Source organism: Perca fluviatilis, chromosome 1 (assembly GCF_010015445.1).
Source record: "Perca fluviatilis chromosome 1, GENO_Pfluv_1.0, whole genome shotgun sequence".
NCBI lineage: Eukaryota > Metazoa > Chordata > Actinopteri > Perciformes > Percidae > Perca > Perca fluviatilis.
In genome coordinates, this window is record NC_053112.1 from 1,852,186 (window position 1) to 1,924,274 (window position 72,089).

A 72,089-nucleotide genomic window follows, 5' to 3' on the forward strand; every position below is an offset into this window, starting at 1 on the left:
TAAACTCCAACCTAATTAAAGATAGGTTCAAACTAGTCAATGTTTGAACTTACACATAGGTGGTGCAACCCAGTACAGATATTTAGGCAATCTATTATCTCAAATGTCTTAAAGGTCTTATGACATGCTGGTTTTTGGATGCTTTTATATAGACCTTAGTGGCCCCCTAATACTGTATCTGAAGTCTCTTTTATATAGGCCTTAGTGGTCCCCTAATACTGTATCTGAAGTCTCTTTTATATAGACCTTAGTGGTCCCCTAATACTGTATCTGAAGTCTCTTTTATATAAGACCTTAGTGGTCCCCTAATACTGTATCTGAAGTCTCTTTTATATAGACCTTAATGGTCCCCTATACTGTATCTGAAGTCTCTTTTATATAGGCCTTAGTGGTCCCCTAATACTGTATCTGAAGTCTCTTTTATATAAGGCCTTAGTGGTCCCCTAATACTGTATCTGAAGTCTCTTTTAATATTTAGTCCTTGGTGGCCCCTAATGAATCTGTAGTCACTGAAAGGTCTACGTAAAAGAGAGACTTCAGATACAGTATATGGGAGAAAAGACAGACTTAAAAATAAGACAGGAAACAGAACATATACAAAAGACTCAAACATGACACATTGTTCATATAGGTCCTCTTTTACAGTCAGTCCTTCCAGAAATTGCAGAGTTTTTTTACGATTGTTACGACACGTTTTCTTAAAAAATGCGATGGAATATGAGGGATATTTAAGCAATTTTATGCGATGAAATTGCAGGAACTTGCAAAAACAGCAGTTTGATGAAAAAGAGACAAAAAGGCAACAAGGGAAAAAGGGCTGCTCTTGTGTGAAGTAAACGCAACATTTTTCAACTTTCTACTAAGATATATTTTGTGACTTTTTGGCAATGAAAATGCGGGGATTATGAAATCATGCAAGCCCTGCATATTTTGCATGGAAATCGGCAATTTTGAGGCAAAAATGCAGACTTTGGCTGATTATTTGTTTAGTTGTCGCGATTGCATAATCTGTTTTTGTGGGAGGGACTGGTACAGTACTGCATGTGCTACCATGCGGTCATCCGACACGCTGTATTAACGTTACTGTTTAAAAACGCTTTCCAGGTTAGTGTGGATGCATAGCGCCCAAAACCAACATTAAAAACGTAGTAATCTTCCCTCAGTGTTTAGTCTTGTTGTTAAACTGTGTGTAAAATGAGCGGTGACGTTAAATCATCTGTTTCAGGTAATGGCTCACTTGGGTACTGTCTATTTGCTGGATTATTCCGAGGTAACCATCGGTAGCGGACGTTAGCGCAGATAAGCCTGTTGATAGTAACGGTAGTGTTCATATTTGCACAATGACGCATAAAGCAAACTTGTTAAAAAAGGAACTACGATTACTGTTGACGTTAAAACAGGCCTGTGTGTGTGTCTTTTGGTAATTGGTTAGTCTACTGTAATTATTAGGCTCCAAATGTACATACTGTTGGTAAATCCGTACCTGTACCTGCCAGCACGCTACACATCTGGCCATGACAGGTACATCTTGTCCGCAGCTCCTCCAACCTTTAGAAACACCAGCTAGCAGGGCCGTTCTAAGCTTTTTGGAGGCCCTGTGTAAAACTTGTTTTTTTTCTTTTGCACTGGGCCCCCACAAGGGTCAAATTGTTCTTAAGAAGGAACAGTCCTGTGGTTGCCACGAAGAGAGCCTGGGCAACCAAAGTGAGAGAGCTTTACAGACCCGTAAAATGAGATCGTTTCTCAGCGTTTACTTTCTAAATTACAAATATTTTAACATTAACTCAAGATGATTTTCCGGGAGACAGACACTTTTCCTCCTCTGTATTTCATTAATTGCATTTGGAATATATTTATCACCATTTTAGGATGAGAGGAGAACATTTCTCTTAGTTTGATGAAAAAGGGTTGCTGTTAGCTTGCCGACTCATTTAAAAAAGACTGCCCGTTTCACCATTTCCAGGAGTCGTACTTTAACAAACTCCTCCTTTAGATTCATTTGAATCGACTTCAACATTTTTGCTGTGCAATCTAAAGACCTTAACAATGAAGTTATTCAAAGTTTGAGTTTTAATCGAGGGGGTGTGGCGGTGCTGCTGCAGTGTTCTCTGCTGTCAACAGGAAGTCAGTTTTATATTGTAGTTGCGACATTTAAACAAACTCCTCCAAGAGATTATTTACGATCAACTTTAAAAAACATTCTGTGCAATCTAAAGACCTTAAAGACACAAATTACTTTACGATTTAATTTAACTTTGACCCTTTCACTGTATGTTTTCACTTTGTTAATGTTATTTAAACTTTAAAATGTCTTTTGTAGCACCTTGCAAACCAAGCTAGCTAGCTGGCAATAGCATTAGCTGGTAATTTAAGGGAAAGTCTGCCCATTTTCTCTACTGCCGTACATGCAGATAAATGGCACCAGTACCCGGAGGCCTGAGGGCACAACGGCAGGAGCATCTGATCTTGACTGAGACAACCCTCCGTTTGCCAGCTGTCATTTTGCCAGATTCTTGACTGAAGTTATTTATGTGGCAGTCTTGTCACATGCTAGCCACCCCTCTTTGCCCAAATTAGGATTACCCGGCTCCAGTAACTGACAGAGACAAACTGCAAGTTTCAACTTGTCCCTTCAGAAACCTCTGGATGTGTTTTTACTGTCTGTACTTCAGGATTAAAAGACTGCTTTGCTGATAATAATAATAATAATAATAATAATAATAATAATAATAATAATAATAATAATAATAATAAATATCTTTTATCTTGTTGTTGAGGACATGTGTCCACAAATCAAAACCAAGACAGATTTACACTTTTGATGGGATGAAGTAGTTGTGAAACACACCTGCCGATTAAAAACAATCTCAGCCTTCACAAACGGTTCTGAGTAGTTTTGTAGAGTCAGAAACAGCTGATCAAGTTTCAGAGAATGAAGTATTCAGGCTGATGGAGAAGTTCTGACTCTCCCTCATATCTCAGCAGTGAAGTCAGCAGAGATTAAAATCTAACTTGTTTCCTGGTGCTGATTAAACCTGACTCAACTGAACATAAAAGACGCATTTTGGCCAAAACGTCACACTTCATAGAATACTTACTGAGTTACTTCAGATCTACAAACATTTTACAATAGTGCTGAAAGAATGTATCACTGGTATTTTAGAAGTATTTTATGTAGCCTCCAAAATATCACAAATGATGGCCGAGTTTCTTCATCAAAGGTGTGTAGTGTTACCTGTCAGGCTGCTCCGCTGTTAAAGTCCCGTTCAGATGAGGTCAGAGAGACGTGGTACCTTCATCAGCAGACTCTGACAGATGCTGCTGCTGTCTGTGTTCATCTGACTGACATCTGTCACATCGTAACACCTTTATATCCAGAAATGTCATGTTACGTGAGAGCAGGACCCAGTCACACCTGTAGTGCTGCCAGTCAGTGCTCTGATTGGACAGTTTTCAGGTTTTTTTTTTGGGGGGGGGGAAAACAAAAAAACAAAAAAACAAGAAAAAAGGGTTTGGTTCCCCGGAAACTGACGTTAGAATGCTGTACATCCAGTGTTACTCCGTCACTTACTGTAATGGAGTGCTGTGGTATCAGGACTACATGTTGCTGTGAGTTTTGTTATTCTGGTAATTTGCTGCGCCACAACTGAACCCATTAACAAACTAACTTTTTTCTTAATCGTCACCTACACAGAGTGTATATATAGGAAACTTTGTTTCTGCAGTTTAACCCACCATAAGTATTAGGAGCAGTGGACAGCTAACAATCTTTTCTTTTTTTACGCGATACCGTAAAAAACAATATACTGGACAAATGTACCAAGACATCATGAAGGCGTATCAGTGTTTGCGTAACAGCACAGTGACTCCATGCTGGTTGTGTCTTTGTGTTGTGGTCCATCCAGTGGTCGCTCTGTTCCATAATACCAGGAAGTGGTGTACATGGAAGCTTGGAGCTTCCATGGAGGGGGGAGTTGCAGCCATCTTTGATGCAAGCCTGTTAATTACTCCTAAACCTAAATTACATTATAACTCATTTGAAAGTCTTGTTCTTAATCTTCAACATCCAAAATGGAAAACATTACAGCCAATTATATTCGTTGTATTTACGGGCGCCAGGTCCGTATTCTGAATTTTTATATGAATTCTCAGAGTTTTTATCATGTTTAGTCCTTAAATCAGACCAAGTACTTCTTGTAGGTGATTTTAATATCCATGTGGACGTTGACAATGACAGCCTTAGTACTGCTTTCAACTCATTACTGGATTCAATCGGTTTCAGTCAGAGGGTGCACAAAGCGACGCACTCTTTTAACCACACCCTCGACCTTGTGCTGGCATATGGTATTGAAATTGAGGATTTAATAATATTTTCGCAGAATTCGGTATTATCAGATCATTCTTTAATCACTTTCGAATTCTTACTACCTGATTATATTAAATTAGATAAAAGCTCCTACACCAGATGCTTATCTGACAGTGCTATAGCTAAATTTAAAGAAGATATTCCAACAGCATTCGACTCTATGTCATGCCTTAACATAACAGAGGACCTTTATGTTAACCTCAGTCCCTCTCAAATTGATGCATTTGTAGACGGTGTTCCACGACATGCACTAACCTTAGACTCTTCGCCGCTCCCTGAAAAGAAGATGATGAAGCAAAGGAAACTAGCACCTTTGTATAACTCTCAAACTCGAAATTAAAACAAATCTCGCGAAACCTCGAATGTAAGTGGCGTTCCACCAAGGTGGAAGAATCTCGTTTGGATTGGCAAGAAAGTCTCAAAACCTATAGGAAGGCCCCCAGAAAGGCCAGATCAGACTATTACTCATCACTAATAGAAGAAAACAAGAACAACCTAGGTTTCTTTTCAGCACTGTCGCCAGGCTGACAGATAGCCACAGCTCTACTGAGCCATCTATTACTCTAGCTCTGAGTAGTGATGACTTCATGAGCTTCTTCAATGATAAAATTACAACAATTAGAGATAAAATTCATCACCTTTTACACTCAACTTCTAACGGTTCACCTTTAAACGCAGAGTCGTTAGAAATAAAGACTAGTCTGGACATATACTTAGACTGCTTTATCCTATAGACCTTCAACAATTAATGTTAAAGATATCCTCAGCTAAGCCATCTACCTGTCTCTTGGACCCCATCCCAACGAGACTACTCAAAGAAGCATTACCTGAGGTTAACACCTCATTACTAGATATGAACAATATGTCTCTATTAACAGGTTATGTACCACCAGTCATTTAAAGTAGCTGTGATAAAACCTCTTCTGAAAAACCCACCCTGGATCCTGAGGTCTTAGCAAACTATAGACCTATATCTAACCTTCCCTTTCTATCCAAGATCCTTGAGAAGGTGGTTGCTAATCAGTTATGTGATTTTCTACATAACAATAGTTTATTTGATGACTTTCAATCAGGATTTAGAAAGAATCATAGCACAGATACGGCACTGGTGAAAATTACTAACGACCTTTTAACTACTGCAGACAAAGGTCTTGTCTCCATTCTTGTTTTACTAGATCTTAGTGCTGCATTTGACACTATTGACCATTCAATCCTGTTACAGAGATTGGAACACTTGGTTGGCATTAAAGGAATTGCTCTGAGTTGGTTTAGGTCCTATTTCTCTGATCGATCTCAATTTGTGAATGTTAATGATAAATCCTCCAACTACGCTAAAGTTAGCCATGGGGTTCCTCAAGGCTCAGTGCTTGGACCAATTCTATTCTCCTTATATATGCTTCCTCTAGGCAATATTATTAGAAAACACTCAATTAACTTTCACTGTTATGCGGTGGCCACCCAATTATACTTGTCAATCAAACCAGACGAACCAGTCAGCTAGCTAAATTTCAAGCGTGCATTAAGGATATAAAATCCTGGATGACCTATAATTTTCTGATGTTAAACCCTAACAAAACTTGAAGTTATTGTGCTGGGCCCTAAACACCTCGAACTTCATTATCTAGAGATATAGCTACTCTGGATGGTGTTGCCTGGCCTCCAGCACCACTGTTAGAAATTTAGGAGTTATCTTTGATCAGGATATATCCTTTAATGCCAATCTAAAACAAACCTCAAGAACAGCCTTTTTTCATCTTCGTAACATTGCCAAAATTAGGAATATCCTGTCTCAAAACGACGCTGAAAAACTAGTCCATGCATTTGTTACTTCCAGGCTGGACTATTGTAATTCCCTCGGCGGTCAGGTTGCTCAAATAAGTCTCTTAAGACTCTCCAGCTGATCCAGAATGCTGCAGCGTGTTGCGCTTCCACAAGAACTAAAAGAAAGAAAAAATATTATATCCTGTATTCTGTATTCGTCTGCACTGGCTTCCTGTTGAATCCAGGATTGTGTGTTTAAAGTCCTTCTCTTGACCTACAAAGCTCTAAATGGTCTAGCACCATCATATCTAGAAGAGCTCCTAATACCCTATTGTCCTACTAGAGCACTGCGCTCCCAGAATGCAGAGTTACTGGTGGTACCTAGAGTCTCTAAAAGTAGAATGGGAGCTAGCGCCTTCAGTTATCAGGCTCCTCTCCTATGGAACCAGCTCCCGATCTGGGTTCGGGGGCAGAAACTGTCACCACATTCAAGAATGAACTTAAAACTCTCCTATTTGATAAAGCTTATAGTTAGGGGGAGGAGTTGCAGTGTTCACCTAACTGGCCCAACTGCTTCTCTTCATAATTTTTAGATTAATAATACATAACAAAGTAGAGGGAGGCAGGCCAGCCAAGCCAGATCCGGCAGGGGAGAGTTCTAAGCCAGAAAAAGCTACCTCTCCTTATGACCTGTCTCTCTTAGTTACCTGTTATAGTTACGCTGTTATAGTTCTAGACTGCCGGGGACTTCCTTCCTTTGACACACTGAGCTGCTCTCTCCTCTCCCTTTCTATTACTGTTACTATTACTATTACTATTACTATTTGTGTGCAGCCCGTCCCAGAAATGCTTGTTACTAATCCTAGCTTCTGGGGAGTTTACTCCCCGAGTCCTTATGTCCCCAGCGTATTTCCTTGGAGAACGTTGGCACCAAGATCCTGGTTGCAGCTGTCGCCGGTGGTCCTGCTGCACTTCCTGCTGAGCTCAGCGATGCCCTGCAATGTCATGCTGCGTCCTGCTGAACCCTGCAGCTTCCCGCTACATCCAGTCACTGTTCCATTATTAATGTGACTACTATCGCCACTGTTCATCACACCCCCAACCGGCTCGTCAGACACCGCCTACCAAGAGCCTGGGTCGGCCGCGAGGTTTCTTCCCAAGAGGGAGTTTTTCCTCGCCACTGTCGCACTGCTTGCTCTTGAGGGAATTACTGGAATTGTTGGAATTGTTGGGGCTTTGTAAATTATAGAGTGTGGTCTAGACCTACTCTATCTGTAAAGTGTCTCGAGATAACTTATGTTATGATTTGATACTATAAATAAAATTGAATTGAATTGAATTGTTGCTGTTGTTACTGTAGTGCAACAATCCAAATGACTGTGGAGTCAGCACTGAGGTTTTATGGTGTTCACCTGTTTAAATTACATAACACCAGCAATATGTTTTACAACCTCATTTATTAACTATTTAAATTTGTCTTGACATGGTTTAAATATACAAAAGCATGACCATTTTCATGCACAACGGGCCTCTGTACTTTAACCAGGAGAGTTTAGTTTAGTTTATTGGACACAAATAGAAACCTCCACACATCTGCAACATGTCAGTGATATGATAATGTTTTTGTTTTTAAACTTACAGAACAAACGGAGCTAAGTCACGTCCAGCGTTACATATGTAACCAGAAGTGAAGTAACTTCTGATTTGAACTGAAACCATGATCCTTTTCTAAACTTAACTTTGTAGTGTGTGTGTCAACATAAACCAAACTGTAGACCGTTTCACAACGTTAACGAGTTGTGTAAAACCACGCACCGTACGTTCTCTGGTTTAGATATGAGGATGAAAAACTTTAGAGGTTCCTCTTAGGCCATGTATCAGGAATGGATGCACAATTCCTTATTTTCACCTCGCACACACAACAAACAAAGACGCACATACTCAAAAGTGTATATGTGTGTGTGTGTGTGTTGTGTGTCTGTGTGTCTGCCTGCTTTCTCTCTCTTTGCTATAATGTCATTTTTTCTACCAATATGTAAATATTTACACTTCTCAGGATTCATTTTTAATAACCACTGACCACACAATTAGCCATGCTACATATTTAGCATATATACATGTATATGTTGGCGATTAATTTAATAATTGACAACTAATTAACTGATTTATCTTTGCAACTCTAAATACCAAAACAAATGTTGGCGTTAATATTTGCTTTGTCGGTTTTAACGGTTATTGTGCTTGTCTTTTTCAATGTTTTTCAAACGTTTTTTATTGTTTATCCAACTTTTTCCCTTACGGTTTTGGAGATTTATACAATGTTTTGGTGTTTTTTCTACGTTTTTTGTGCTTTATACAATGTTTTTGGTGTTTTTTCTACGTTTTTTGTCTGTATTGTGAAGCACTTTGTAACGTAGATTACGAAAAGCGCTCTATAAATAAAGATTAGTATTGACAGGGTTTCTTTGTGTGTTTTTTGTCCTGTGCAGGTTTCCTGGTTTCAAAGAGGTGCGACTGGTCCGGGGAAAACAACGACATCTCCTTCGTGGAGTTTGAGAGGGTAGACGAGGCGGCGTAGCGCTAAAGACGCGACTGCAAGGCTTCCGGGATCACAGCCACCTGCGCCATGAAGATCACCTACGCCAAGAAGTAGTCCCCGAAGTTCAGTCGCTGGACACAGAGAGACTCTGAGGGGAGAAAAGGGGACATGGTCCCTGGATTACCGTTAGGGTCCCACATTGATTTTGTAAATCATACACAGCTGTTTGTTTTTGTTTTGTTGGTAAAATTCAGTCCCATCGTTCACGAGGTCGAGCGCAGATAATCTCTGGCCTACATCTGGTTTTGTAAAATAAAAGGCTTTTACATAATTGTTGCTCTTTAAGTGTGTTGTGTGTGTGTGTGTGTGTGTGTGTGTGACACATTCTCTTTCCCATTGCGTAAAAAAGGATGCTTGGTCAGGTGCCTTTGGCGTTGTTGCCATTAGCAGAACTATGAAAATGATGCATCAAAAACATTTCTGAAGAAGGGTGTGTGTGTATCACAGCCTGATATATTGTAAAAACACATCAGTGATTCACGCTGTTGCTCCTTCATCACGATGAACACATGAACACACACACACACTTTATTATATTAACTCGATCCCACACACACACACCATCCCACTGAGTTAGCTCATACTCACCAGAGCACCAAATGTGGATTAATCCGCCGCTGAAAATAGTTCCAAACTAATACACGATGCTTTTCAACGGCAGGAACTTTCCCCGGAACTAGGAACCTTTGAGACTGTGTGACTGGCCCACACAAATCTTTGTTCAAGCAGCAAATAAGACTCATATTTATATATTTATATATTTCTGTGAAAGGAGCCAAACTGTGGATTGGTTTCCTACCAAATAAATATAAGACTCTAACTAAATTGTCCACTTTTCAAAAAACTAGTAAAAGCATGGTTAATACAGCAGCAGCAGTGTTATCATGCCATATGAAATGTATAGCTGTGTGTGTGTGAGGTGTGCATCTGTGTGAGTCAGAGTTAATGTTTTTATTTACTACACTTATTTTTATTGTTGTTAACTGTTTTTTTTTGGACATTTTATTGTATTCACTGTAAAAATCTGACTCCTTTTATTATTTGAACTATTAAAAGCCCTCCTAGGGACAGGTGTTGCGAATTAGCCATGGCTATAAACACTGTGATGCAGGCATCGGATTGTTATTTGTGTAATAATATATGTTTTTGTATCTGTCCCTATTTAAATAAACTACAAAAAAAAAAAATAATAATAATATTAATGTTTCTAGTGGCGGCATCCTCTAGTTGAAGTAGTAGTGATGACCGTGTAAAGCAGGAAGTAAGGTGATGAAGTATAAGAGCCCCAAATGTCCCGGTAATGAGGCAGGTTGGGGTGGATGGGTCAAACAGGACGTTCACCCAAGAGAACAGGGTTTGTGTCCAGTTTGAAAATCCTCCACAATCACTATTTGTTTTATACCGTTTAACGGTTCTTTTCACCACCATGTATAAACACCACTAACACCAACTTATCACCACTAGTTTTACACTTTTTTTGAATTGCATGGTCAATAAACCTCATTTATAGGAAACTATACCTAATCATTGAGTTAAAAAAAGCTGAAATTATGAATTATTTAGACTAATATTAAAGGAAGGATAATCACAGACTGGTATATGTCAACGTTCAGCGAGGATACTGTTTAGAAACATTTAAAAAAAAATTCAAATGTGTTAAAATATTTTAATAAAATACCCCAAATTCACTGAAAGTAGAGATCCGATCTTATGTCGTACTTCGCGACTCGGCTGTATTTGAATCATCCATCCCTGTTATTTTTGGGTAAATATAATTATGTAGTTAAAAAGAAACCCACTTTACTCTTATTTTTTTATTTCTTTATGTGACTGTTTGTCTTGTATCACTTGTGGTTTCTTGAATTGTTTCACATTGAAATAAAAAAATTAAATAAAAATAAAACCAGATTTCTGATATATACATATATAGAAATTTTGATAAAGGGAGCTGGAAAAAAAAAAGGTGAGACCGAATTATCCTCCACAATCACTGCTGGTGGAAACAAACATGTCAACTGGTTTATTTTACAGTTTTCATTTTTACAATCACATATTTACAGATTTCTTTGACTTATAAACCATCTTACCCACAAAACAAACCAAAAAAATAACCAAAGTGACTAATAATGAACCAAAACACTTTTCAGACAAAATAGAAACATTCATTAACCTTTTATACCCGGTATAATAACGACACATATTGTGTTCTGTAGACACTATAGACATGTAATAGACCTTAAGCTGCGTTCAGACCAAAGAAAGTGATCTGCAGATTTTTGGCAGAGTTGTGCAGCGGTGGGAGTGTCACTGAAACAGCCTGTTTGTGTGACTTCCCAATGTAGCACAAGTACACTTTATATTTCACACTCACTGTTTTCTGTCAGATGGTCTATAGATCTCGACATTTCCGACTGAACTTGAAGGCAGCTTTATTTCCCGGGAGAAAGAGAGAAAGAAAAGAGATGAGTGAGATATAGCGGGCTTTGTTGTTACAGGAAACATTCAGAGGGACTGATGGAGGGACTGAGGAAACAGTCAGCTGTTCCCCAAACTCCCGGGCAGTTCAGAGCCTGTGTTTGGAGTTTTAAAACGTTCCCGTGGCAGAGATAGAGGCAGTGATGTTTCCTGTTTCCGCACGGGACCCTCACACGCCTCAAAACACTCTGACAACTCTGATCTCTGTTACATGATTGGCCACCGCAGCGGGCACGAGGGTTGAATTTGTCCAAAAGTTGAGTCGGTCTCAAACTTTTCACCGCTGTGTTTTTTCCCATCTTCCCCCTGTGGCAACCCACTACCCCCAATTAATATGTTTGGAAAGACCTGCATTTATTGTGGATGCAGACTGACTCTTAAATGAAGGTGTCTTTTGAAACTGATTTCATCTGGAAGTTAAAATAAATGTCTTTGGATCTAACAGAGGTTTTTAAAAAAGATATTCTGATGCAGTGTTGAAGAGATGAATGCATTAAATTAATTTGTTGACTATGTAATGGAATACCTATAATTAAACAAGTCTTAACAATGAAGTGTACATCAATCACCACATTTAAAAGATAGAAAATAAGATCTAAACTAATTATTAACATTTGTTTCCCCTGAATGAAAATAAATGAATCAAAGTTAAGTGATTAGTTTACTCTGACAGGAGAGATGATCAGAGGGGCTGAGTTTTTACCATCATCATTAATACAGGGACAGAAGTATGGGAAGAGTTTCTCAGTGAAGGAGCAGCCAGTAAAGGAGTAGATAAGAGCTGCAGCATCTACGTCATAAAAGGAGACCAGACCCTCCTCATAATCCACAAACACCCCCACCTTCTGAGGAGGAGACTTCAGAGAGAGAAGGACACCAGGACCAGCTAGAGCTTTGTACTCATTTCCATTTCTCAACCATATAGTCCAGTAACCATTCTCAGGGCTCAGTGTGATGATTCCCTTCCTGTTGATCGACCTCCTGGCCAATTCCTAAATCCCAGTCAGTCTTTCCTTTAACTTGAACCTCAAAGTAAAATCTGCCTGAAGAGAAACTCTGCTTTCCTAAAACACAGGGATAGAGAGAAAATCTCTCTGGGTTGTCTGGGAGATTCTTCCTCACATCACCGTGATTCACTTGTTTCCCATCATCAGACAGGATGAGATTAGGATGTGCTGTATCAGGATCAAGAGTCACATCCACTGCATACTGCTGGACCCTCTTCAGCTCAGACTCAGGGAGCAGCTTCTTCATCTCTTTACTGAGTGTCTCCTCCAGCTGAACCACAGCTTTCACCACAGTCCCCTCATATGATGATGGATGGACACTGACCTCTGTCCAGTCCTTGGTGGGTGGAGGTTGTTGGATGTTTAGGGACTGGACACTCTGGAGAAGATGGAGGTGGTCTTCAGAGCGTAACACCTGCTCCACCTCAGTGCTTCTCTTCATCAGCTCAGAGATTTCCTGTTCCAGCTCTTTGATGAAAGCTTCGGCCTGTTTTTCTGTTGTTTTCTGCTTCTCTTTGATCGTGTTGATGAGCTCATTCAGGCCTCTCTCAACAGACTCCTTCAGAGAAGTGAAGACCTGAACACCTTCTGCTATCTCTCTGTCTGCATCTTCCTCACTGAGGTCGACTGAGTGTTTGATCTCCTGAATCTTCAGTCGTCTCTTCTGGATCATCTGCTGAATTTCAGCCTCTGTCTTCCCCAGCTCTGCCTTCTTTCCTTCATATTCTTCTTTCAGAGGAACAACATCATGCATCTTGTGGTCTGAATAAGGGCAGAGCATGCAGACACATGTCTGGTCGGTCTTACAGAACAGCTCCAGAGGTTTATCGTGCTCCCTACACATCCTGCCTTCCAGGTTCTCCACAGGGTCGATCAGCTGATGTCTTTTCAGACCTGACATGGTCAGATGAGGCTCCAGGTGAGTCTCACAGTAGGAGACCAGACACACCAGGCAGGACTTCAGGGCCTTCAGTTTGGTTCCAGTGCAGACGTCACAGGGAACTTCTCCTGGTTTGGACACTTGTTGCTCTGAGCTGCTGCTGCTGGCTTTCTGTTGAGCTGACTGTCTGAACTGAGCAACCATCTCAGAGATGAAAGTGTTGACCCTCAAATCAGGTCTTGTGGTAAAACCCTCCTTACAGATGGGACAAAGGCACCTGTTACTAGTATTCCAGTGTTCAGTGATGCAGTTTTGCGGCGCAGTTGTGACCACATGGTGTGCTGACAGGATCAGTGAACACATCCAGACAGATGGAGCACAGAAACTGATCTTCAGATGGCAGATAGTTTGCAGCAGCCATATCTACACATAGTGTGAAAGAAAAGAAAAACATATTCAAAATACAGTTTTAGTTATAAAAAAAGTGTTTTGACTTGCATTGAACTGTGAACAACAAGGAACATTTAAATCATGCTAACAAAGTCAAGCTCCCTACTCTGACAAAACAGCACTGAATATATCCATACATAGGCTCAGCACGGTTTACAGCGGCTAAATGCACTATATATTTTAAAGGTCCCATGGCATAAATATTTTCACTTTTTAAGTTTTTTTAACATTAACATGAGTTCCCCCAGCCTGCCTATGGCCCCCAGTAGCTAGAAATGGTGATAGGTGTAAACCGAGCCCTGGGTATCCTGCTCTGCCTTTGAGAAAATGAAAGCTCAGATGGACCAATCAGGAATCTTCTCCTTATGAGGTCATAAGGTGTCACGACTCGGGAATTAGAGGACCCAAAAGCAGAGAGCAGACGAGGGAACGTTTGATCTTGGGGAAGTATTTCACAAAACAACAAAGTACACACCAAACAAACAGAGTCCCGACTGCAGAGGGCAAAAACTTCTTCCAGAATGTTAAGCAAACGAGAACAGGGAATCCAAAAACCAAAGTAGTCCAAAACCAGGAACTTGAGACAAAAAGGAAATCCAGGGAGCACAGAACTCGCATCGAAGCTGACACACAGAGACACTACAAAACAAACTGATCTGACACAGGACAAGTATTAGGGGACCACTAAGGTCTATATAAAAGAGACTTCAGATACAGTATTAGGGGACCACTAAGGTCTATATAAAAGAGACTTCAGATACAGTATTAGGGGACCAAGAACGTCCTATATAAAATAGACTTCAGATACAGTATTAGGGGACCACTAAGGTCTATATAAAAGAGACTTCAGATACAGTATTAGGGGACCACTAAGGTCTATATAAAAGAGACTTCAGATACAGTATTAGGGGACCACTAAGGTCTATATAAAAGAGACTTCAGATACAGTATTAGGGGACCACTAAGGCCTATATAAAAGAGACTTCAGATACAGTATTAGGGGACCACTAAGGTCTATATAAAAGAGACTTCAGATACAGTATTAGGGGACCACTAAGGCCTATATAAAAGAGACTTCAGATACAGTATTAGGGGACCACTAAGGTCTATATAAAAGAGACTTCAGATACAGTATTAGGGGACCACTAAGGTCTATATAAAAGAGACTTCAGATACAGTATTAGGGGACCACTAAGGTCTATATAAAAGAGACTTCAGATACAGTATTAGGGGACCACTAAGGTCTATATAAAAGAGACTTCAGATACAGTATTAGGGGACCACTAAGGTCTATATAAAAGAGACTTCAGATACAGTATTAGGGGACCACTAAGGTCTATATAAAAGAGACTTCAGATACAGTATTAGGGGACCACTAAGGTCTATATAAAAAGAGACTTCAGATACAGTATTAGGGGACCACTAAGGTCTATATAAAAGAGACTTCAGATACAGTATTAGGGGACCACTAAGGTCTATATAAAAGAGACTTCAGATACAGTATTAGGGGACCACTAAGGTCTATATAAAAAAGAGACTTCAGATACAGTATTAGGGGACCACTAAGGTATATATAAAAAGAGACTTCAGATACAATAGTAGGGGACCACTAAGGTCTATATAAAAGAGACTTCAGATACAGTATTAGGGGACCACTAAGGTCTATATAAAAGAGACTTCAGATACAGTATTAGGGGACCACTAAGGTCTATATAAAAGAGACTTCAGATACAGTATTAGGGGACCACTAAGGTCTATATAAAAGAGACTTCAGATACAGTATTAGGGGACCACTAAGGTCTATATAAAAGAGACTTCAGATACAGTATTAGGGGACAATCAAGGTCTATATAAAAGAGACTTCAGATACAGTATTAGGGGACCACTAAGGTCTATATAAAAGAGACTTCAGATACAGTATTAGGGGACCACTAAGGCCCATATAAAAGAGACTTCAGATACAGTATTAGGGGACCACTAAGATCTATATAAAAGAGACTTCAGATACAGTATTAGGGGACCACTAAGGTATATATAAAAAGAGACTTCAGATACAATAGTAGGGGACCACTAAGGTCTGTATAAAAGAGACTTCAGATACAGTATTAGGGGACCACTAAGGTCTATATAAAAGAGACTTCAGATACAGTATTAGGGGACTACTAAGGCCTATATAAAAGAGACTTCAGATACAGTATTAGGGGACCACTAAGGTTCATATAAAAGAGACTTCAGATACAGTATTAGGGGACCACTAAGGTCTATATAAAAGAGACTTCAGATACAGTATTAGGGGACCACTAAGGTCTATATAAAAGAGACTTCAGATACAGTATTAGGGGACCACTAAGGTCTATATAAAAGAGACTTCAGATACAGTATTAGGGGACCACTAAGGTCTATATCAGGGTCGGCAACCTTTTTGATATGAAGTGCCCTTTTCAAAATTTCTTGTTTATCAGTGTGCCATGTTATGTTTTATTATGACATCACATCAAAATGTAATATCCAGGGAATCTGTAATTTTATTCCATAACAACATTTGATAACATTTATTTCTCATAATCAGGACCTTGTAATTATTATTATTATTATTATTATTATTATTATTATTATGGAAACATGGTTTCAGTATGCAGTCCTGATTGGTGGAAAATGGGCTGACAAAAATATCACTGTTATAGAGCCTGAAGCGAAAGTTGTGGAAAAGCCCAGCTTTAATGATGAATGGACTGAGAGGTCCTGTATGCCTCATTTTCAATGAAACGATGCTGTGGCAAAATAATAATAACACAAGCAGCATCATTATCAAGAATGAAGAACACGAACATAACGATTGCATCATTCACGTGCATATTAAGTAGCCACATGTATTTTTTGTTTTGGTCTGAAAATGCATCCTTATTTACCGCCCAGCCGGAGAGCACGGTTTCTTCAGCCAGCTTAAGTTTATAAGAATTTGTCCAAATTTCAACATTCCCTGCAAACTAAGATAAACAGACTACAAACCGACAGCGGTTTTGTTTTAGCTTGTTTTGTAAAAATGCTATGCTATTGCTATGCTAATGCTATGTGCAGAGTAGAGCTGTGTTTGCGAAAACAGCGCGGTGGACAAGAGTGGACTGAGCAGACGGAGCAGATTGATATATCGCTTTCTACATGTTGATGCTGGTCTACACAGGTGAGTGCATTGATAAGTATTGGCTTTTAACTCACGAAGGTTTAATTGTAGCCTCCTTACAGTAATAAGACTAGCGTTAGTTCATCTGCCTCAGCGGCCGTTGGTAATAACTTTGTATTGTTCCCAGTCAGAGATAGGAATCAATCAAACTACCGTAAATAACAGGTCGCTCACAGGCGCCGATTTATATTTTCCTCCGTGGGTGCTGAAACGCGCACACCCTTTAAAAAAAAAAAAAAAAGTTGTCAAAAATGTTTGCATTTCAGAACCTTAGGAAATGGACACAAACACACACGCCATACTAAAGCCGTAAACTCAGGACAGCGCCACTTCTCACAGATAGGCTTACAGATAGGATTGGTGAGGAGAAGTTTAATCAATTATATCAATTTCAATGCCACCGCCATGACCAATCACACTATGACAGACACTCCACTTAGCACCACCTGCAATGTTTAATATTAAATGAATGTAAAAATGAACTGGCAGTCTGGCACACGTGGGTGCTCAGTATATTCCGTGGGTGCTCGAGCTCCGGAGCACCCACGGTATCGGCACCTATGAGGTCGCGCAACTGTGAACGTTGTAATTTGGCATGCGGATGAGAGAGTGCTTCAGCATTTCAACCATGATTTCAACACATCAATAACTCTCTTGCACACATATTGCCAGCGTGCCATTGGTTAAGGTCCCGCGCTGCCGATGGTGGCACGCGTGCCTAAGGTTGCCGACCCCTGGTCTATATAAAAGCATCCAAAAAGCAGAATGTCATAAGACCTTTAAAGGGGTGATAGAATGATTATATAGGGTATTTCACACTGTTCCTTATGGTCTCCTAATGGGGTATGTAACATTAGTTGGGCTGAAAATGGCCTGGTTGATATTTTATTGGCCCTTATGCATCCCTGTGTTTTGGCCCCTATTTGTAACAAGAGCTTTTCTTCCAAATATGGTATGCTCGTGAATATTTAGATGAGCTGTCGCTGATTGGTTGATCGAATTGCCATACGCAGACTTTAGAGAAGCGACAGAATGTTATATTCCAGACACTGCAATGTTTCCTTAACAAATTCACTTCTGAGACTTTAATAATGTGAGAAATCAACTATATAAAGCTCAAATATGGGCCGTTTACGAAAATTGATGGCTAATTGCAAATATGGTAAGACTGTTTGTCGGACTTCAGCGGCGGTGCTGCTGCCTCGCCCGGCCTGCCTTCCTCCACAGACCCGGTCTGCTGTGGGCTCCGTTAGGCTGGCAGCCCTGACAGAGCTCCAGGACCTGCAGCTCCTCTCTTCCTGCTAGCTAAATGGCCCGTTGTGTGTGAGTGAGGCAGCGGTCAGCGAGCTTGTTACACCCATAGATATAGAACAATAGATATGACATGACGTCATAATTTAGGGCATAACTGTCCGCCATCTTACTAGGGTACTGTTGACAATTGTCACCTTTGGCGCAATATGGCTGTGCAGCACCTAACTGCTTTACCAGAAGGACCAAAGAGACCCAGGAGGCTGCCATCACTTTCCACACGTCAGTAGGAGTAGATAGAGTATTTTTTCTCTTCTTTTTTTAATTATAAATACAGAAACGTTGGTGAACTAGGTAGCTAGCTAGCTAGTTACGTTGCCTAGCAACTGTTAACAGACCGGCTGAGATGTCAGTTATTGGTGATTGCTAGCTAGCTCTTAACATCATTTATGAACAGAAAACATTGTTTTAGTTGATTGATTTTTACCTCAAATAAGACATTTAGTAACGTTAACGTTATAACAGTTTTTTTAACACGTTGTTAATATTGACATACATACATTGACTGCTGCGGCTGATTTCACTCAATCTGTGTTAAGTTTTCAGTTAAATTAAAGTTAACGACAAGTACTGTAACGTTACACGTTAAACAGACCAGCCGCACTTTTAGCTCCCCAAACATTAGCCATGTTGAATCCTGCTGTCAGTCATCATATATTAACTATTCTCAGAGATGGCAAAAGTACTCACTTCCCGTACTTAAGTAGAAGTACAGATACTTGTGTTAAAAAATACTCTGGTAAAAGTAGAAATACTGATTTAACTTCTTTACTTAAGTAAAAGTAACAAAGTACAGGCTTTGAAATGTACTTAAAGTATAAAAGTAAAAGTAGCCTTGCGAATAACAACCACTTTTTATGTAAAGCTACCTGGACCACACACGTTACTAGAGTGCTAGATGAGAAACTTCAGTGGACATAAAAACCCAGGCTCTTTATATGCCATTGTCTACATTTTAAATGGATGTCTGCCAAACATCACATATATGATTATTGTGACAGATACTGGGACTCCAGCTTAATAAGATTCTGACTGAGTAGCAAGATATGAATTCAATTGTGATTCTGTGAGAATTCACAGATCCAGTTTCTCTTTTTAATCATCCCCTTAACATTTAAAGGGAATCTACATGTATGTGTGTGTGTTTAAATATAGAAAGAAAATAAAGGATACAATATGAATTACTAAACATAGATTAATTAAGAAGTTCCCCATACTTTTAGAGTTACACAGCACATTGGCCAGGAGTCATACAGATGCCTCCTAGCCTATCTCAAACATCTCTCTCAGATAAGGCCAGGGATGATTGGGAATGTCTTGCTGCTTGTCTGCCTAATCTCTGGGATCTCTGTTTTCTTCATTTTCAATCATGTCGCCTCCATACTACTAGTGCTAACGTTACCCGCCATCAAGCTGCAATTATTTGCTGCAAATGAGTAGAATGCGGCCGAATCTGTCGAAGTCGTCTTGTAGTGGTGCGTTACATGCAACGTAGCCTACAGTATATTCCCATCCAATTAGATTGAATTCGTATTGATCACGTGAAAATAATAACGGTAACTCCAGTGAAATTATTTGAAACTTGTTAGTGAGGACTAGATTAGGACCGTATTTAAAACTGATGCTGGTTTCCAACTTCGCCCCACCCTCCCCCAACTTCGCCCCTCCCCAACTTCGCCCCCCTCCCCAACTTCGCCCCCCTCCCCTCAGGTGTGTCTGTAAAACACGGACAGAGACAACTTCTCTCTTTTGATGCTTGGGAATGACGTTACGTGCGTAGCGACGCGGAGACCTAGCTAACAGGTGAAGAACACCAACAACTAAATCACTAGCTAACCCACTTTAACTGTGCAGGAACTATAGACCAATACAACAACAGGCTTACATTAACTGACAACATAAGTTATACGACTTACAGTTCTCAAGGACGCACACACACCATCTCAACTGATTATCCTCCGGACAGCAGTCTTTTCTTTTTCTCACACGCGCCGCCGTGTGAGGCGCTGGTCCGCGCTTATTCTCCGACATTACGACCTCTTGTACAAAACTAAAGTAACGAGCCAATTTTTAAAATGTAAGGAGTAGAAAGTACCGATATTCGCGTTAAAATGTAAGGAGTAAAAGTAAAAAGTCGCCACAAAAAAAAATAGTAAAGTTAAGTAGAAATATCCGAAAAATCTACTTAAGTACAGTAACGAAGTATTTGTACTTCGTTACTTCCCATCTCTGACTATTCTATTAACTATCTATTGTTGTCAGCTTACCTCATGCCTTTACACGATTTTCCTTTCAGTAAAGCAAATTAAAACTTAATAATCCATGTCTTGACGAGGTAAAGTAACTTCCAGAAAGCGTTCCTACTTCAGCAGCAAGTCTCCGCATTACTATCGTAAATGTAATTTTCATAACGTTAGCGCAATGAAAATTGCGACAAGTCCATCAGCAGTTCTGGTGAAGTCATTATAGTCTTTATCAACAAAAACTCATTGAAGCTGCGAGGCTCTCCAACTACTCAGCTCATCATCTAAACTAACTCCATGCCGGCCGGTGACAGTAAGAAAACAAACGCTAAACAGGAAGTAACGGGGTTGATGGGAAATGTGGTCTTATAGTTGAGATTGACATTAAAAAATATTGTTTAATGTATATTAGCCATTCAGAATACCAAAGACAGTTTTTACATATTAAGTTCATGCAAAATTGAAAACATAAAATTATTACCTGCAATATAAATGCAAAATTATGAGATTATCTTCATAATTGAACACATTACTTGTTCTCTTGGAGCTATATCAATCAAAATTCCACCCAAATCTCTATTTTTTGTTTCTTTCTAGAAAGGCACAGTTGTCTTACAGTCATTACTTTGAATTAAAACCACTATTGATGTATTGGTAGAAAAACATAAGGATTATAAAGACAACATGAGCCTCTCTCCCCATTGATTCCAATGGAAGCAATTCTAAAACTTAACCCTGGTAAGATGGCCGCCAAGTGCTTCCATCCTGGAATGGTAAGTCAGAATTACATGTCATATCTATTGTTCTATATCTATGGTTACACCAGCAATCTCTTACCAGCGTTACACATATGCAGCCACTTAGCTATACAACATCTAAATGTCTTATAAAGCTAACAACGGTGTCCGGATTTCAATTTAATGAATATTTGTTAGCTATAAATCACGGATAGTTAGCTTCATTTTTGGTCGTAATTGAGTATATTTACTGTTTGAATTTCGTCACACTACATTTACCAACGTCTAACTAAATGTCTTATAAAACCTAACAACGGTGTCTGATTTCAAGTTAATGAATATTTGTGAATTCCAGAGGAATTCTAACAGGAGACTAGCCAGCTAGCTCTCATTGATAGAGCTACATCCAGCCGCAGGCTCTATCAATGAGACGGGACAAGAGCCGTGTATTTCACCCATCGTTTGTTTAAATAACCCAACACATTATAATTACACACATTAATAGATTAACTGTGTCCCGTGGTGGTAAGAGATTGCTGGTGTAATAAGTCATTGACCGCCTCACTCAATAATAATAATCTGGCATTAGGAAGAGGGAACTGCAGGCCCTGGAGCTCTGTCAGGCACCAGGCTGGTATTAGTGCCGGGTTGCCAGCCGTGAACGGAGCTAACAGCAGGTCAAGCCCGGCAGCGCAGGCCGAAGGGCGCAGGGCAGTAACCCAGGCAGCACTGGTTTCGACGTCCGGCTAATAATAGCCGGACAAAATTTGCAATTACACATCGATGTTTGTAAACGCCCATATTTGAGCTTCATAGTTGACGACGATAAAAAGTTTCAGAAGAGAATTTTATAATGGAATAGCAGAGATCTGCCTGACCTAGCTAGAATCAGAAGACTGCCCGATCTCAGGTCAGTTGTGTAGCCTATGTAAATGTACTACCTGATCTCAGGTCAGTTGTGTAGCCTATGTAATGTTTTAAGTGGACTGTTCTCTTTAATACACCCATGGGCTGACAAAGGTTCCGGTTTTTGGGAGGTTGACGCCAACTTCCAGCTTTGTTGAGATTCGGCCCGCTTTCGTGCTCTTTAAAATATGAGATTTCCATAGTAAAGTGCCGCGGGACTTTTGAGTCTATATGTATGTCCTATTTATTCCAATCAACTGTCGTTATTCAACTATGACAGGGTAAAATCAGATGTGTGGTGTTGTGCATGAAAAATGGTCATGCTGTTGTATATATAAGCCCTGTCAAGACAAATTAAATAATAAATTGTTAATAGATGGGGTTGTAAAACATATTGCTGGTGTTATGCAATTTAAACAGGTGAACACCATAAAAACTGGATGGACCACAACACAAAGACACAACCAGCATGGAGTCACTGTGCTGTTACCCAAACACTGATACACCTTCATGATGTCTTGGTACAATTGTCCGTTATATTGTTTTTTACCGTATCGTAAAAAAAATATTTTTGCTGTACTGCTCCTAATACTTAGGGTGGGTTAAACTGCAGAAACAAAGTTTCCTATATACACTCTGTGTAGGTGATGATTAAGAATAAAGTTAGTTTGTTAATGGGTTCAGTTGTGGCGGCAGCAAATTACCAGAATAACAAAACTCACAGCAACATGTAGTCCTGATACCACAGCACTCCATTACAGTAAGTGACGGAGTAACACTGGATGTACAGCATTCGAACGTCAGTTTACTTGGAGTCAAACTCGTTGTACATGTTGTTCTGAGGTTAGATGTTTCCTCCCATTACATAATTAACCTGAAAACTGTCCAATCAGAGCACTGACTGGCAGCACTACAGGTCCGACTGGGTCCTGCTCTCACGTCACATGACGTTTCTGGATATAAAGGTGTTAGGATGTGACAGATGTCAGTCAGATGAACACAGACAGCAGCAGCATCTGTCAGAGTCTGCTGATGAAGGTACCACGTCTCTCTGACCTCATCTGAACGGGACTTTAACAGCGGAGCAGCCTGACAGGTAACACTACACACCTTGTGAGAAGAAACTCAGCTATCATTTGTGATATTTTGGAGGCTACATAAAATACTTCTGAAATACCAGTGATACATTCTTTCAGCACTATTGTAAACTGTTTGTAGATCTGGAAGTAACTCAGTAAGTATTCTATGATGTGTGACGTTTTGGCCAAAATCGTCTTTTTATATTCAGTTGAGTCAGGTTTAATCAGCACCAGGAAACAAGTTAGATTTTAATCTCCGCTGACTTCACTGCTGAGTATATGAGGGAGAGTCAGAACTTCTCCATCAGCCTCAATACTTCATTCTCTGAAACTTGATCAGCTGTTTCTGACTCTACAAAACTACTCAGAACCGTTTGTGAAGGCTGAGAGTTGTTTTACGGCAGGTGTGTTTCACAACTTCATCCCATCAAAAGTGTAAATCTGTCTTGGTTTTGATTTGTGGTCACGTCCTCAACAACAAGATAAAAGATATTTATTATTATTATTATTATTATTATTATTATTATTATTATTATTATTATTATCAGCAAAGCAGTCTTTTAATCCTGAAGTACAGACAGTAAAAACACATCCAGAGGTTTCTGAAGGGACAAGTTGAAACTTGCAGTTTGTCTCTGTCCGTTACTGGAGCCAGGTAATCCTAATTTGGGCAAAGGGTGGCTAGCGTGTGACAAGACTGCCACATAAAAACTTCAGTCAAGAATCTGGCAAAATGACAGCTGGCAAACGGAGGGTTGTCTCAGTCAAGATCAGATGCTCCTGCCGTTGTGCCCTCAGGCCTCCGGGTACTGGTGCCATTTATCTGCATGTACGGCAGTAGAGAAAATGGGCAGACTTTCCCTTAAATTACCAGCTAACGCTATGTGCCAGCTAGCTAGCTTGGTTTTGCAAGGTGCTACAAAAGACATTTTAAAGTTTAAATAACATTAACAAAGTGAAAACATACAGTGAAAGGGTCAAAGTTAAATTAAATCGTAAAGTAACTTTGTGTCTTTAAGGTCTTTAGATTGCACAGAATGTTTTTGAAGTTGATCGGAAATAATCTCTTGGAGGAGTTTGTTTAAATGCAGCAACTACAATATAAAACTGACTTCCTGTTGACAGCGAGGAACGCTGCAGCAGCACCGCCACACCCCAATTAAAACTCAAACTTTGAATAACTTCATTGTTAAGGTCTTTAGATTGCACAGCAAAAATGTTGAAGTCGATTCAAATGAATCTAAAGGAGGAGTTTGTTAAAGTACGACTCCTGGAAATGGTGAAACGGGCAGTCTTTTTTAAATGAGTCGGCAAGCTAACAGCAACCCTTTTTCATCAAACTAAGAGAAATGTTCTCCCTCATCCTAAAATGGTGATAAATATATTCCAAATGCAATTAATGAAATACAGAGGAGGAAAAGTGTCTGTCTCCGCAAAATCATCTTGAGTTAATGTTAAAATATTTGTAATTTAGAACGTAAACGGCTGAGAAACGATCTCATTACGGTCTGTAAAGCTCTCTCACTTTGCTTGCCCTGGCTCTCTTCGTTGCAAGCCACAGGACTGTTCCTTCTTAAGAACAATTTGACCCTTGTGGGGGCCCAGTGCAAAAAGAAAAAACAAGTTTTACACAGGGCCTCCAAAAGGCAACGGAAACGGCCCTGCTAGCTGGTGTTTCTAAAGGTTGGAGGAGCTGCTGGACAAGATGTACCTGTCATGGCCAGATGTGTGGCGTGTTGGCAGGTACAGGTACGGATTTACCTACAGTATGTACATTTTTCAGCCTAATAATTACAGTAGACTAACCAATTACCAAAGACACACACACAGGCCTGTTTTAACGTCAACAGTAACGTAGTTCCTTTTTTAACAAGTTTGCTTTATGCGTCATTGTGCAAATATGAACACTACCGTTGCTATCAACAGGCTTATCTGCTAACGTCAGCTACCGATGGTTTCCCCGGAATAATCCAGCAAATAGACAGTACCCAAGTGAGCCATTACGTGAAACAGATGATTTAACGTCACCGCTCATTTTACACACAGTTTAACAACAAAACTAAACACTGAGGGAAGATTACTACGTTTTTAATGTTGGTTTTGGCGCGCTATGCATCCACACTAACCTGGAAAGCGTCTTAAACAGTAACGTTAATACCGTGTGTCGGATGACCGCATGGTAGCACATGCAGTACTGTACCAGTCCCTCCACAACAACATGATTATGCAATCGCATAACTCAACGCATAATCAGCCAAAGTCTGCATTTTTGCCTCATAAATTGCCGATTTCCATGCAAAATATGCGGGGACTTGCATGATTTCATAATCCCCGCACATTTTTCATTGCAAAAAGTCACAAAATATATCTTAGTAGAAAGTTGAAAAATGTTGCGTTTACTTCACATAAGAGCAGCCCTTTTTCCCCTTGTTGCCTTTTTTTTCTTTTTCTTCAAACTGCTGTTTATGCAAGTTCCTGCAATTTCATCGCATAAAATTGCGTAAATATCCCTCATATTCCATCGCATTTTTTAAAGAAAACGTATCGTATGACAATCCAAAACACCAAAAACTCTGCAATTTCTGGAAGGACTGACTGTAAAAGAGGACCTATAGGAACAATATGTGTCATGTTTGAGTCTTTTGTATATGTTCTGTTTCCTGTCTTATTTTGAAGTCTGTCTTTTCTCCCTATACTGTATCTGAAGTCTCTTTTATATAGACCTTAGTGGACTTCAGATACAGTATTAGGGGACCACTAAGGTCTATATAAAAGAGACTTCACATACAGTATTAGGGGACCACTAAGGTCCATATATAAAGAGACTTCAGATACAGTATTAGGGGACCACTAAGGTCTTTTTAAAAAGAGACTTCAGATACAGTATTAGGGGACCACTAAGGTCTATATAAAAGAGACTTCAGATACAGTATTAGGGGACCACTAAGGTCTTTTTAAAAAGAGACTTCAGATACAGTATTAGGGGACCACTAAGGCCTATATAAAAGCATCCAAAAAGCGCCATGTCATAAGACCTTTAACCTTTAAGACATTTGAGATAATAGATTGCCTAAATATCTGTACTGGGTTGCACCACCTATGGGTAAGTTCAAACATAGACTAGTTTGAACCTATCTTTAATTGGGTTGGAGTTTACATGCTACTAACATTTTAAGGGTTGCACAATTCTAAGGCATGAGTTAAAACTTACATCGTACACCTCGCCTTGGTGGATGTAAAGTCCTCTGTAAGATAGAGGTTGTCATAGCATATCGTTTTAACAGGTGGTATAACTGGAAGAATTAACAGGAGTAACGATCTGTTGTGAAATGTTTGTTCAAAGCACTTGAATAAGAAATTCATGTTGTTTAGTTTAAAACAGTCCAAATGAAAGGAAATTGTATGATTAAAACTCACTATTTACATTTACTTGATTTAGAGCTGATAATTTAAAAGGTTTGTCAGAGTTTTTTATATTTAAAACTGTATTTTGAATATGTTTTCCTTTTCTTTCACACTATGTGTAGATATGGCTGCTGCAAACTATCTGTATCTGAAGATCAGTTTCTGTGCTCCATCTGTCTGGATGTGTTCACTGATCCTGTAACCACACCATGTGGACACAACTTCTGCCAAAACTGCATCACTGAACACTGGAATACTAGTAACAGGTGCCTTTGTCCCATCTGTAAGGAGGGTTTTACCACAAGACCTGATTTGAGAGTCAACACTTTCATCTCTGAGATGGTTGCTCAGTTCAGACAGTCAGCTCAACAGAAAGCCAGCAGCAGCAGCTCAGAGCAACAAGTGTCCAAACCAGGAGAAGTTCCCTGTGACGTCTGCACTGGAACCAAACTGAAGGCCCTGAAGTCCTGCCTGGTGTGTCTGGCCTCCTACTGTGAGACTCACCTGGAGCCTCATCTGACCATGTCAGGCCTGAAAAGACATCAGCTGATCGACCCTGTGGAGAAGCTAGAAGACAGGATGTGTAACAGAGCACGATAAACCTCTGGAGCTGTTCTGTAAGACACCCAGACATGTGTCTGCATGCTCTGCCATGTTTTTGAACCACAAGATGCATGATGTTGTTCCTCTGAAAGAAGAATATGAAAGAAAGAAGGCAGAGCTGGGGAAGACAGAGGCTGAAATTCAGCAGATGATCCAGAAGAGACGACTGAAGATTCAGGAGATCAAACACTCAGTCGACCTCAGTGAGGAAGATGCAGACAGAGAGATAGCAGAAGGTGTTCAGGTCTTCACTTCTCTGAAGGAGTCTGTTGAGAGAGGCCTGAATGAGCTCATCAACACGATCAAAGAGAAGCGGAAAACAACAGAAAAACAGGCCGAAGCTTTCATCAAAGAGCTGGAACAGGAAATCTCTGAGCTGATGAAGAGAAGCACTGAGGTGGAGCAGGTCTACGCTCTGAAGACCACCTCCATCTTCTCCAGAGTGTCCAGTCCCTAAACATCCAACAACCTCCACCCACCAAGGACTGGACAGAGGTCAGCATCCGTCCATCATCATATGAGGGGACTGTGGTGAAAGCTGTGGTTCAGCTGGAGGAGACACTCAGTAAAGAGATGAAGAAGCTGCTTGAAGTCGAGCTGAAGAGGGTCCAGCAGTATGCAGTGGATGTGACTCTTGATCCTGATACAGCACATCCTGAGCTCATCCTGTCTGATGATGGGAAACAAGTGAATCATGGTGGTGTGAGGAAGAATCTCCCAGACAACCCAGAGAGATTTTCTGAGTGTGTTAATGTTTTAGGAAAGCAGAGTTTCTCTTCAGGCAGATTTTACTTTGAGGTTCAAGTTAAAGGAAAGACTTATTGGGATTTAGGAGTGGCCAGAGAGTCGATCAACAGGAAGGGAGAAATCTCACTGAACCCTGAGGATGGTTACTGGACTATATGGTGGTGAAAGGAAAAAGGGGGGAAGGCTTTTTAAGACCCTTCCCTTCAGTCCTTCTCTCTCTGAAGTCTCCTCCTCAGAAGGTGGGGGTGTTTGTGGATTATGAGGAGGGTCTGGTCTCCTTTTATGACGTAGATGCTGCAGCTCTTATCTACTCCTTTACTGGCTGCTCCTTCACTGAGAAACTCTTCCCAATCTTTGGTCCCAGTCTTAATTCTGGTGGTAAAAACTCTGCCCCTCTGATCATCTCTCCTGTCAGAGTAAACTAATCACTTAACTTTGATTTATTTATTTTCATTCAGGGAAACAAATGTTAATAATTAGTTTTGATCTTATTTTCTATCTTTTTAATGTGGTGATTGATGTACACTTCATTGTTAAGACTTGTTTAATTATAGGTATTCCATTACATAGTCAACAAAATCATTTAATGCATTCATCTCTTCAACACTGCATCAGAATATCTATTTTAAAAAACCTCTGTTAAATCCACAGACATTTATTTTAACTTCCAGAAGAAATCAGTTTCAAAAGACACCTTCATTTAAGAGTAAGTCTGCATCCACAATAAATGCAGGTCTTTCCAAACATATTAATTGGGGGTAGTGAGTTGCCACAGGGGGAAGATGGAAAAACACCGCGTGGCGAAAATTTTGAGACCGACTCAACTTTTGCAGAAAAGCAACCCTGCATCACGCTGCAGTGGCCAATCATGTAACAGAGATCAGAGTTGTCAGAGTGTTTTGAGGAGGTGTGAGAGTCCCGTACAGGAAACAGGAAACATCACTGCCTCTATCTCTGCCACGAAGTTTTTAAAAGACCAAACACAAGCTCTGAACTGCCCGGGAGTTTGGGGAACAGCTGACTGATTCCTCAGTCCCTCCGTCAGTCCCGCTGATTGTTTCCTGCAACAACAAAGCACTCGCTATATCTCGCTCATCTCTTTTCTTTCTCTCTTTCTCCGGAAATAAAGCTGCCTTCAAGTTCAGTCGGAAATGTCGAGATCTATAAACCATCTGACAGAAAACAGTGAGTGTGAAATATAAAGTGTACTTGTGCTACATTGGGAAGTCACACAAACAGGCTGTTTCAGTGACACTCCCACCGCTGCACAACTCTGCCAAAAATCACTTTCTTTGGTCTGAACTCAGCTTAAGGTCTATTACATGTCTATAGTGTCTACAGAACACAATATGTGCGTTATTATACCGGGGTATAAAAGGTTAATGAATGTTTCTATTTTGTCTGAAAAGTGTTTTAGTTCATTATTAGTCACTTTGGTTATTTTTATATTTGTTTTGTGGGTAAGATGGTTTATAAGTCAAAGACATCTGTAAATATGTGATTGTAGAATAAAAACTGTAAAATAAACCAGTTGTTGAACACAAGGCCTGAGTAAACAGTGACTTGAACACCAAAGACTGAACAGAAAAGCTGGTTTACACAGAAGTTGTATTTCATTACGAGTACATTGTGTTTCCTGTGGCTGCTTCACAATAAAAGCCCCCTCTGTGTTTCATCAGTTGGATGCTTTTAATGTGAAGGAGCGGCAGGAGGAAATGTTTGTTTCACCAGCAGTGATTGTGGAGGATGAATCGGTCTCACCTTTTTTTTTTTTTTTCAGCTCCCGTTTTCAAAATTGCTTTATATGTAGATATTAGAAATCTGGGTTTCTTTTCATTTAATTTTTTATTTTAATGTGAAACAATTCAAGAAACCACAAGTGATACAAGACAAACACTCACATGAAGAAATAAAAAATAAAATAAAAAAATAAGAGTAAAGTGGGTTTCTTTTTAACTACATAATTGTATTTACCCAAAAATAACACGGATTGATGATTCCATACTAGCCTCTCGAGTACGACAGAAGATCGGATCTCTACTTTCATTGAATTTGGGGTGTTTTATTAAATATTTTAGCATTTGAAAAAAAATGTAAATGTTTCTAAACAGTATCCTCGCTGAACGTTGACATATACCAGTCTGTGATTATCCTTCCTTTAATATTAGTCTAAATAATTCATAATTTCAGCTTTTTTTAACTCAAGGATTAGGTATAGTTTCCTATAAATGAGGTTTATTGACCATGCATTTCAAAAATGAGTGCCAAACTAGTGGTGATAAGTTGGTGTTAGTGGTGTTCATACATGGTGGTGAAAAGAACCGTTAAACATATAAAAACAAATAGTGAGAATTTTCAAACTGGAGACAAACCCTGTTCTCTTGGGTGAAAGTCCTGTTTGACCCATCCACCCCAACCTGCCTCATTACCGGGACATTTGGCTCTTATACTTCATCACCTTACTTCCTGCTTTGCACCGTCATAACTACTACTTCCACTAGAGGATGCGCCGCCACTAGAAACATTAATATTATTATTATTTTTTTTTTGTAGTTTATTTAAATAGGGACAGATACAAAAAACATAGATTATTACATAAATAACAATCAATGCCTGTATCACAGTGTTTATAGCCATGGCTAATTCTCAACACCTGTCCCTAGGAGGGCTTTTAACAGTTCAAATAATAAAAGGAGTCAGATTTTTACAGTGAATACAATAAAATGTCCAAAAAAAACAGTTAACAACAATAAAAATAAGTGTAGTAAATAAACACATTAACTCTGACTCACATAGATGCACACCTCACATACACACAGCTATACATTTCATATGATCACACTGCTGCTGCTGTATTAACCATACTTTTACTAGTTTTTTTAAAGGTGGACAGTTTAGTTAGAGTCTTTATATTTGTAGGAAGCCAGTTCCACAGTTTGGCTCCTTTCACAGAAATATATAAATATATAAATATGAGTCTTAATTGCTGCTTGAACAAAGATTTGTGTGGGCCAGTCACACAGTCTCAAAGGTTCCTAGTTCCCGGGGAAAGTTCCTGCCGTTGAAAAGCATCGTGTATTAGTTTGGAACTATTTTCAGCGGCGGATTAATCCACATTTGGTGCTCTGGTGAGTATGAGCTAACTCAGTGGGATGGTGTGTGTGTGTGGGATCGAGTTAATATAATAAAGTGTGTGTGTGTGTTCATGTGTTCATCGTGATGAAGGAGCAACAGCGTGAATCACTGATGTGTTTTTACAATATATCAGGCTGTGATACACACACCCCCTTCTTCAGAAATGTTTTTGATGCATCATTTTCATAGTTCTGCTAATGGCAACAACGCGCCAAAGGCACCTGACCAAGCATCCTTATTTTACGCAATGGGAAAGAGAATGTGTCACACACACACACACACACACACACACACACACACACACACACACACACACACACACACACACACACAACACACACTTAAAGAGCAACAATTATGTAAAACCCTTTTATTTTACAAAACCAGATGTAGGCCAGAGATTATCTGCTCGACCTGCGTGAACGATGGGACTGAATTTTACCAACAAAACAAAACCAAACAGCTGTGTATGATTTACAAAAATCAATGTGGGACCCACGGTAATCCAGGGACCATGTCCCCCTTTGTCCCCCTCAGAGTCTCTGTGTGTCCAGCGACTAAACTCGGGGACTACTTCTTCGTAGGTGATCTTCACGGCGCAGGTGGCTGTGATCCGGAAGCCTTGCAGTGCGTCTTTAGCCACGCCGCGCCTGCGTCGCTCTCAAACTCCACGAAGGAGATGTCGTGTTTCCCGGGACCAGTCGCACATCTTTGAAACCAGGAAACCTGCAGAGGACAAAAACACACAAAGAAACCCTGTCAACACTAATCTTTATTTATAGAGAGCTTTTCATAATCACGTTACAAAGTGCTTCACAAAACAGACAAAAACGTAGAAAAACACCAAAAACATTGTATAAAGGGGCCCAAAACGTAGAAAAAATACCAAAAAATTGTATAAAGCACCAAAACGTAGAAAAAAACACCCAAAAGATTGTATAAAGCTCCAAAATGTAGAAAAAACACCAAAAACATTGTATAAAGTGCCAAAAACGTAGAAAAACACTTAAAACATTGTATAAAGTGCCAAAAACGTAGAAAAAAACACCAAAAACATTGTATAATTTGCCAAAAACGTAGAAAAACACCAAAAACATTGTATAAAGCGCAAAACGTAGAAAAACACCAAAACATTGTTTAAAGGTCCAAAAATGTAGAAAAACACCCAAAAACATTGTATAAAGCGCGAAAACCGTAGGGAAAAAAAGTTGGATAAACAATAAAAAACGTTTGAAAAACATTGAAAAGACAAACACAATAACCGTTAAAACGGACAGAGCAAATAATAACGCCAACATTTGTTTTGGTATTTAGAGTTGAAAAGACAAATCAGTTAATTAGTTGTCAATTATTAAACTAATCGCCAACTATACATGTATATATGCTATATATGTAGCGTTGCTAATTGTGTGGTCAGTGGTTATTAAAAATGAATCCCGAAAAGTGTAAACATTTACATATTGGTAGAAAAAAATTACATTTTAGCAAAAGAGAGAAAGGCAGAAACAGACAGACACACACACACACAGACACAGACACACACACACATATACACTTTTGAGTATGTGTATGCTTTTATGTGTGTGTGCGAGGTGAAAATAAGGAATTGTGCATCCATTCTTGATACATGGCCTAAGAGGAACCTCTAAAGTTTTTCATCCTCATATCTGAACCAGAAACGAATGTACGGTGGCGGTTTTACACAACTCGTTAACGTTGTGAAACGGTCACAGTTTGGTTATGTTTAGACACACACACTACAAAGTTAAGTTTAGAAAAAGATCATGGTTTCAGTTCAAATCAGAAGTTACTTCACGTTCTGGTTACGTATGTAACGCTGGACGTGACTTAGCTCAGTTTGTTCTGTAAGTTAAAAACAAAAAAACATTATCATATCACTGACATGTTGCAGATGTGTGGAGGTTTCTATTTGTGTCCAATAAACTTGTTGTTTAATTGGTATCGATGATGCGTTGCTGTGTAGAGAGGAATCTGCCGACACTGTTTCTTGATTATAAAGGTTTATTTACAACAAGGAATTCAGTATCAATTTACAAGCTCTGAAGAGCCCGGAGAGCGACCAGTTTCCCAGATTCTCAAAAGTCACTCTAAAGTTCTTTGTGTGTTGTGCCACATGTGTATATTCCATGAATTGGGGTGGAATCGATAACTGACCAATGGCTTCATGCCAACTGTCTCTGTCCTGGAGGGCCCCATTGATAATGCTTTTTCCAGATGTGTTTTCTGAAAGTAGCCCCAAAGTTCATCTGGGTTTCTTTGTTACCCAGAGCTTAAATACAAATCATATGGAATATGCAGATACAATAAGATGACCATATACCTCAAACTAAAATAAACTCTCCTGGTTAAAGTAAAGCTGAGTTACCTTCAAGTTTCAACAAACATAATAAAGGTATAAGCAACACCTTCTCACACACCTTCCTCCTCCCACCTGTTAGATAAAGACACACCTTTCTCCATATTAGCCAGACAGCATCCTGGTATTTCACAATAAGAGTGCACATGAGGGGAGGAAACAAACACCAGAGCTGCAGTAAGAGGAGGAGAAACACTGGAAAGAGGAGAGCTTCAACGTCACACTCCAGAAATGAAAGTGAAGGTTGTCAGAAGTGTCAGCCACGCTGCAGTCGAGACAAGTCTCTGTTTCTCTCTGAAAGAAAACTCAAACTGACTTCATCAGGTCTTTCTCAACAACACAGCAGAGTCTCTGCCAAACACTGGTGAGTACAGCTGGTCACATTTACACTTTCTACAACCAGGATTAACACTAAACTTCAGCTCTACTCAGGCAGCAAGTTCCTCTCTTTTCATGTCTTGTGAAATTGGTAACAATATAACTCTGGCTGTTTGTCTACAGGCCCACTATACAGTAGACCACTTTAACAGCTTTAAACAGTCTCTCTGTGTCAGTTCTCAGGACTGGAGTTTAGATTACTTCCTACTTTACTGCTATTGTTACTGTTTACGGATCACTTCCTGAATACACCTTCCTCTACCTTCTCTGGCTGTTTCACAATAAAAGCTTTCAAACAGAGAACCAGTGGGAGGCTTTTAATGTGAAGCAGCTGGAGGAAATGTAATGTGTTCAAGTAGCTAGTAGTAGGAGACAAAATGAGCTCTCAAAATGGACAGTTTCAGCCGTTTCCAGCCTATATATACACTGTCTATGATTCCAGCAGCCTTCAGACTGAACAGGAAGTGACAGAAACACTGTGGTCCGATTGTGATTTAAAATAATGTTATCACACCCATATATCAGATTGTACACAGTCTCCAGTTGTTTTTATTATGACAGAGTAGCTGTCAAAATGCTCTCCATGTGATCTGTTGCTGATTTTAATTAACAACAGACTGTAGATGATCTGTAATCTGAACAGATTTAGTCTCTCTGACTTCTAAACATCACTATCAGCCTCACAACATGTGTTCTGTTCACAATAAAAGTTTTCCACAAGAAAACTAGTGGGAGGCTTTATTTTTGTGAAGCAGCTAGAGAATATGAACTGTTTGACAGTATATATATATATATATATATATATATATATATATATATATATATATATATATATATATATATATATATATATATTGACAATGCTTTGCTGAAAGCTAAATAGTTGGTCACTCCTCTTAATTCTTCAAGTTAAAACGGTTACACTATGACAACCTCTATCTTACAGAGGACTTTACATACACCAAGGTGATGTGTAAGATTTAAGTTTTAACTCATGCCTTAGAACTTTTCAGCTGGTGCAACCCTTAAAATGTTAGTAACTCCAACCTAATTATAGATAGTTTCAGACTAGTCTATTGTCGCGTTCCAAACACAATTTTAACCCGTAAGGTACGGACTTCAAGTCACAACTCCGCACTCGGTAGTGTTTCAGGCAAAGTCACAACAAACCCTTCTAGCTAGCATTAGCTAAGCGTAGCATCCGGATTACCTAATGCTGAGGTTAGCCAGCTAGCTGATACTAGCGATTTCCAGTCGTGACATAATTTGTGCTCCATTTAATAAACATAACCTGTAGTAGTTCTAAAGGGTGTCACGATTTCGATTGAAATTAAGTCCCAATCTTGAATATCGAATAAAAAATTGAATCGTCGATACCGCCGCCCCCATGTCACGTCCGGTCAGCTTGTCAAGCGGAAAAAACCGTGTTGAAGTGCTGCGCGGTCAGTCAACCTCCTGTAACTTAGTTACCAGCCAATCGGAAGACACTACGGCAAGTGTGGAAGTATTTTGGATTTCCAGTGAGTTATGTTGACAACGTTTGCGTTGTCAACAAAACAGCTACGTATGCAAGCTCTGCTATGCGCGTGCTCCATATTCTGTATGTTTACCATTGCACATTAGCCTAGCAGTTAGCGGATATTCCTTCTGCTTATAGCTTTATCCCAACAAAACCGCGACGGTTGAATTTTAGCGCCTGCATGCCGTTTTGTATCCGCAAACAGAGCAGCTTATATTGGTTATATTAGAGAGAACAACAATTTAGCGGACTGCCCGAGGCCCCTATTTGCTATCATTCTGCTCAGCTGCTGTGCTGGCTCGATGGTGTTTTAAGCCCCCAACCAAGCCTTCAAGGTAGCGCTACTACCGTCGTCTTCAACCATAACCATAGTCTAAAAATAGCAGAGCAACCTGTGCTTAAAAAAGAAGAAGTAAAAATCGAGAATGTAATCGAATCGGAGAGTTTGGGAGATATTGACACCCCTAAGTAGTACACAATCGTTATGTGTATTGTTTTGATTACAGAATGTGCGAATTACTTTACGTTTGCTTATTTATCCCTCATGCCCTCCTTAAAAAACATTACTCGACACCTTCGAGGCAAAATGTCTCACACACAAAAACTGTTATTAAATCATCATATATCAATATGCTTTTCTGCTTTTTTTCATAAATCACTTAAACAACTTCTACCTAATCAAAACTACCAAACATTCAATCATTTTCAGGATTTTAACCCTTTAAATGCCAGTTTATGTATTTGAAGTATTTCATTTTTATTACAAAAAAATATTTTTTTCCATAATGAATAATATCCAGATGGGGCTTTGGTGGGGATTAGAGGCTTGGATATGTCAAAGATAAGCAACAAAACTGATTTGATTGCATTAGTATTTTTATGTAATTCCAGATACTCCCTCTGGACACCTTCGAGGCAAAAATGGCCCCATTGACTTCCATTATAACCACATGTTTTTGATCTCACTGCCTTTACAGTATAAAACCATGCATTCTGTAATGTCAGCATTTCATTTGGAAGAAAACTAGTCATATTTGACATTTTTACAATATTTCACCGGATTCACCCCTTTTCCTTGTAACCCAGTGCATGAAATTATAGTTATATTATGGAGCTCTGTGTGTGTTTGTGTGTGTGTGTGTGTGTGTTTGTGTTTTGTTTGTGTTGTGTGTGTGTATTGTGTTGTGTGTGTGTGTGTGTGTGTGTGTGTGTGTGTGTGTGTTTGTGTGTGTGTGTGTGTGTGTGTGTGTGTGTGTGTGTGTGTGTGAGTTTGTGTGTGTGTGTGTGTGTGTGTGTGTGTGTGTGTGTGTGTGTGTGTGTGTGTGTTGTTGTGTGTGTGTGTGTGTGTGTGTGAGTTTGCGTGAACCTGTAAGCAAGCAATGATCATTTTAGGGCTTAAAAAAGGCATCTTTTTAAGGATGCATTTTATGTGTCTTTGAAGAGGCGTGCTTGAATGAAAACATTGTCTGCTGCATTTGCTGTAAACTGGCGCTTATCATTTCAAATGGTTTGTGGGACATGGTGGCCCTGAAGACTGGTCTCCCACTATGGACATTCCCCTTTGGACCGGTCACACACAGCGCCAAGTGAGAAGTCCCATGTATGTTCGAATCTCTTGAGCATCCACATCACTCCATCCTGAGATTGAACACCTCCCGTGTAGGTTTGTCATTTCCTGAATCAGCTGGATCAAGTCAAGAGTGAAGAAAGGTGGAAAGAGGATGCCACATCATGGATTCTTGATATGGCATATCTCCTGGGCTCTGGCATCATGCCGGGTCGGTGCTTGAATGTTGCGCGGCGTCTCAGTATTAGATGGAGACCAGACTTGCCGATTCTTCACTGTCCATTCAATGTTAGGATGGACAGGATCTTCAGTGTCCTCTCCACTTTCAGAGGAAGGGTTAGAGGTGCTTACAGAGTTGGAGGACACCAGTGACCATTTTGTCAGACTCCAGAAACTTGTGTCATCTTCAGATGAGTCCTGCAGTTGGCTGGAAGATAAAGGCTCCTTCTCTTTGCTCCAGGTCTGTCTCCTTCTCTAGAGCCAGGTGCATAAACACACTAATAGTTGGTTTTGTTTACAACAAATGCAGGAGACAATGTTTTTTATTCAAGCACGTCTTCAAAGACACATGAAATGCATCCTTCAAAAGAAGCCCTTTTTTTCACCCAGATTTACACAAACACACAGACAACACACACACACACACAGCATGCATGCACACACAACACACACACACACACACACACACTCACATGGCTCCATAATATAACTGGCAAAAAGTAATGCGCTCTTTTTGACCACTAAAATTATCATTGTTTGTTTTTCAGATTTTCACAAACTCTCTCTCACACACAGACATGCATACATGCATGCACACACACACACACACACACACACACACACACACACACACACACAAACACACACACACACGCATTCATAAAACACACACACACACACACACACACCCACACACAAAACAAATATACACATATACACAGACACACATACACACACACATATACACACACACACACCACGCACCGCGCACGCATACGCACACACACACTCACACACAAACACACAGAGCTCCACAATATAACTATAATTTCATGCAAAATGGTTGAATCTGGTGAAATATTGTAAAAATGTCAAATATGACTAGTTTTCTTCCAAATGAAATGCTGACATTACAGAATGCATGGTTTTATACTGTAAAGGCAGTGAGATCAAAACATGTGGTTATAATGGAAGTCAATGGGGACATTTTTGCCTCGAAGGTGTCCAGAGGGGAGTATCTGGAATTACATAAAAATACTAATGCAATCAAATCAGTTTTGTTGCTTATCTTTGACATATCCAAGCCTCTAATCCCCACCAAAGCCCCATCTACATATTATTCATTATATGGGAAAAAAATATTTTTTGTGTTTTTTTTGTAATAAAAATGAGAATACTTCAAATACATAAACTGGCATTTAAAGGGTTAAAATCCTGAAAATGATTGAATGTTTGGTGGTTTTGATTAGGTTAGAAGTTGTGTATGTGATTCATGAAAAAAGCAGAAAGAAATATTGATATATGATGATTTAATAACAGTTTTTTGGCGTGGACATTTTGCCTCGAAGGTGTCCAGAGGGTACAAAATGAATCATTTAAGTATAAAAGACATGTAAGAGTAAAAAACACTGGATTTAAAAAATTTGACTGAAAAGAAGGATTCCTTCAAAATGTCATGCCATAAGAAGTAACACAGCAAAAATGATCACAAAATGAAAAAAACCTTCAGAAAAATGTACAAAAATGACCGAAAAGGGCAGCATAAGGGTCTATTTACATGTATACATAGAGTCTATTTATTTCTATTTCTCACCGTTAATCACCGCAGAGCATCAACAGGGGTCACCACTGTTGTTTATGTGTGTGTGACGTTAAAACCTGTAACTGGGATTACAACGATCTGCTACAAGGTCACGGGTAGTAACTTATGGGTTTAACGGTAACGGTTTGACAGCCGTTCCAGGGCACTTTCGCGAGTAGAAGGTTATGTAAACCGGGTTACGGGTTGCCTGGAACACAGCATATGTTTGAACTTACACATACGTCTTGCACCTTACCACGCACCACCAACCACAACAACAACCCAGTGCAGATAGTTAGGCATTGTATTATCTCAAATGTCTTAAAATATATAGTGTATTTAGCCGCTGTAAACCGGGCCGAGCCCCAAATTTGTACAATGTCTGGCTCCGCCCCGTGTGGATATATTCAGTGCTGTTTTGTCAGAGTAGCGAGCTTCACTGTGTTCCTTGTTGCTCACATTTTGGTGCAAGTCAAAACACCTTTTTAAATAATTAAAACTCTATTTTAATATGTTTTTCTTTTTATTCACACTATGTGTAGATATGGCGTGCGCAAACTATCTGTCATCTGAAGATCAGTTTCTGTGCTCCATCTGTCTGGATGTGTTCACTGATCCTGTCACCATACTATGTGGTCACAACTTCTGCAAGAACTGCATCACTGAACACTGGGATACTAATGACCAGTACCTGTGTCCGATGTGTAACAAGGTTTTCAACACAAAACCTGAGCTGCACGTCAACACTTTGTTCTCTGAGATGGTTGCTCAGTTCAGACAGTCAGCTCAACAGAAAGCCAGCAGCAGCAGCTCAGAGAAACAAGTGTCGAAACCAGGAGAAGTTCCCTGTGACGTCTGCACTGGAACCAAACTGAAGGCCCTGAAGTCCTGTCTGGTGTGTCTGGTCTCCTACTGTGAGACTCACCTGGAGCCTCATCTGACCATGTCAGGTCTGAAAAGACATCAGCTGATCGACCCTGTGGAGAACCTGGAAGGCAGGATGTGTACGGTGCACGATAAACCTCTGGAGCTGTTCTGTAAGACCGACCAGACATGTGTCTGCATGCTCTGCACTGTTTTAGAGCACAAGATGCATGATGTTGTTCCTCTGAAAGAAGAATATGAAGGAAAGAAGGCAGAGCTGGGGAAGACAGAGGCTGAAATTCAGCAGATGATCCAGAAGAGACGACTGAAGATTCAGGAGATCAAACACTCAGTCGACCTCAGTGAGGAAGATGCAGACAGAGAGATAGCAGAAGGTGTTCAGGTCTTCACTTCTCTGAAGGAGTCTGTTGAGAGAGGCCTGAATGAGCTCATCAACACGATCAAAGAGAAGCAGAAAACAACAGAAAAACAGGCCGAAGCTTTCATCAAAGAGCTGGAACAGGAAATCTCTGAGCTGATGAAGAGAAGCACTGAGGTGGAGCAGGTGTTACGCTCTGAAGACCACCTCCATCTTCTCCAGAGTGTCCAGTCCCTAAACATCCAACAACCTCCACCCACCAAGGACTGGACAGAGGTCAGTGTCCATCCATCATCATATGAGGGGACTGTGGTGAAAGCTGTGGTTCAGCTGGAGGAGACACTCAGTACAGAGATAAAGAAGCTGCTTAAAGCCGAAGCTGAAGAGGGTCCAGCAGTATGCAGTGGATGTGACTCTTGATCCTGATACAGCACATCCTAATCTCATCCTGTCTGATGATGGGAAACAAGTGTATGATAGTGATGTGAGGAAGAATCTCCCAGACAACCCAGAGAGATTTTCTAAGTGTGTTAATGTTTTAGGAAAGCAGAGTTTCTCTTCAGGCAGATTTTACTTTGAGGTCCAAGTTAAAGGAAAGACTGAATGGGATTTAGGAGTGGCCAGAGAGTCGATCAACAGGAAGGGAAACATCAACCTGAGCCCCGAAAGGTTACTGGATTATAGTGTTGAGAAATGGAAATGAGTACAAAGCTGCTAATGACCCTCCAGTCCTTCTCTCTCTGAAGTCTCCTCCTCAGAAGGTGGGGGTGTTTGTGGATTGTGAGGAGGGTCTGGTCTCCTTTTATGACGTAGATGCTGCAGCTCTTATCTACTCCTTTACTGGCTGCTCCTTCACTGAGAAACTCTTCCCATACTTCAGTCCCAGTCTTAATTATGGTGGTAAAAACCTGCCCCTCTGATCATCTCTCCTGTCAGAGTAAACTAATCACTTAACTTTGATTAATTTATTTTCATTCAGGGAAACAAATATTAATAATTAGTTTAGATCAGATTTTCTATATTTTTAATGTGATTGATTTACACTTCATTGTTAAGATGTTTTAAATTATTTGTATTCTATTACATAGTCAACAAATTCATTTAATGCATTCATCTCTTCAACACTGCATCAGAATATCTATTTTTAAAAACCTCTGTTAAAGCCACAGACATTTATTTTAACTTCCAGAAGAAATCAGTTTCAAACGACATTTTCATTTAAGAGTAAGTCTGAATCCACAATAAATGCAGGTCTTTCCAAACATATTAATTGGGGGGTAGTGGGTTGCTGCAGGGGAGATGAAGAAAACGCTGTGATGAAAATTTTGAGACCGACTCAACTTTTGGAGAAACGCAACCCTGCGTCACGCTGCAGTGGCCAATCATGTAACAGAGATCAGAGTTGTCAGAGTGTTTTGAGGCGGTGTGAGAGTCCCGTACAGGAAACAGGAAACATCACTGCCTCTATCTCTGCCACGAGAACGTTTTAAAACTCCAAACACAGGCTGTGAACTGCCCGGGAGTTTGGGGAACAGCTGACTGATTCCTCAGTCCCTCCATCAGTCCTTCTGATTGTTTCCTGCAACAACAAAGCACTCGCTATATCTCGCTCATCTCTTTTCTTTCTCTCTTTCTCCGGGAAATAAAGATGCCTTCAAGTTCAGTCGGAAATGTCGAGATCTATAGACCATCTGACAGAAAACAGTGAGTGTGAAATATAAAGTGTACTTGTGCTACATTGGGAAGTCACACAAACAGGCTGTTTCAGTGATACTCCCACCGCTGCACAACTCTGCCAAAAATCTGCGGATCACTTTCTTTGGTCTGAACTCAGCTTAAGGTCTATTACATGCCTATAGTGTCTACAGAACACAATATGTGTCGTCATTATACCGGTATAAAAACGGTTAATGAATGTTTCTATTTTGTCTGAAAAGTGTTTTGGTTCATTATTAGTCACTTTGGTTATTTTTGGTTTGTTTTGTGGGTAAGATGGTTTATAAGTCAAAGAAATCTGTAAATATGTGATTGTAAAATGAAAACTGTAAAATAAACCAGTTGTTGAACACAAAGCCTGAGTAAACAGTGACTTGAGCACCAAACACTGAACAGAAAAGCTGGTTTACAAAGAAGTTGTATTTCATGATGAGTACATTGTGTTTCCTGTGGCTGCTTCACAATAAAAGCTCCTGTGTGTATCACCAGTTGGATGCTTTTAATGTGAAGGAGCGGCAGGAGGAAATGTTTGTTTCACCCAGCAGTGATTGTGGAGGATAAATCGGTCTCTCCTTTTTTTTTTTTCTTAGCGCTCGTTTTAAAAATATCTATATATGTATATATCAGAAATCTGGGTTTGTTTTTTATTTAATTTTTTATTTCAATGTTAAACAATTCAAGAAACCACAAGTGATACAAGACAAACAGTCACATAAAGAAAAAAAAAAAAAAAAAAAAAAATAAGAGTAAAGTGGGTTTTTTTTAACTATATAATTGGATTTACCCAAAAATAACACGGATGGATGATTCCATACAACGGCTTGGCGTAAAACACAGAAGATCGGATCTCTACTTTCATTGAATTTGGGGTGTTTATTAAATATTTTAGCATTTGAATTTTTTTTAAATGTTTCTAAACAGTATCCTCACTTAACGCGTTGACATATACCAGTCTGTGATTATCCTTCCTTTAATAGGAGTCAAGCTTTCGCCTTCACAGCTTAATTGCTGCGAAGTAGAAAGTACAGAGACATTGTTTAAAGGGAAATATTGCTCAGTCACACCATTTAGGGGCTCCGAAATTGCATGCGTTAAAGTATAGAGCTTTAAAATATTCAAATTCTTCCTGCAATATTTCTTGTGGATTTGTAACTAAGACATCATTTCTATATAAACTCATGATATTCTTTTTACCAGAGTTTCTTTGGTTTAACCGTAAAAATGTGCTGTACACTTCTCTCCCTTGTCCATCCAAGCAGCGTGTGACCTAAGCATAACTCCGTTTACCCGTTCCTGATAAAGACTCTCCAATTTATCTTGTTTTCTTTTAATTAATATTTCTGTTTCAAATGCATAACTTCTATCTAATAATTGTTGTAGTTCATTTATTTCATCAGTAAGTTCTTATTCTTGTTTTAGGTTTCTTTTTTTTTTCTTGATGGATCCCATCTTAATCGCATGTCCTCTAAAGGAACATTTAAAAGCCTCCCAGACATTATGTGGATTAGAGGAGTTTTCATTATCTTCAAAGAATTCCCTTGATAAATCTCCTGGTAATGTCAACAAATGAATCATCATTTAAAAGCGATACATTGAACTTCCAGTAATCCTCGTCCTCTGGAACATTGCAGATTATCAATCAGCAATGTAACCAGACTATGATCAGATCTCAAGCTGTCACCAATACAATAGTTTAATACTCTAGGAACCAATGCAAAGGGAATCAGAAAATAATGGATTCTACCGGCCTGTTTTCCTCTGCGCCTATGTATACCTCTCATTGCATCTTTATTTAGTAAATGCCAGATATCTAATGATGCAACCATTTCTTGAATTTCACTAAGTGCATGAGGATGATTGGTTTTGGTCTTTATTAGTATTATTGTTTTGTGATAAGATTCAGGGTTCGTACTACACCTTTCCAAGGTCAAATTCAAGCACTTTTTTTGATACACCTGTGCTGTTCCTACTATGACATGTCAACATGTCTGCCGCGCCAAAGGCCTATAAAGGTATAAGCAACACCTTCTCACACACCTTCCTCCTCCCACCTGTTAGATAAAGACACACCTTTGTCTTCATATCAACCAGACAACATCCTGGTATTTCACAATGTATATCAGAGGGAGGGAAACCTAACACTAGAGCTGCAGTGAGAGGAGGAGCAACACTGGAAAGAGGGAGAGCTTCAACGTCACACCTCGGAAATGAAAGTTAAGTTTGTCAGGGTGTCAGCCACGCTGCAGTCGAGCAAGTCTCAGTTTCTCTCTGAAAGAAAACTCAAACTGACTTCATCAGGTCTTTCTCAACAACACAGCAGAGTCTCTGACAAACACTGGTGAGTACAGCTGATCACATTTACACTTCCTACAACCAGGATTAACACTAAACTTCAGCTCTACTCAGACAGGAAGTTCCTCTCTCTTTAATTTCTAGTGAAATTGGTAACAATATAATTATGGCTGTTTGTCTGCAGGCCCACTATACAGTAGCCCACTTTAACAGCTTTAAACAGTCTCTCTGTGTCAGTTCTCAGGACTGGGGTTTAGATTACTTCCTACTTTACTGCTATTGTTACTGTTTACAGATCGCTTCATGAATACAGCTTCCTCTATCTTCTCTGGCTGTTTCACAATAAAAGCTTTCAAACAGAGAACCAGTTGGGAGGCTTTTAATGTCAAGCAGCTGGAGGAAATGTAATGTGTTCAAGTAGCTGTGCTGTTCTTTTGATAAAACTTGGACACAGGAGCTTTATTAGGCTCGTTCTAGAGCCATACCGTGTACCATATTCTGTATGTTTACCATTGCACATTAACCTAGCAGCTGACGGATATTCATTCTGCTTATAGCTTTATCCCAACAAAACCGCACGGTTGAATTTTAGCCGCATGCACGCTTTGTAGCCTAAACAGAGCAGCTCATATTGGTTATATTAGAGAGAACAACAATTTAGCCGGACTGCCCGAAGTGGCGCCCTATTTGCTATCGTTCTGCTCAGCTGCTGTGCTGGCTCGATGGTGTTTTAAGCCCCAACCAAGCCTTCAAGGTAGCCGCCGACCGTCGTCTTCAACCATAACCATAGTCTAAAAATGGCATAGCAACCTATGCTTAAAAAAAGAAGTAAAGATCGAATCGAATTGTGACCTTAGAATCAAAAATGTAATCGAATCGAGGGATTTGGAGAATCGTTGACACCCCTAAGTAGTACACACTCATATGTGTATTGTTTTGATTACAATGTGCGGAATTACTTTTACGTTGCTTATTTATGTCTATTTATTTCTATTTCTCACCGTTAAGCACCCGTGCAGCATCAACAAGGGGGCACACTGTTGTTTATGTGTGTGTGGCGTTAAAACCTGTAACTGGGACTACAAACGATCTGCTACGAGGTCACGGATAGTAACTTATGGGTTTACGGTAACACTTGCGAGTAGAAGGTTATGTAAACGACGTGTGACAAGCCCAGGGGTGTGGGTGTCCGCTCACCAGTTCAAGAAGATAAGCCGGCACCAGGAGTACAGTTGGAAAACAGTTGAAAAGTTTATTGCAGACAATCAGGGGAATTTCCACAACACTTCACCATCTACTGCTGCAATGTCCATAATCCATTCACGTTGTCTTTAATCCACAGGTCATCCACAAACGGGTCCTCGTCCAGAACAGTTCGGTACACAGGGGGTAGTCAGCCAGTCCAGGTCACAGCTCTTAATCACACAGTTTTAGTTCAGTTCACTCCTCAGTAATTTCCACCCTGTCTCACTCAGCTCCCCTCCTTTTTCTCTCTGCTCCTTTTGTTCCCAGTTCAAACCTGCTTTCCTCTTTTCCCTCCAAAACCCCAATCACCTAATTAATCCCAGCCTCTCCTTGTTGGAAGAGGAAGTCCATAAAAGGCTCCGGGGGTGGAACCAGCCAACCGCCAATATACCTCCCGCTTCCGATCACCACTCCCCTCACCTCTCCCTGCAATCTACCACACACCCCCTCAGCTCCGACCTGGAGGGAGGTGCGGTCCAGCACCCCAGAGCATCCCGCCTGGATAGGGCATTGGCATTCCCATGGGCGCCCCGGACCTGTGGACGACAGAGAAAGCAAAGGGCTGTAAAGACAGAAACCAGCGAGTAACCGAGCATTACTGTCCTTATTCCGAGACATCCAAACCAGTGGCGCATGGTCCGTAACAAGGGTGAAGTGCCGTCCCAGCACGTAATATTTCAGTTTCTCAAGGGCCCACTTGATGGCAAGACATTCCTTCTCCACTGTGGAATATCGTTGTTCTCGTGGTAATAGCTTCCGGCTGATGTACAAGATGGGGTGTTCCTCACCGTCTTTCAACTTGTGATAGGACAGCACCAACCCCAGTTTCAGATGCATCTGTCTGTACAACCAGTGGCTTGGAGAAGTCCGGGGTCGTGAGTATGGGTCCAGAACACAGCTCCCTTTGGGTCGTGAAAGGCTTTCTCAGTCTCCTCGGTCCACACCACCTGGTTGGGCTGGCAGCTCTTTGTTAGATCTGTTAGGGGGCCGGCTAGAAAAGCAAAATGTGGAATGAATCTTCGATAGTAACTGGTTAAACCTACAAACGTGCGTACCTGCTTCTTCGTGAGGGGCCGGGGCCAGTCCCGAATCGCCTCCACTTTCTTCACCTGGGGTTTGACACAACCCCTCCCAATCGTGTAACCCAGGTACTCCGCCTCTACGGAACCGAGCCGACATTTTTGGGGTTAGCTGTGAGCCCGGCCTCCCTTAAGGCCTGTAGAACCGAGCTCACCTGGTGCAGATGGAACTCCCAATCACTTCCATGGATGACAATATCGTCGAGGTAAGCCGCCGCATACTCCTGATGGGGGACGGAGAACTCGGTCCATCAACCTCTGGAAGGTAGCTGGGGCCCCATGTAACCCAAAGGGCAGCTTCTTGTAGTGGAACAGCCCATCAGGGGTGGCAAACGCTGTTTTCTCCGCTTCAAGGGCCAAAGGCACCTGCCAATAGCCCTTTGTGAGGTCAAGCGTGCTGATAAAGCAGGCTGTCCCTAGCCTCTCAATCAGTTCGTCAATTCGGGGCATGGGGTAGGCGTCGAATTTGGAGATTTCATTAACCTTTCTGAAGTCGTTACAGAAACGAGTCGTCCATCTGTTTTTTGGTACCAACACTATGGGGCTACACCACTCGGCTGTTGGACTCTTCTATGATATCCGCTTCCAGCATAATTTTCACCTCGGTCCTAACAGCCTCTCTTCTTGCTTCCGGTATGCGGTAGGGTCTCAACTTCACCTTTCTCCGGGTTCAGTGATTATGTTGTGCTCTACCAGATCAGTTGTCCTGGTACACTGGAAAACACATCCGACTCTGGTCGACAACTCCATTAGCTCTTGCCTCTGTACTGAGCTCAGCTGATCTCCCATTGGCACTGCTGCGAGCTTGGTCCCTGCCGTGGCCTTCCTTGGGGCAAAAGAATAGAGTACATGTAAAACTTACATTCTGAAGTGGGGATCAACACCAACACTTTGTCCCCTGGCTGGAAGTCTCTTGGTTGTGCTCCTCTGTTGTACACCCGAGATTGGGCCTCCCGCATATGTTCCCGTACCAGGGGCCACAGGGTTGTCATACGGCCTCTCATGTCTTCCACGTGTTCCACCATGGTGCGATGGGGCGATGGTTGCTGTTCCCAAGCCTCCTTCGCCACGTCCAGCAGTCCTCGGGGTCGTCTTCCATACAGGAGTTCAAAGGGAGAGAACCCTGTGGAAGCTTGGGGCACTTCCCGGATCGAGAACATCAGGTAAGGTAGTAGCTGGTCCCAATTCCTTCCGTCCGCCTCCATTACCTTCTTTAGCATCTGCTTCAGCGTTCGATTGAATCTCTCTACCAGCCCGTCTGTCTGTGGGTGATACACTGAAGTACGTAACTGGGTTATCTTCATTAGTTTGCAGAGATCCTTCATAATTCGGGACATGAATGGGGTTCCTTGGTCAGTTAATATTTCATCAGGGATTCCCACTCGGAAAACAGCATCACCAACTTACGTGCTATCCCCTTGGTAGCCATGGTGCACAGGGGAATGGCCTCCGGCTACCTGGTGACGTAATCCAGAATCACCAGGATATATTGGTGTCCTCGGTTTGCTCTTGGGTAAAGGTCCCACCAGGTCCATGGCGATCCTGCTGAAAGGGACTGAAATGATAGGCAGGGGAACGAAGGGACTGCGTAAATGTGGCTTTGGCGCCACCATCTGACACTCCGGGCAACTGGCAGTAATCCTCCACGGCTCTCTTCACCCCCGGCCAGTAGAATCGGGCTTTGATCCGGTCTAGGGTCTTCTCCACCCCTAGATGAGCACCAAGAAGGTGGGGTGTGCCAACTGCAAGACATGTTGTACAAAGGTACGGGCACCAAACAACTCCACACATTCCCCATTTTCCTTCACAACCTGATACAATAATTTCTTCTTTATTGCAAAATGGGGATAGGTGATATGACTTAACCCCTCCATGGGTTTGCCGTCCACCACAGTAACCTGCTGGAGTGCATGGGCCAGGTTGGGGTCTTCTAATTGGGCTGTGCGAACCGGCCTGCCAGAGAGGCAGGGTCTGGCTCCACCTCCGGGTCCATCGAAACGTAGCGTTCAGAATTGCCTCCCCTTCCTCCTGACTTGCTTCTCCTGATTCACCCTCCGCGAGGGGCTCCTGTTGATACCTGGGGGTCCACTTCCCGAAACCCACACATCCGGGCTTTCACTTTCCGGGAGTCTGTCCCGCCCTTCCGGCTTCCTCTCTTCTACATCCCCATAAATACTGGCCCATAGTGGGTGGAACATAGGGCAATCCCTCCCAATGAGGACCGGCGAACAAATTCGGGACGATTCCCACTGGCCCCGTACTCTGCCCTTTTGTGGTCTGTAGGTGAAGAAGTGTGGTAGGGTAGTCTTTGGTCTCACCGGTATGCCCATGATGGGTACAGTGTCAGTCAGGGAGGAGGAGACTGGGCGAATTCAGGTCTGATCAGGGTCGCCATACTCCCTGAGTCCACAAGTGCCGTGGTGTCCTTTCCGTTGGCTCTTACCCGGGTGACCGGGAAGGGCCGCTCTCCGCCAGCCGCGTACGTCCAGCAAGTTGCAGGGCCGGCCCTACGGCCACCTCGCTGGCTGAGGCGGTAGGCATCGAGACAGCGGTTTGGACACAGGCAATGTGTCCGGGCTCCCCACACTTGTAGCACTTCCTGCCGTCCAGATTCAGAAAAGCTGTTGTCTCTGGGAGCAGGGTGTGGGTGTTCCCCCTCTCGTTAGCCAGCCGTCCGGCGTGATCCTCTGTCCTTTTTCTCTCCTTCTGACGAAGGGAGGGTTCGCTTCCGTGTTTGTCCACTGCGTAGAACCTCCAAAGCTACCTGTTGTCCTTCCACTAGTTCCACTAGCTGATCTGCGCTCTGAGGGTTAGCTTGGCTTGCTAACTTTTTAGCTTCAAACGGTAGAGCGTAGGAATTTATCTATGACCATGTTTTCAATGGGAGTGAGCGTCAGTGGCTCAGCCGTTAGCCAGCTCTTGGCCAGTCTGATCAGATCATGCATTTGGGCCCGGGGGGTGCTGTGGCATCATACGTCCAATCGTGGAATCTTTGTGCCCTGCTAATGAGATTAAATCCATAACGGCGCAGGATTTCTTTCTTCAGCACGTCGTAATTTGTCGCCTGGTCAACAGCCAGATCTAGATATGTCCTTTGTGCAGAGCCTGACAGGAACGGAGCTAGCAGGCTGGCCCATTGCTCAGGTGGCCATTCCTCCCTAGCTGCTGTTCTCCGAAGGCTTGGAGGTAAGCTTCAATATCGTCTTTTTCGGTCAGTTTTAATATAAACAGGGTTCGTTTGGGACTTGAGACAGTCGGGCCAGCAGCCCTTCCGGCCTGGGCGGCTGTCAACTGGCTGAGTTCAGCTCGCAGGAGAGAAGTCTGGTGACGTTGTTCCTCCATCAGCTCTCGATGCATAGCTTGCTGTGCTAGGGTTCGACTCCACCGACTGTTGTACCAGCGCTTCCATTGTACTCGGTGACACGGTGCGGTGCTGAGTCCGGTCAGGTTGCCCGCATTCTCCACCATATGTGGCACGCCCACGTGGGTGTCCACGTCACCAGTTCAAGAAGATAAGCCGGCACCAGGAGTACAGCTGGAAAACAGTTGAAAAGTTTATTGCAGACAATGAGGGGAATTTCCACAACACTTCACCATCTACTGCTGCAATGTCCATAATCCATTCACGTTGTCTTTAATCCACAGGTCATCCACAAACGGGTCCTCATCCAGAACAGTTCGGTACACAGGGGGTAGTCAGCCAGTCCAGGTCACAGCTCTTAATCACACAGTTTTAGTTCAGTTCACTCCTCAGTAATTTCCACCCTGTCTCACTCAGCTCCCCTCCTTTTTCTCTCTGCTCCTTTTGTTCCCAGTTCAAACCTGCTTTCCTCTTTTCCCTCCAAAACCCCAATCACCTAATTAATCCCAGCCTCTCCTTGTTGGAAGAGGAAGTCCATAAAAGGCTCGGGGGGTGGAGCCAACGGGCCGCAATATACCTCCCTTCGATCACCACTCCCCTCACTCCCTGCAATCTACCACACACCCCTCAGCTCCGACCTGGAGGGAGGTGCGGTCCAGCACCCCAGAGCATCCCGCCTGGATAGGGCATTGGCATTCCCATGGGCCGCCCCGGACCTGTGGACAACAGAGAAAGCAAAGGGCTGTAAAGACAGAAACCAGCGAGTGACCCGAGCATTACTGTCCTTATTCCGGGACATCCAAACCAGTGGCGCATGGTCCGTAACCAGGGTGAAGTGCCGTCCCAGCACGTAATATTTCAGTTTCTCAAGGGCCCACTTGATGGCAAGACATTCCTTCTCCACTGTGGAATATCGTTGTTCTCGTGGTAATAGCTTCCGGCTGATGTAGAAGATGGGGTGTTCCTCACCGTCTTTCAACTGTGATAGGACAGCACCAACCCCAGTTTCAGATGCATCTGTCTGTACAACCAGTGGCTTGGAGAAGTCCGGGGTGTGCAGTATGGGTCCAGAACACAGCGCTCCCTTCAGGTCGTGAAAGGCTTTCTCAGTCTCCTCGGTCCACACCACCTGGTTGGGCTGGCAGCTCTTTGTTAGATCTGTTAGGGGGCCGGCTAGAGAAGCAAAATGTGGAATGAATCTTCGATAGTAACTGGTTAAACCTACAACGTGGTATTCGTGTTCTTCGTGAGGGGCCGGGGCCAGTCCCGAATCGCCTCCACTTTCTTCACCTGGGGTTTGACACAACCCCTCCCAATCGTGTAACCCAGGTACTCCGCCTCGCGAGACCGAACCGACATTTTGTGGGGTTAGCTGTGAGCCCGGCCTCCCTTAAGGCCTGTAGAACCGAGCTCACCTGGTGCAGATGGACCTCCCAATCACTTCCATGGATGACAATATCGTCGAGGTAAGCCGCCACATACTCCTGATGGGGACGGAGAACTCGGTCCATCAACCTCTGGAAGGTAGCTGGGGCCCCATGTAACCCAAAGGGCAGCTTCTTGTAGTGGAACAGCCCATCAGGGGTGGCAAACGCTGTTTTCCTCACGGCCAAGGGCCAAAGGCACCTGCCAATAGCCCTTTGTGAGGTCAAGCGTGCTGATAAAGCAGGCTGTCCCTAGCCTCTCAATCAGTTCGGTCAATTCGGGGCTACACCACTCGCTGTTGGACTCTTCTATGATATCCGCTTCCAGCATAATTTTCACCTCGGTCCTAACAGCCTCTCTTCTTGCTTCCGGTATGCGGTAGGGTCTCAACTTCACCTTTCTCCCGGGTTCAGTGATTATGTTGTGCTCTACGGGAAAAGGGTTGTCGTGTTTACCGGAAAACACATCCCGACTCTGGTCGACCAACTCCATTAGCTCTTGCCTCTGTACTGAGCTCAGCTGATCTCCCATTGGCACTGCTGCGAGCTTGGTCCCTGCCGTGGCCTTGCGGGCAAAAGAATAGAGTACATGTAAAAATTACATTCTGAAGTGGGGATCAACACCAACACTTTGTCCCCTGGCTGGAAGTCTCTTGGTTGTGCTCCTCTGTTGTACACCCGAGATTGGGCCTCCTGGGCCTCCTGCATATGTTCCCGTACCAGGGGCCACAGGGTTGTCATACGGCCTCTCATGTCTTCCACGTGTTCCACCATGGTGCGATGGGGCGATGGTTGCTGTTCCCAAGCCTCCTTCGCCACGTCCAGCAGTCCTCGGGGTCGTCTTCCATACAGGAGTTCAAAGGGAGAGAACCCTGTGGAAGCTTGGGGCACTTCCCGGATTGAGAACATCAGGTAAGGTAGTAGCTGGTCCCAATTCCTTCTGTCCGCCTCCATTACCTTCTTTAGCATCTGCTTCAGCGTTCGATTGAATCTCTCTACCAGCCCGTCTGTCTGTGGGTGATACACTGAAGTACGTAACTGGGTTATCTTCATTAGTTTGCAGAGATCCTTCATAATTCGGGACATGAATGGGGTTCCTTGGTCAGTTAATATTTCATCAGAGATTCCCACTCGGGAAAAACAGCATCACCAACTTACGTGCTATCCCCTTGGTAGCCATGGTGCACAGGGGAATGGCCTCCGGCTACCTGGTGACGTAATCCAGAATCACCAGGATATATTGGTGTCCTCGGTTGCTCTTGGGTAAAGGTCCCACCAGGTCCATGGCGATCCTGCTGAAAGGGACTGAAATGATAGGCAGGGGGAACCAAGGGACCGCGTAAATGTGGCTTTGGGCCACCATCTGACACCGCGGGCAACTGCGGCAGTAATCCTCCACGCTCTCTTCACCCCCGGCCAGTAGAATCGGGCTTTGATCCGGTCTAGGGTCTTCTCCACCCCTAGATGAGCACCAAGAAGGTGGGAGTGTGCCAACTGCAAGACATGTTGTACAAAGGTACGGGGCACCAATAACAACTCCACACATTCCCCATTTTCCTTCACAACCTGATACAATAATTTCTTCTTTATTGCAAAATGGGGATAGGTGATATGACTTAACCCCTCCATGGGTTTGCCGTCCACCACAGTAACCTGCTGGAGTGCATGGGCCAGGTTGGGGTCTTCTAATTGGGCTGTGCCGAACCGGCCTGCCAGAGAGGCAGGGTCTGGCTCCACCTCCGGGTCCATCGGAAACATGTCGTTCAGACTTGCCTCCCCTTCCTCCTGACTTGCTTCTCCTGATTCACCCTCCGAGGGGGCTCCTGTTGATACCTGGGGGTCCACTTCCTGAAACCCACACATCCGGGCTTTCACTTTCCGGGAGTCTGTCCCGCCCTTCCGGCTTCCTCTCTTCTACATCCCCATAAATACTGGCCCATAGTGGGTGGAACATAGGGCAATCCCTCCCAATGAGGACCGGCACGGGCAAATTCGGGACGCATTCCCACTGGCCCCGTACTCTGCCCCTTTTGTGGTCTGTAGGTGAAGAAGTGTGGTAGGGTAGTCTTTGGTCTCACCGTGTATGCACATGATGGGTACAGTGTCAGTCAGGGAGGGGAGACTGGGCGATTTCAGGTCTGATCAGGGTCGCCATACTCCCTGAGTCCACAAGTGCCGTGGTGTCCTTTCCGTTGGCTCTTACCGGGGTGACCGGGGAAGGGCCGCTCTCCGCAGCCCAGCACGTCGTCAGCAAGTTGCAGGGCCGTCCCACGGCCACCTCGCTGGCTGAGGCCGTAGGCATCGGACACATTGTAATGATCCGGGCTCCCCACACTTGTAGCACTTCCTGCCGTCCAGATTCAGAAAAGGCTGTTGTCTCTGGGAGCAGGCTGTGGGTGTTCCCCTCTCGTTAGCCAGCCGTCCGGGCGTGATCCTCTGTCCTTTTTCTCCTCTTCTGACGCAGGGAGGGTTCGTTCTTCCGGTGTTTGTCCACTGCGTAAGAACCTCCAAAGCTACCTGTTGTCCTTCCACTAGTTCCACTAGCTGATCTGCGCTCTGAGGGTTAGCTTGGCTTGCTAACTTTTTAGCTTCAAACGGTAGAGCGTAGGGAATTTATCTATGACCATGTTTTCAATGGGAGTGAGCGTCAGTGGCTCAGCCGTTAGCCAGCTCTTGGCCAGTCTGATCAGATCATGCATTTGGGGGCCGGGGGTGCTGTGGCATCATACGTCCAATCGTGGAATCTTTGTGCCCTGCTAATGAGATTAAATCCATAACGGCGCAGGATTTCTTTCTTCAGCACGTCGTAATTTGTCGCCCTAGTCAACAGCCAGATCTAGATATGTCCTTTGTGCAGAGCCTGACAGGAACGGAGCTAGCAGGCTGGCCCATTGCTCAGGTGGCCATTCCTCCCTAGCTGCTGTTCTCGAAGGCTTGGAGGTAAGCTTCAATATCGTCTTTTTCGGTCAGTTTTAATATAAACAGACTCGGTTTGGGACTTGAGACAGTCGGGCCAGCAGCCCTTCCGGCCTGGGCGGCTGTCAACTGGCTGAGTTCAGCTCGCAGGAGAGAAGTCTGGTGACGTTGTTCCTCCATCAGCTCTCGATGCATAGCTTGCTGTGCTAGGTTCGACTCCACCGACTGTTGTACCAGCGCTTCCATTGTACTCGGTGACACGGTGCGGTGCTGAGTCCGGTCAGGTTGCCCGCATTCTCCACCATATGTGGCCACGTCCACGTGGGTGTCCACGTCACCAGTTCAAGAAGATAAGCCGGCACCAGGAGTACAGCTGGAAAACAGTTGAAAAGTTTATTGCAGACAATGAGGGGAATTTCCACAACACTTCACCATCTACTGCTGCAATGTCCATAATCCATTCACGTTGTCTTTAATCCACAGGTCATCCACAAACGGGTCCTCATCCAGAACAGTTCGGTACACAGGGGGTAGTCAGCCAGTCCAGGTCACAGCTCTTAATCACACAGTTTTAGTTCAGTTCACTCCTCAGTAATTTCCACCCTGTCTCACTCAGCTCCCCTCCTTTTTCTCTCTGCTCCTTTTGTTCCCAGTTCAAACCTGCTTTCCTCTTTTCCCTCCAAAACCCCAATCACCTAATTAATCCCAGCCTCTCCTTGTTGGAAGAGGAAGTCCATAAAAGGCTCGGGGGGGGGGCCAACGGGCCGCAATATACCTCCCTTCGATCACCACTCCCCTCACCTCTCCCTGCAATCTACCACACACCCCCTCAGCTCCGACCTGGAGGGAGGTGCGGTCCAGCACCCCAGAGCATCCCGCCTGAATAGGGCATTGGCCTTCCATGGGCGGCCCCGGGACCTGTGGACAACAGAGAAAGCAAAGGGCTGTAAAGACAGAAACCAGCGAGTGACCCGAGCATTACTGTCCTTATTCCGGAGACATCCAAACCAGTGGCGCATGGTCCGTAACAAGGGTGAAGTGCCGTCCCAGCACGTAATATTTCAGTTTCTCAAGGGCCCACTTGATGGCAAGACATTCCTTCTCCACTGTGGAATATCGTTTGTCGTGGTAATAGCTTCCGGCTGATGTACAAGATGGGGTGTTCCTCACCGTCTTTCAACTGTGATAGGACAGCACCAACCCCAGTTTCAGATGCATCTGTCTGTACAACCAGTGGCTTGGAGAGTCCGGGTCGCGAGTATGGGTCCAGAACACAGCGCTCCCTTCAGGTCGTGAAAGGCTTTCTCAGTCTCCTCGGTCCACACCACCTGGTTGGGCTGGCAGCTCTTTGTTAGATCTGTTAGGGGGCCGGCTAGAGAAGCAAAATGTGGAATGAATCTTCGATAGTAACTGGTTAAACCTACAAACGTTGCGACCTGCTTCTTCGTGAGGGGCCGGGGCCAGTCCCGAATCGCCTCCACTTTCTTCACCTGGGGTTTGACACAACCCCTCCCAATCGTGTAACCCAGGTACTCCGCCTCTCGCAGACCGAGCCGACATTTTGTGGGGTTAGCTGTGAGCCCGGCCTCCCTTAAGGCCTGTAGAACCGAGCTCACCTGGTGCAGATGGACCTCCCACTCACTTCCATGGATGACGATATCGTCGAGGTAAGCCGCCACATACTCCTGATGGGGACGGAGAACTCGGTCCATCAACCTCTGGAAGGTAGCTGGGGCCCCATGTAACCCAAAGGGCAGCTTCTTGTAGTGGAACAGCCCATCGGGGGGTGGCAAACGCTGTTTTCTCCGCCTAAGGGCCAAAGGCACCTGCCAATAGCCCTTTGTGAGGTCAAACGTGCTGATAAAGCAGGCTGTCCCTAGCCTCTCAATCAGTTCGTCAATTGGGCGGGGGGCTAACACCACTCGCTGTTGGACTCTTCTATGATATCCGCTTCCAGCATAATTTTCACCTCGGTCCTAACAGCCTCTCTTCTTGCTTCCGCGTAGGGTCTCAACTTCACCTTTCTCCGGGTTCAGTGATTATGTTGTGCTCTACCAGATCAGTGTGTCCTGGTTCACTGGAAAACACATCCCGACTCTGGTCGAACAACTCCATTAGCTCTTGCCTCTGTACTGAGCTCAGCTGATCTCCCATTGGCACTGCTGCGAGCTTGGTCCCTGCCGTGGCCTTCCTTGGGGCAAAAGAATAGAGTACATGTAAAAATTACATTCTGAAGTGGGGATCAACACCAACACTTTGTCCCCGGGCTGGAAGTCTCTTGGTTGTGCTCCTCTGTTGTACACCGGGATTGGGCCTCCTGGGCCTCCTGCATATGTTCCCGTACCAGGGGCCACAGGGTTGTCATATGGCCTCTCATGTCTTCCACATGCTCCACCATGGTGCGATGGGGCGATGGTTGCTGTTCCCAAGCCTCCCTCGCACGTCCCAGCAGTCCTCGGGGTCGTCTTCCATACAGGAGTTCAAAGGGAGAGAACACTGTGGAAGCTTGGGGCACTTCCCGGATTGAGAACATCAGGTAAGGTAGTAGCTGGTCCCAATTCCTTCTGTCCGCCTCCATTACCTTCTTTAGCATCTGCTTCAGCGTTCGATTGAATCTCCTACCAGCCCGTCTGTCTGTGGGTGATACACTGAAGTACGTAACTGGGTTATCTTCATTAGTTTGCAGAGATCCTTCATAATTCGGAACATGAATGGGGTTCCTTGGTCAGTTAATATTTCATCAGAGATTCCCACTCGGGAAAACAGCATCACCAACTTACGTGCATATCCCCTTGGTAGCCATGGTGCACAGGGGAATGGCCTCCGCTACCCTGGTGACGTAATCCAGAATCACCAGGATATATTGGTTATGTCCTCGGTTGCTCTTGGGTAAAGGTCCCACCAGGTCCATGGCGATCCTGCTGAAAGGGACTGAAATGATAGGCAGGGGAACCGAGGGACCGCGTAAATGTGGCTTTGGCGCCACCATCTGACACTCCGGGCAACTGCCGGCAGTAATCCTCCACGGCTCTCTTCACCCCCGGCCAGTAGAATCGGGCTTTGATCCGGTCTAGGGTCTTCTCCACCCCTAGATGAGCACCAAGAAGGTGGGAGTGTGCCAACTGCAAGACATGTTGTACAAAGGTACGGGGCACCAATAAACAACACCACACATTCCCCCATTTTCCTTCAAAACCTGATACAATAATTTCTTCTTTATTGCAAAATGGGGATAGGTGGTATGACTTAACCCTCCTCATGGGTTTGCCGTCCACCACAGTAAACCTGCTGGAGTGCATGGGCCAGGTTGGGGTCTTCTAATTGGGCTGTGCCGAACCGGCCTGCCAGAGAGGCAGGGTCTGGCTCCACCTCCGGGCCCATCGGAAACATGTCGTTCAGACTTGCCTCCCCTTCCTCCTGACTTGCTTCTCCTGATTCACCCTCCGAGGGGGCTCCTGTTGATACCTGGGGGTCCACTTCCTGAAACCCACACATCCGGGCTTTCACTTTCCGGGAGTCTGTCCCGCCCTTCCGGCTTCCTCTCTTCTACATCCCCATAAATACTGGCCCATAGTGGGTGGAACATAGGGCAATCCCTCCCAATGAGGACCCACGGGCAAATCGGACGCGATTCCCACTGGCCCCGCAACTGCCCTTTGTGGTCTGTAGGTGTTGAAGTGTGGTAGTAGAAAATGGTAGTCTTTGGTCTCACCGTGTATGCACATGATGGGTACAGTGTCAGTCAGGGGAGGAGACTGGGCGATTTCAGGTCTGATCAGGGTCGCCATACTCCCTGAGTCCACAAGTGCCGTGGTGTCCTTTCCTCTCCGCTGGCGTTACGGGTGGACGGGGCAGGGGGGGCTCTCCGCGCAGCCCAGCGTACGTCCAGCAAGTTGCAGGGCCGTCCTACGGCCACCTCGCTGGCTGAGGCCGTGAGGCATCGGACATTGTGTCCGGGCCCCCCACACTTGTAGCACTTCCTGCCGTCCAGATTCAGAAAAGGCTGTTGTCTCTGGGAGCAGGCTGTGGGTGTTCCCCTCTGCGCAGCCGTCGTCGCGTGATCCTCTTCCTTTTCTTCCTTCTGACGCAGGGGAGGGTTCGTTCTTCGGTGTTTGTCCACTGCGTAGAACCTCCAAAGCTACCTGTTGTCCTTCCACTAGTTCCACTAGCTGATCCGCGCTCTGAGGGTTAGCTTGGCTTGCTTACTTTTTAGCGTTAGAACGCGTGAGGGAAAATTTATCTATGACCATGTTTTCAATGGGGTTGGTGCGCGCCAGGCTCAGCCGTTAGCCAGCTCTTGGCCAGTCTGATCAGATCATGCATTTGGGGCCGGGGGTGCTGTGGCCATCATACGTCCAATCGTGGAATCTTTGTGCCCTGCTAATGAGATTAAATCCATAACGGCGCAGGAGGTTTTCTTCTTCAGCACGTCGTAATTTGTCGCCTAGTCAACAGCCAGATCTAGATATGTCCTTTGTGCAGAGCCTGACAGGAACGGAGCTAGCAGGCTGGCCCATTGCTCAGGTGGCCCCTCCCCTAGCTGCTGTTCTCTCTAAGCCTGGAGAAGCTTCAATATCGTCTTTTTCGGTCGTTTTATATATAAACAGACTCGGTTTTGGGACTTGAGACAGTCGGGCCAGCAGCCCTTCCGCCTGGGCGGCTGTCAACTGGCTGAAGTTCAGCTCGCAGGAGAGAAGTGCGGGGGACGTTGTTCCTCCATCAGCTCTCGATGCATAGCTTGCTGTGCTAGGTTCGACTCCACCGAACTGTTGTACCAGCGCTTCCATTGTACTCGGTGACCGGTGCGGGGAGTCCGGTGCGGTCAGGTTGCCCGCATTCTCCACCATATGGGACGCGTCCACGTGGGTGTCCACGTCACCAGTTCAAGAAGATAAGCCGGCACCAGGAGTACAGCTGGAAAACAGTTGAAAAGTTTATTGCAGACAATGAGGGGAATTTCCACAACACTTCACCATCTACTGCTGCAATGTCCATAATCCATTCACGTTGTCTTTAATCCACAGGTCATCCACAAACGGGTCCTCATCCAGAACAGTTCGGTATTGTCAGCCAGTCACGAGGTCACAGCTCTTAATCACACAGTTTTAGTTCAGTTCACTCCTCAGTAATTTCCACCCTGTCTCACCTAGCTCCCCTCCTTTTTCTCTCTGCTCCTTTTGTTCCCAGTTCAAACCTGCTTTCCTCTTTTCCCCTCCAAAACCCCAATCACCTAATTAATCCCAGCCTCTCCTTGTTGGAAGAGGAAGTCTAATAAAAGGCTCGGGGTGGCGCCAACGGGCCGCCATAATATACCTCCTCTTCGATCACCACTCCCCACCTCTCCCGCATTCTACCACAACGGGTTACGGTTGCCTAGGAACACAGCGCATATGTTTGAACTTACATAATGCCTTCTGCAACTACCACGCACCACCAACCACAACAACAACCCAGTGCAGATAGTTAGGCATTGTATTATCTCAAATGTCTTAAAATATATAGTGTATTTAGCCGCTGTAAACCGGGCTGAGCCCCAAATTTGTGCAATGTCTGGCTCCCGCCTCTGTGTGATATATTCAGTGCTGTTTTGTCAGAGTAGCGGAGCTTCACTGTGTTCCTTGTTGCTCACATTTTGGTGCAAGTCAAAACACCATTTTTGAATAATTAAAACTCTATTTTAATATGTTTTCTTTTTATTCACACTATGTGTAGATATGGCTGCTGCAAACTATCTGCCATCTGAAGATCAGTTTCTGTGCTCCATCTGTCTGGATGTGTTTACTAATCCTGTCACCACATCATGTGGACACAACTTCGCCAAAACTGCATCAATGAACACTGGAATACTAATGACCAGTTCCTGTGTCCGATGTGAACAAGGTTTTCAACACAAAACCTGAGCTGCATGTCAACACTTTCATCTCTGAGATGGTTGCGTTGTTCCAGACACGTCAACTCAACAGAAAGCCAGCAGCAGCAGCTCAGAGCAACAAGTGTCCAAACCAGGAGAAGTTCCCTTGACGTCTGCACTGGAACCAAACTGAAGGCCCTGAAGTCCTGCCTGGTGTGTCTGGTCTCCTACTGCGAGACTCACCTGGCGCCTAATCTGACAACGTCACGTCTGAAAAGACATCAGCTAATTGACCCTGTGGAGAACCTGGAAGGCAGGATGTGTACGGAGCACGATAAACCTCTGGAGCTGTTCTGTAAGACCGACCAGACATGTGTCTGCATGCTCTGCACTGTTTTAGACCACAAGATGCATGATGTTGTTCCTCTGAGAAAAGGATATGAAGGAAAGAAGGCAGAGCTGGGGAAGACAGAGGCTGAAATTCAGCAGATGATCCAGAAGAGACGACTGAAGATTCGAGGAGGTCAAACTCTCAGTCAACCTCAGTGAGGAAGATGCAGACAGAGAGATAGCAGAAGGTGTTCAGGTCTTCACTTCTCTGAAGGAGTCTGTTTGAGAGGCCTGAATGAGCTCATCAACATGATCAAAGAGAAGCAGAAAGCAACAGAAAAACAGGCCGAAGTCTTCATGCAAGAGCTGGAACAGGAAATCTCTGAGCTGATGAAGAGAAGCACTGAGGTGGAGCAGCTCTCACGCTCTGAAGACCACCTCTATCTTCTGCAGAGTGTCCAGTCCCTAAACATCCAACAACGTCCACCCACCAAGGACTGGACAGGGGTCCGTGTCCAGTTCCCCATTATATGAGGGTACTGTGGTGAGAGCTGTGGCTCAGCTGGAGGAGACACTCAGTAAAGAGATCAAGAAGCTGCTTGATGCCGAGCTGAAGAGGGTCCAGCAGTATGCAGTGGATGTGACTCTTGATCCTGATACAGCATATCCTAATCTCATCCTGTCTGATGATGGGAAACAAGTGAATCACTGGGCAGTGAGGGGAGGAAACTCCCAGACAACCCAGAGAGATTTTCTTATTGTGTTTGTGTTTTAGGAAAGCAGAGTCTCTCTTCAGGCACATTTTACTTTGAGGTTCAAGTTAAAGGAAAGACTGATTGGGATTTAGGAGTGGTCAGAGAGTCGATCAACAGGAAGGGACACATCACAGTGAGCCCTCAGAAAGGTTACTGGATTATAGTGTTGAGAAATGGAAATGAGTACAAAGCTGCTGCTGGCCCTTCAGTCCTCTCTCTGAAGTCTCCTCCTCAGAAGGTGGGGGTGTTTGTGGATTGGGAGGAGGGTCTGGTCTCCTTTTATGACGTAGATGCTGCGGCTCTTATCTACTCCTTTACTGGCTGCTCCTTCACTGAGAAACTTTTCCCAGTCTTTGGTCCCGGTCTTAATTCTGGTGGTAAAACTCTGCCCCTCTGATTATCTCTCCTGTCAGAGTAAACTAGTCACTTAACTTTGATTTATTTATTTTCATTCAGGGTAACAAATGTTAATAATTAGTTTAGATCTGATTTTCTATCTTTTAATGTGGTGATTGATGTACACTTAATTGTTAAGATTTTTTAAATTATATGTATTCCATTACATAGTCAACAAATTAATTGAATGCATTCATCTCTTCAACACTGCATCAGAATATCTATTTTTAAAAACCTCTGTTAGATCCACAGACATTTATTTTAACTTCCAGAAGAAATCGGTTTCAAAAGACACCTTCATTTAAGAGTAAGTCTGCATCCACATAAATGCAGGTCTTTCCAAACATATTAATTGGGGGTAGTGGGTTGCCACAGGGGAAGATGGAATAAAAACACAGCGGTGAAAAATTTTTGGAGACCGACTCAACTTTTGGAGAAACGCAACCCCGCGCCACGCGCGGTGGCCAATCATGTAACAGTGATCAGAGTTGTCAGAGTGTTTTGAGGCGGTGTGTAGAGTCCCGTACAGGAAACCGGAAACACCACTGCCTCTATCTCTGCCACGAGAACGTTTTAAAACTCCAAACACAGGCTCTGAACTGCCGGGAGTTTGGGGAACAGCTGACTGTTTCCTCAGTCCCTCCATCAGTCCCTCTGATTGTTTCCTGCAACAACAAAGCACTCGCTATATCTCACTCATCTCTTTTCTTTCTCTCTTTCTCTGGGAAATAAAGCTGCCTTCAAGTTCAGTCAGAAATTTGGAGATCTATAAACCATCTGACAGAAAACAGTAAGTGTGAAATATAAAGTGTACTTGTGCTACATTGGGAAGTCACACAAATAGTCTGTTTCAGTGAGACTCCCACCGCGCTGCACAACGCTGCCAAAAATCTGCGGATCACTTTCTTTGGTCTGATCGCGGCTTAAGGCTTATTACATGTCTATAGTGTCTACAGAACACAATATGTGTCGTTATCATACCGTGTATAAAAGGTTAATGAATGTTTCTATTTTGTCTGAAAAGTGTTTTGGTTCATTATTAGTCACTTTGGTTATTTGGTGGTTTGTTTTGTGGGTAAGATTGGTTTATAAGTCAAAGAAATCTGTAAATATGTGATTGTAAAAATGAAAACTGTAAAATAAACCAGTTGTTGAACACAAGGCCTGAGTAAACAGTGACTTGAGCACCAAAAGAGAAGCCTGGTTTACACCATAGACTGTTAATATTAATGGACAGAGCATGTGTGACGTCACCCATTGGTTTGTGGAGATCAGCAACCGTCGTTGAGTTTGCATTTATGGGCATAGCCATCGTGGTTTGCGGATGTGACGTTTTTAGACTAGATGGAGGAGCCATAGACTGTTGGGTGTATCTAGCTATGTATCTGACAGATTTTTTTTGAGTTGGCAACGCTGCTTACACTAACACGCGTTCACTGGCAATCTGGACGCAACTTCTGCTGAAAGCTATTATACATAATTCAAGGTAAGATTGAGTTTCGCTATGTTTTAAATATATCTTTGTCCCACAGTTATATTACATATAAGAGGAGTCACATTGTAAAGTAAATGTATCTGATGTTACCATGTACACTGTCTGTAACGTTAGCTAGCCACTTTATGGTAAAACATGCTAACGTAAATTTTCTGCAAATTGGTTAGCTACGTTTTCCTAATTTAAACGTAGTGTCAGCGAAATTCAAAACGGCGATTGTCAATGCTTATCGTTATCTAACGTTAACTATTAGCAAATGTCTAACCAAGTTTCTTAGAACGTTGGCTAACTGTAATAACCATAAAGCACCGGTAATGTCTTGCTACCGTTTGCACCATCAGTGTATGGTTGGCGCATTTAGCGGTATATGCTTTTTAAGAGCTAACGTTAGCAGAAATAAGCTCATTTAACTAAGTTAAAGTTACTCTAAAGAACAATACACTGTTGTTGATTCATCTGTATTCTCCTAGATAATTAATGAAGTACAGTTACATGCTAGTGTCATATATATATTTAACTATGAGGGGCTTAAATGGAAATTGATGACTCTTTTTCTTTCTTTCAGAAATAGGAATGAAGGAGGACCTGCAGTATCCAGGCATGAAGTTCATCTTCTCTGGCATCACCCAGAGATGCAGGTGGAAGGATGTTGCCAATCTGGGGAAGATCGACAAGGCTCACAGGTTTTTTTTTTTTTCCACTATTGCATTACAGACAACCAACAGACTGTCACACTATGTTCACTGTAATTGTAAAGGCAGCTTTTTTTATTTCTTTACCCAGGCATTTGGACTTGACTGAACAGTGCTGCACAAGTGCTTTAAGCTTTATATGTTAAGCTATATTTTTATATTGTGGTTTGTAATGTCAACCATTCCTACTGTAATTAGCATTGTGGCACTAGTTTTTCAACTACCTCTTTTTATTATGCAGACTTCACTTGTGACAGTGAAGTTTGCTTTTCCTTGACCTACAGCAGTGATTTATGTGTGGAATTTACACTGGATTGTAAAAGGTGAACTACATTATTTAATTCATCAATTTAAACATAATGTTAAAAATATTGCCAGTGTTGGTTGTGGTTTATGTAGTTTTTAAGTTAATGCCCATTTCAATGTGAAATAAAGGTCTTTCTAAAGCTACATGTGTTGTTTTTCTGAAAGTAACTATAGGAACATACAGTATTGTAGTCATACAAGACATTGGTAATTTGATAGAATTTGTAATTGATTAAAAGTGTCTATTTTGGTTTAATCAACATAAATGATTTCTTAAATGTTAGCATACTTACTTGAATGTTGACAAAGAAGGATCAGCAAAATGTAGTTTGTGCTTTTCTTGTGTCTTTATGTACTTGTCAATTTTAATCACCATTAAAACACTTCACCAAAATCCTTTTAGATTAATTTATAGGAATATATTTAATTTTGAAATATGTAGTTAAGTGTTTAGTAGGTAATTGAAAATGCACCAGGTGTTGTTTAATCTGTGTAGGGTTATTGTAAATTCATTATAACAAAAGTATGATCACAAATTGCAAAGAAAAAATGAAACAACTTATTCAATGTAATGATTAAATCAATGTACCTTATATTTACTGCACTGGCAGGTTTAAGGCACTTCTGCATTTGCAGCACTTTGCCAAACCGGATGCACTGTCCACTAATAATATACAGTCTATGGTTTACACAGAAGTTGTATTTCATGATGAGTACATTGTGTTTCCTGGGGTTTTTCACAATAAAAGCCCCTTTGTATGTATCACCAGTTGGATGCTTTTAATGTGAAGGAGTGGCGGGAAGAAATTGTTTTCACCAGCAGTGATTGTGGAGGATGAATCGGTCTCACCTTCTTTTTTTTCAGCTTTTTTCAGCCCGTTTTCAAAATTTCTATATATGTATATATCAGAAATCGGGGGTTTCTTTTATTTAATCTTTTTATTTTAATGTGAAACAATTCAAGAAACCACAAGTGATACAAGACAAACAGTCACATAAAGAAATAAAAATAAAATAAAAAAAATGAGTAAAGTGGGTTTCTTTTAACTACATAATTGTATTTACCCAAAAATAACACGGATGGATGATTCCATACAACGCTGCTCAGCGAAAACGACAGAAGAAGATCGGTCTACTTTCATTGAATTTGGTGTATTTTATTAAATATTTTAGCATTTGAAATTTTTTTTTTATGTTTCTAAACAGTATCCTCACTGAACGTTGACATATACCAGTCTGTGATTATCCTTTCTTTAATATTAGTCTAAATAATTCATAATTTCATCTTTTTTTAACTCAAGGATTAGGTATAGTTTCCTATAAATGAGGTTTATTGACCATGCATTTCAAAAAATAAGTGTAAAACTAGTGGTGATAAGTTGGTGTTAGTGGTGTTTATACATGGTGGTGAAAAGAACCGTTAAACGTAAAAACAAATAGTGATTGTGGAGGATTTTCAAACTGGACACAAACCCTGTTCTCTTTGGGTGAAAGTCCTGTTTGACCCATCCAACCCCCAACCTGCCTCATTACCGGGACATTTGGCTCTTATACTTCATCACCTTAATTCTTGCGCTTTACACACGTCATAACTACTACTTCCACTAGAGGATGCCGCCACTAGAAACATTAATATTATTATTATTATAATTTTTTGTAGTTTATTTAAATAGGGATAGATACAAAAAAACATAGATTATTACATAAATAACAATCCGATGCAGTGTTTATAGCCATGGCTAATTCTCAACACCTGTCTCTAGGAGGGCTTTTAACAGTTCAAATAATAAAAGGAGTCAGATTTTTACAGTGAATACAATAAAATGTCCACAAAAAAACAGTTAACAACAATAAAAAAGTGTAGTTGTAACCAGGTTCTATTCAGCCTTCAACATTTACCTGCAAAAACAACTCAAGATCTGGGATCACTACTTCAATACTTTTTGGTAATGTCCTGGTTCGAGGGATAAAGATAAGATAGATATCAAATGCACTTAATAATAATTTGTCTTTGGCTTTAGATGATTATTGACTTCACACAGAGAATGAAAACACCAACACACAGTGACTCTTTTAAAAAAATAGTATTATTGAAAATTATCAACAATGCATATTACACTCCCATTACCCCCAAAAATACATTTGTCAACAAAATATGTTCTGGCCAGAAATCACAATTTTTGTATGTGTTGCTGCAGCAATAGTCTTTTAAATTTAGTTGTGCACAACCCGGTACCTGTTTGAGCTCAGTAAAAAAAGCAAATAAAAAAACAAGACCCACGCTTCCTTCAGAACTAGTAGTGTCTCCCTCATTTCAACTGTAGCCCTACGGTAACATCGTAGTTTTTAACTTGTACAGGATAACAGTTAGGAATAAACACGGTATATGAGCTTACCTATGTCAACAGAAAAGTTTTCGGACACCACCAACCAAAAAAATAAAAAATAAATCACTTTTCAGGATGCTATTTCCTTCTTTTCTCTCAGAGCTAATGTTCACCGTTTATCCCTCTGCAACAGGTTAAGGAAAGAACGACACCAGCACTGCGCAGCTGCCACCTAGAGGCCATTACCGCAAAGTGTTTGCCACTGCGAAAAAGTGTTGAGAAATAAAATGTCTCAGTTAAAACAAAGTGGCATAACCTGAGCTATTTGTGTCTGATTAATAAGTGAAAATAGGAAACTCATACTTTGTGTTTTCTTTTCATGTATTATATCTGAAGGAATATTTTAGCTTCAGTCCAAATTAGCTTGGATGAATGTACAAAATGTCTTATTATGGTGACAAATATTGATCACATAATCATATCATCCCTGATAAAATTTTTAAACACAACCAGCCAATTTGGGGTGGGTTACATCCTAAATAAACACATTAATTCGGACTCACACTGATGCACACCTCACATACACACAGCTATACATTTCATATGGCATGATCACACTGCTGCTGCTGTATGAACCATGCTTTACTAGTTTTTTAAAGGTGGACAATTTAGTTAGAGTCTTTATATTTGTAGGGAAGACAATTCCACAGTTTGGCTCCTTTCACAGAAATATATAAATATATAAATATATACTGTACAGGCCAAAAGTTTGGACACACCTTCTCATTCAATGCGTTTGTTCTTTTTATTTTCTCACTGGAGGCATCAAAACTATGAATGAACACATATGGAATATATGTACTTAACAAAAAAGTGTGAAATAAGTGAAACATCTCTTATATTTTAGATTCTTCAAAGTAGCCACCCTTTGCTTTTTGATAACTCTGCAAACCCTTGGTGTTCTCTCAATGAGCTTCATGAGGTAGTCACCTGAAATGGTTTTACCTTCACAGGTGTGCTTTGTCAGGGTTCATTAGTGGAAGTTTTTCCCTTATTAATAAAAAAGCAAAGGGTGGCTACTTTGAAGAATCTAAAATATAAGACATGTTTTCAGTTATTTCACACTTTTTGTTTTTGTGTGTGTTTGTGTATTTTTGTGTGTGTGTGGATCGAGTCAAAAGGTTAGATAATGTGTCTCGGTTGTGTGTCTGTGTTTGTTTGTGTCTATGTTTTCATGGTGATGATGGAACAACGAACGCACACAAACACACACACACACAGACACACACACATACACACATACACACACAAAACACACACAGACACACATAAAAACACGCGACACACACAAACACACAAATACAAACACCGACACAGACACATACTCATACACACATATACACACACACACACAACACACACATCAGTGACACTCCCACTGCTGCACAACTCTGCCAAAAATCTGCAGATCACTTTCTTTGGTCTGAACGCAGCTTAAATTCTATTACATGTCTATAGTGTGTACAGAACACAATATGTGTCATTATTACACCGGGTATAAAAGGTTATTACATGTCTATAGTGTCTACAGAACACAATATGAGTCATTATTATACCGGGTATAAAAGGTTATTACATGTCTATAGTGTCTACAGAACACAATATGAGTCGTTATTACACCGGGTATGAAAGGTTATTACATGTCTATAGTGTCTACAGAACACAATATGAGTCGTTATTACACCGGGTATGAAAGGTTATTACATGTCTATAGTGTCTACAGAACACAATATGAGTCGTTATTACACCGGGTATAAAAGGTTATTACATGTCTATAGTGTCTACAGAACACAATATGAGTCCTTATTACACCGGGTATGAAAGGTTATTACATGTCTATAGTGTCTACAGAACACAATATGAGTCGTTATTACACCGGGTATGAAAGGTTATTACATGTCTATAGTGTCTCATCCATCCATCCATCTTCGTCCGCGCTATCCGGTGTCGGGTCGCTGGGGAGCAGCTCCAGCAGGGGACCCCAAACTTCCCTTTTCGAAAGCAACATTAACCAGCTCCGACTGGGGAATCCCGGGTGCTCCCAGGCCAGGTTGGAGATATAATCCCTCCACCTAGTCCTGGGTCTTCCCCGAGGCCTCCTCCCAGCTGGACGTGCCTGGAACACCTCCCTAGGGAGGCGCCCAGGGGGCATCCTTACCAGATGCCCGAACCACCTCAACTGGCTCCTTTCGACGCAGCGAGCAGCGGCTCTACTCCGAAGCTCCTCACGGATGACTGAGCTTTACCCTATCTCTAAGGGAGACGCCAGCCACCCTCCTGAGGAAACCCATTTTGGCCGCTTGTACCCTGGATCTCGCTCTTCGGGTCATGACCCAGCCTTCATGACCATAGGTGAGGGTAGGAACGAAAACTGACCGGTAGATCGAGAGCTTTGCCTTCTGGCTCAGCCTTTTCGTCCACAACGGTGCGATAGATGGAATGTAATACCGCACTGCGCACCGATTCTCCGACCAATCTCCCGCTCCATTGTCCCCTCACTCCGCAACAAAACCCCAAGGTACTTGAACTCCTTCACTTGGGGTAAGGACTCATTCCCTACCTGGAGAAGGCATTCCGTCGGTTTCCTGCTGAGAACCATGCCTCCGATTTAGAGGTGCTGATCCTCATCCCAACTGCTTCACACTCGGGCGAACCGATCCTGTGAGTGCTGAAGGTCGCAGGCCGATGATGCCATCAGGACCACATCATCTGCAAAGAGCAGCGCGAGATCCCCAGCCCACCGTAACTGCAACCCCTCCCCACCCCGACCACCGATATCCTGTCCATAAATATTACAAACAGGATTGGTGACAAAGTGCGCCCTGGCGGAGGCCAACCCTCACCTGAAACGAGTCCGACTTACTGCCGAGAACCCGGACACAGCTCTCACTTTGGTCGTACAGAGATTGGATGGCCCTGAGTAGAACCCCTCACCCCATACCTCGCAGCACCTCCCACAGTATCTCCCGGGGACCCGGTCATACTCTCCAAATCCACAAAACACATGTAGACCGGTTGGGCATACTCCCAGGCCCCTCCAGGATCCTTGCAGAGTGAAGAGCTGGTCCGTTGTTCCACCCACCAGGACGGAACCGCGATTGTTCCTCCTCAACCTGAGGTTCGACTATCGGCCGAACCCTCCTTTCCAGCACCTTGGAGTAGACTTTACCAGGGAGGCTGAGAAGTGTGATACCCCTGTAATTGGCACACACCCTCTGGTCCCCTTGAAAAAGGGGAACCACCACCCCAGTCTGCCACCCTTTGGCACTGTTCCAGACTTCCACGCAATGTTGAAGAGACGTGGTCAACCAGGACAGCCCCTCCACACCCAGAGCCTTGAGCATTTCTGGACGGATCTCATCAATCCCCGGGGCTTTGCCACTGTGGAGTTGTTTGACTACATCAGTGACTTCCGCCCGGAAATCGACGACAATCCCCGTCCATCCTCCAGCTCTGCCTCTAACATAGAGGGCGTATTAGTCGGATTCAGGAGTTCCTCAAAATGCTCCTTCCACCGCCTCCTATTACCTCCTCAGTTGAGGTCAACAGTGTCCCATCCTTACTGTACACAGCTTGGATGGTTCCCCGCTTCCCTCCTGAGGTGGCGAACAGTTTTCCAGAAGCACTTTGGTGCCGACCAAAAGTCCTTCTCCATGTCTTCTCCAAACTTCTCCCACACCCGCTGCTTTGCCTTTCACGGCAGAGGCTGCAGCCCCTCGGCCCTTCGGTACCCTGCAACTGCCTCTCCGGAGTCCCTCTGGGATAACATATCCCGGAAAGACTCTTCTTCAGTCGGACGGCTTCCCTGACCACCGGTGTCCACCACGGTGTTCGTGGGTTACCGCCCTTGAGGCACCTAAGACCCTAAGACCACAGCTCCTCGCGCAGCTTCAGCAATGGAAACTTTGAACATTGTCCACTCGGGTTCACGCCCCCCAGCCTCCACAGGGATGCACGAAAGCTCCGCCGGAGGTGCGAGTTGAAAGTCCGTGGACAGGGGCCTCCTCCAGACGTTCCCAATTTACCCCGCACTACCCGTTTGGGCTTACCAGGTCTGTCCAGAGTCTTCCCCACCCCTGACCCAACTCACCACCAGATGGTGATCGGTTGACAGCTCTGCCCCTCTCTTCACTCAAGTGTCCCGAAACATACGGCCTCAGATCAGATGAAACGATTATAAAATCGATCATTGACCTTCGGCCTAGGGTGCTCTGGTACCAGGTACACTAATGAGCATCCCTATGTTCGAACATGGTGTTCGTATAGACAATCCATGACTAGCACAGAAGTCCAACAACAAACAACCACTCTGGTTTAGATCAGGGAGGCCGTTCCTCCCAATCACCTCTCCAGGTGTCTCCATCATTGCCCACGTGTGCGTTGCAGTGCCTGTGATATTTAATTTCCAAATATATATTATTTGATTTATCTTTGCACCAGATAACCATTTTAAACATCTTATTGGTGGGAGACAAACCATTAATTTATTCTTCTTACCATTTTGTAATTTTATTTTCCCCAAATTTGGGGAATTGCAGAAATTAGCTGGTTAAATTGTAATTTACAATTACAATTACAAGGTTGGAGACAATGGCTTGTCTCCAACCGTAATCTTTGAATTCATCCATAGCAACTGTGTCTGAATATCTTGAATTGTATCTGAGGGTAGTACTGGAAATTCAACCAAGCCTTCAGTGCATCCTTGAAGAATGGTGATAATTCTTTTAAACTATTTTGAAATTCTTTATCAATATGTATTGTTTTTAATTGGTAAAAAGAAATAGATTGTTCGAGAAGAAGGACAAAGCTGAACATAATCTCTGGCTCGTAATCAATTTTTTGTTGTGATAAATTTTAGTCACCCAAGAGGCTTTCAAGGAACAGTCCATCATTTGAAGATTTTTTGACTTCAGTCCCCTCTATCATAAGAATTATATAAATACTGCCTTTTACTTTTATCTGGTTTATCATTCCATATAAATTTGAAAAAGTTTTGTTCAAAATGTATGAAGAATTTTATGCTAGGTGAAGGAAGAAGCATTAGTAAGTGGACAAATTGTGGAATTACTAATGTATTAATCAGAGTTACTTTTCCTTGAATTGTCAGAGAGTTCCCCTCCAGGTTGTAAAATTCCTATCTGCCTTTTCCATCCTTCTCTCATAATTGTATTTAACAATATCTTTAAAGTTGTCCAGTAAATAAATCCCCTAATATATTAGCTTCTCCATTAATCCATTTAACAGGAGCCGAACCTGTTTAAAATAAAATTGGTGTTTTTCAATGTCCCAATTCTCAAAATATTACATTTCTCAAAAATTAGGTTTCAATCCAGATATTTTTGAAAAAGTATTTAATTCCTTTATTAATCCTTCCAAAGTGGATTGTCTTGGTTTTATGAAAAAGGTTGCATCATCAGCATACATTGTTAGCTTAATCTCTTGACTGTTTGGAAATAAACCTGGTATATCTGGATTGTTCCTAATTCTAATAGCCAGAATTTCAATACATAAAATAAAAAGATATGGCGACAAAGGACAACCCTGATGGACTCCTTAGCGTTAATACAAAAGTGTCTGATATATGACCGTTATTGATCACTCGACTAACAGGATGATTATAAAGAGTTTCAAACCACTGTATTAAATTATTCCCAAAATTAAAAAACCAAGACACATTGTTTTATGAACTTCCATTGTACTTTATCAAACGCCTTTTCAAAGTCAGCAACAAACGATAATCCTGGTTCCTGATGGTTCTCATAAAATCTATAGTGTGTCCAGTACTTGTCTCAAGCCGTCTCCAATACTTCCCTTAATAAAACTTATCTGATTGTTTTTTATAAGATCTCCAATTATTTATTCTTAAAGCAATACATTTAGTTAAAATACAAGTATCACAACAGAGCAGGGTCAATGGGCCTATTTTTTAACCATTTGGGATCTTTATATTTCCCATCAGGATTTTCAAACTGGACACAAACCCTGTTCTCTTGGGTGAAAGTCCTGTTTGACCCATCCCCCAACCTGCCTCATTACCGGGACATTTGGGGCTCTTATACTTCATCACCTTACTT

General features: G+C 42.7%; 5 pseudogenes; 3 read left to right on the forward strand and 2 right to left on the reverse strand.

Annotated features, from left to right (window-relative positions):
- The window catches only part of LOC120566430, a 3,554-nt pseudogene extending 2,034 nt beyond the window's left edge, over positions 1 to 1,520 (reverse strand).
- Positions 1,521 to 11,832: 10,312 nt separating this feature from the next.
- On the reverse strand, positions 11,833 to 13,542 carry LOC120566410 (annotated as a pseudogene).
- A 7,474-nt stretch (positions 13,543 to 21,016) lies between these two features.
- Positions 21,017 to 28,472, forward strand: LOC120561023 (annotated as a pseudogene).
- Positions 28,473 to 39,071: 10,599 nt separating this feature from the next.
- Positions 39,072 to 40,716, forward strand: LOC120566623 (annotated as a pseudogene).
- Positions 40,717 to 60,062: 19,346 nt separating this feature from the next.
- LOC120561101 lies at positions 60,063 to 61,157 on the forward strand (annotated as a pseudogene).
- Positions 61,158 to 72,089: the final 10,932 nt, after the last annotated feature.